This window comes from Chenopodium album, chromosome 21 (genome assembly GCF_948465745.1).
Source record: "Chenopodium album chromosome 21, dcCheAlbu1.1, whole genome shotgun sequence".
In the NCBI taxonomy this organism is placed as follows: domain Eukaryota; kingdom Viridiplantae; phylum Streptophyta; class Magnoliopsida; order Caryophyllales; family Amaranthaceae; genus Chenopodium; species Chenopodium album.
Genome location: NC_137854.1, coordinates 17,280,745 through 17,352,833, shown reverse-complemented (window position 1 = coordinate 17,352,833; position 72,089 = coordinate 17,280,745). Strand labels below are relative to the sequence as shown.

General features: G+C 35.1%; 5 protein-coding genes, 1 long non-coding RNA gene and 1 pseudogene across 6 annotated transcripts; all 7 read left to right on the top strand.

Moving 5' to 3' along the window:
- Positions 1–14,327: 14,327 nt before the first annotated feature.
- LOC145600520 (uncharacterized) lies at positions 14,328–14,723 on the top strand. The gene has a single exon (XM_081656404.1). The coding sequence runs from the start codon at positions 14,328–14,330 to the stop codon at positions 14,721–14,723; it is 396 nt and encodes a 131-aa protein (XP_081512530.1).
- An 11,278-nt stretch (positions 14,724–26,001) lies between these two features.
- On the top strand, positions 26,002–37,699 carry LOC145602053 (serine/threonine-protein phosphatase 7 long form homolog). Its single transcript, XM_081658186.1, has 5 exons — positions 26,002–26,206; positions 35,215–36,047; positions 36,141–36,228; positions 36,370–36,795; positions 36,924–37,699. Exons 2-5 carry the CDS (start codon positions 35,902–35,904, stop codon positions 37,518–37,520), a joined length of 1,257 nt encoding a protein of 418 aa, XP_081514312.1. The 5' UTR covers positions 26,002–26,206; positions 35,215–35,901; the 3' UTR covers positions 37,521–37,699.
- On the top strand, positions 33,496–34,161 carry LOC145600519 (uncharacterized). Its single transcript, XM_081656403.1, has one exon. It carries the CDS (start codon positions 33,496–33,498, stop codon positions 34,159–34,161), a length of 666 nt encoding a protein of 221 aa, XP_081512529.1.
- On the top strand, positions 34,429–35,004 carry LOC145600518 (uncharacterized). Its single transcript, XM_081656401.1, has one exon. The coding sequence runs from the start codon at positions 34,429–34,431 to the stop codon at positions 35,002–35,004; it is 576 nt and encodes a 191-aa protein (XP_081512527.1).
- A 2,359-nt stretch (positions 37,700–40,058) lies between the features above and the next one.
- Positions 40,059–46,568, top strand: LOC145601136 (glucan endo-1,3-beta-glucosidase 3-like). Its single transcript, XM_081657081.1, has 4 exons — positions 40,059–40,500; positions 44,138–45,391; positions 45,776–45,803; positions 45,973–46,568. The coding sequence occupies exons 1-4, from the start codon at positions 40,419–40,421 to the stop codon at positions 46,121–46,123; spliced, it is 1,515 nt and encodes a 504-aa protein (XP_081513207.1). The 5' UTR covers positions 40,059–40,418; the 3' UTR covers positions 46,124–46,568.
- Positions 46,569–47,478: 910 nt separating this feature from the next.
- On the top strand, positions 47,479–49,908 carry LOC145600517 (wall-associated receptor kinase-like 1 pseudogene; annotated as a pseudogene).
- A 16,108-nt stretch (positions 49,909–66,016) lies between these two features.
- LOC145600078 (uncharacterized) lies at positions 66,017–67,520 on the top strand. The gene is made up of 2 exons (XR_014104235.1): positions 66,017–66,182; positions 67,238–67,520. It is a non-coding gene; the product is annotated as an uncharacterized LOC145600078 (long non-coding RNA).
- Positions 67,521–72,089: the final 4,569 nt, after the last annotated feature.

Below are 72,089 nucleotides of genomic sequence, written 5' to 3'. Positions count from 1 at the left end.
ATCAGATATATTCTTGGGTTTTTAACACAATAACTTGCTATATAATGACTATTTCAAATAATTTTGCTTATGGGGTTATTTTATATGCTTATAACAAATTTTCAGATTTATTTAACCACTTTAAAGTTGATGTAATTTGATATAAAACACTATATTTTCATAATTCTAACACATAAACTTGTAGTTGGGATGCTGTACTACTAATTTTGACTAAAGGGAGAAATTTAAAGGCTTTATTTTAATGATTTGAGAGGTTTTAAAATGGTTTAGTATTGCTGTAATTTTAATTGCTTTGGTATTGATTTATTTCTAATTGTTTGGTTTAGGAGAGGACTTTGTAGAAAGCGACTTCTAGTTTCTAAAGTGGCCAATCGAATTGTTTACTCAAGGTACGTACAAGTTACAAAACCTTGCTTTTAGGTGCATGTTTAAGGACAGATCGAGAACTTAGTATCATGTCTAGGGATGACTAGGTTAAATTGTTTGGTTATACATTGTGAATTTCATTTGACGTGCCCTTATTGCAATTATTGGTTATGTTCTAATTATGCAAAGTGCGCTTAGAGGCAAAGGTATGTGATTGGTGAAATGACTTAATTATTACTCATTCATGATTTAATGAAATAGGATGAGTAAAGGAATGATTCATGTCTTATAAGACAAGGTTAAGAGTTTGGGGTGCCTTATGCACTCAAGGTGTTTATACACCGAGGTAGTAAAGGAATAAATAATATAATAAATGTTGTTTTGTCACTAATTAATCAAGAATTGAAATCGAAAACTTGCCTTGCTTGATTTAATTGTGTTTGAAATGTTTGTATTGTTATGCATATGAGTCATCACCAAGTTTAAACCTGTAAATCACGTAAAGTGCAAGATGGATGAGCAATAAAACTCTGGATTTGTGCACATCTGGAGTAATGACAATCAGGGGTTGGGGTACATGGGGTATTAGCCGTGTACTTTTCTCGAGGCCGTCTGATCTACGAGTCTCTTATTTCAAATATTTTTCTTAAAACTAGGAGTTAGGTGAGATCTCATACTAACTACGGTCATGGAGTCGCGCCCGTGGTCGTTGGATGTTTATTGATGTTTCCGAAAGGAGGCATGGGGTTTTTCTTCATTGATGTTCCAAATGGGACATGGGTTGGACAAACTTGTCTATTGCTAAATCCAATGAATAAATTGAAATGAGTTAGCTACTATTAACTAGTGAAGTCTTAATAAATTGGATAGTCGAGTCATGTGTTGAGTTTATTAATTAATGATGCATATGGTTGATTATTAGTAGCATGTTAGGTATTTCTTAATTTAGTTCGCAGCTTGCATGTACTCAACTTTGCTGATTACGTGCTTTTCTGTGTGTGTCCTTCTTTGGTCATGACCTTCGCCTTTCAATGACCCTATGACGATCCAATTTTTACACTTGTGATATTGGGGAGCAGAATAACCGCAGGTTCTTACACATGCAGCATTCATCAGGGTTGTGGGATCTTGAGTAGAGAGTTGGTTGCTTGCATTTCATTTCCTTTGCAAGTTTGAATTTTTTTTAATTCGAATTTATTTGAACACTGAATTTAATCACTTACTATTTCTTTTGGGTTTTGAATAAGGGCCTTAATGGTTCCAACTTGTAATACTTATTTTGATTTAATTCCTTTGTTTTGAGATTTATTTATAACTGTTTTGGTTTTCCGCTGCTAATTTCTGAGATAGCCTTAACGTTTGAACACGTGGCGGTAGCACACCAGTAATTCTCTTGAATTTGTTCAAGTTATATACAGGTTCTCACAGGTTTTTTAAGAGAGAATTATTGGGGTGTTACACATTAGCCCATGAACAACATCACCACAAAATAAACCAAAAGAATTATCCCACAAATAATTAAATTTTCATTATACTTCAACTTTAAAAATGATATTTACCGAAATCGCCTTCAATCATTTTTTTTGTGTGTATAAATCGAGTCAACTATTGTCCGAAAAGTTTTTAACCCAGACTCGAAAATGTGGTCAACTGAAATCACTTTATCAAAAACAAAAAATAAACCATGTGTATTCTGTACATGATGATCTATCTTTACGATAGATTATTTTTCAGAACCAACTTTTGTAATTTGATGATATTATTATTCTGAACTTCATTTGGCGAAAAAGCACACACTAAAATGAATGTCTATAGAAATTTTTCGAACGAAAAACTCACTTCTCCTTCATAAACATTGTCATGCAATTGTTTATTTATGAACATAAAAGTCTAGTGCAATAGAAAACTGAAAGATAACCAACCAAATAAACAATATTATCAAACTCGAAACTTTGAATAAAAAATAAGAATATAAAATATATGAGAAGTAAAAACTGTACCTCAAACAATAGAAGAGATTCTGCTTCTTTTTTGCAACTACAATAGATTCTTCCTTTACACTTTCTCTAAACTCCTCAGCTCTATTATTAATATTTACCTCTTCAAATAATAAAATAAAAAATTTGTTCAATCCTTTAAAACAAAACGCAACAAAACAAAAAAAAAAACAACTGCTTTATAAAAAAATAGTAACACTTTTTACTCAATAACAGAAATTTAACTTTTTACTCATAGCACATAAAAAGCAAAGATCCATGTTAAAGTAATATCTGATCAGGAATCAATTGTTTGTTTGCAATTGTTTCAAGCATATACCATCCCACTATCATGACGTGATAATTTTTTCAAATCTTCATGTGTCAAGAGACCACTGAATGCAAATACCATAAGAATCAGTATATGCATTATGAATTATAACAAAAAAAATTCAATCTTATGTATATCAACAAACATCTACCGTTTAGCACACTTATATAATGTATCCACCAGCTGGAAATAGATCTTTGGAAAATTTTCCTTTTATTGAGCTTCTATTGCCACATCATCCAGTAGTTTCTAAGGAAATAAACATACAAGTTTTAAGTTTAAATGCCACAAAAAATTGTTCAATTCTTAGACTGACAATTGTATAAATAGAAAAAGATAAAGCTTGATTGAGGTGCAAATTGTTTAAATACTAAACACATGCTTATGATCTATCTCACTTTGACAAACGATGTACGTTGAAATTTAGAGGCGAATCTAAAAAAAAATTTAAAAATTTTGTTAAATATTTAAAAGATGATTGATTTAATATGAGAGATAATATAAAAATTTGTAGTAATCTAATATTTACTGTGTATCAATACACTTATTTATATATGTGTTAATGATATTTATAGTTTCATGTACGTAATTTGTTAATTTATGAATAATTTCTATATAACTTATGTATGTTATTTCAACCAACTTATAAAAAAAATGTTATATTCGTCATTGCGCTAATCATAATAATGATGATATACTGCACACATATATCTCAAAATATCACCATCCGTCTCGTAAGTAGCCATTTGAAATCAACCCATATCTCTCAAATCTACTTCACCCGCAGTATCAGGTACAATCGGACGATTCGAGGTCACCTTTTCGCTAAATTTCTTTAAATATAATGGGAGAAATTTGTTGTGATCAAAAGTACTCAGAGTCACCTTTTGTTATCATACTTCCTAAATCATGATAAAATTGAGGAATCCGCTTCATCTTTAACAAACTTATCAAATTGTTAAAGAAGTTCACACGTTCTTGCGGTGTCCAAAATCCATAGTGATCAAACAATCATCAATCACGTATGTATTCCCTATTAACATAAGTACGAAAACATCAATAAGTGACACACAATTTCAAAAAGTTAAATTTAAATAAATTTAGAAACAAAAATACATAAAGATTTCGATGATCCAATTCAATAATGTGAAAATATGAGAATGATCATGATTAAGATTATTCTGAACAAGCATATGCCTAGCACAAGGTTTATTGATCATCCCCGTATATGCTTTACCAAATCTTTATATCACGGGCTTAAATAAAATTTGTATCCATGGAATGAATCAAACGAACAAGTCCTTCACTAGTGATGTAGACTGCATTATGTTTCGCATCAAAGAGGTTTCCACATGGATATTCTTTGGAGTGTAGATACACCAATATATACACTACATCACTCTTAACAAAAAAAAAAAAAAAAAAAAAAAAAAAAAATTAGAAATGCTAGCTAATTTAATTTGATTTATAAATATTAGAAAGATACCTAATAGCAGTGCTAGAACATACTGATAAATTTTCTTAAACTTGACCTCAATTACATTCCACCACATCCTTATAACATTATCTGAACGGTTTACTTTAACATTAAAGTTTGAAAGTTCAAAGAAAAAAAATTCTACAATTGTTTTAACTCATTCGAATACCAACAAAGTCACATAAAGTCCGTCCTCAATAATCTATACCTCTTTCTAATACTTAAAATGGAGTAAAGGTAAATACAGTCCTTCAACTTTTGTATTATTCACTCTTAACCTTTTTGTGCACACTTAGTCCCTCAGCCACCATGGTTGGTGTTTTACACCCAAAAGTTGAGGGACTAAGCCTAGTCAGCAAAAGTTTAGGGACCATGACTCATTATTTTTTTTTTGTCAAAATTTAATTTAAAATTTTCTAAAAGTTGAGGGGCCGCCTATGATATTAATTATTAATATACAAACTTTGAGTGAAATAAGTTCATCAATATAAGTTCAATAAAATGAAAGAAAACTTTGATTAGTAAATTAAACACCACCAGCAACACCCAACCCCGTAACCACCACCAAGATATGAAACCCCACATCACTACCCTTAAGATCAAAACTCCACCTCATCATCACCAACCGAAACCCCACGTCACCAGCCACCACCAACGAACCAAAACCCCATGTCACCAACCACCACTAACAAACCAAAACTCCACGTCACCAGTCACCAGCCACCACTGTAATACCTCGTATTTTTATATGTATTTTCATTTAAATCAGTATTTCATAAAGTATTTAAATAATTCAAAATGAATTATTTATGGTATTTTATTAATTTTAAAAGGTTTCTTTTAATAGAAAGACCATTTTTATTTATTTAATGGTTTGACAATACTTTATTTTATTATTTAGAAACTTTATTTTGCGGCATTTTAGTTTATAAAAGGAAGTTTTAAAGTCAATGGAGTTTTAAAGTAAGTCAAGGACTACTTTGAATAGGAGTAGAAATCACTACGGGTAAAAAAGTAATTTAAGTTAGGAGGGTTTTTGGGAAAGGGTATAACTCATCATATGAGCAAAGTAAACTTTGCCCAAGGTGGAGAATACCCAAAGGTAAAATCTTTCTTTCTCCTCTTAATTTTCTTTCCCCTTAATTTTCCCCCTTCCCTTGTATTTTCTCACCTTCACGCCACACACCACACACGCCACCACGGGTGGACGACCACCCACCGGCCGACCATCGGCACCAGCAGCAACACTGACGGACGCGCGCGGTAGCAGCCCTGCCTTGGTGTCGTGCGCAACCCAACAACAAAAAAACGCTCTTCTTTATTTTAAATTAATCTATCCTTTATTTAATTATTGTTTTTGGGTTGTGTGATGATTCTTATGATGTTGGATTATGATTATTATATATATAATTTTCAGATTTAGTTTTTGAATTAAAAAGCCCCAAATTCAAAACCCTAGGTTTCTACATTATTGTTTATTGATAGAATTTGATTGTAAACGATTAATATTATTGAAATTGGTGTTTTTAAACATAATTACAGCAATTTTACATGTTATTCTAAAGCTGGAATTTTTTTACATAAAGGGTATAATTATGTTTCTTGAAAGGATTTTTAATTACCCATTAATTGGGAATAATAGTAGGGGTTTAAAATTAATTTTCAGCTTGTTTTAGAGGGTTAATAAGTGATTTAAACAGTATATTGCTGGAAATTTATATTGAATAGGTATTAATATCTCTTTGTAATTCTGGGTTGTATGAGACTTTCAAGGTATTGACTGGAATTGTTGATTGGATTGATGTTGATGATTGATTTGCAAAGTATGGATTATTTGTGGTGAATTGATGATTGGAATTAATTATATTGGCATGTTGTGTATGAACCACACTTTTATTATTAGCATGATTATTGAGAGCATGTTTAATTAAACTAAATGTTTAGTTGAGTTTGGAATATAGAAAAGGAATTTTATTATGGTTTATATAATTTTTATCGATGTTATAAGCATGAAAAATGAGCTATTTAAGTGTCTATGTACACGAGGATTATATTACATTCACCGAGGGATAGGATTGTGGCACATTATGTGTTTAAGGTGTTATTTAACAGAGAGGTAGTTTAAAAAGGAATCAACATTAAATTTATGTGGTCACTAATTATTCAAGAATTAAATTAGTATGTTTGATTGCTTGAAAGATTTATAATGATTGATTGTGTTATGGTTTGAGAGTTATCATCAAGTCTAAAAATATGTAAATATCGTAAAGTGAAAGAGATTACGCACCAAAACTCTTGGAACGTATATACCTTGAGTATGATCAGATTGATCATATATGGGGGAGTTATGGGATTTTATATTTAACCATAACTTCTATTGGGAATACAGGACATTGTATATTCCTTTGTATTATGCGCAGGAATTCTGCCACTTACGAGTGGTTCTTTTATACTAGCACAGTTAACTCTCGTGTTAGTACCCTTTATTGAGGCAGTTTAGAGGGGAAACTCGTTTGATGCGTAATCAAATTAAATAAGAAAATCATTTGTTTATTGGTTAGTTATGTTGTATGCTTATAAACAGGTGCAACAAGGTAAGTTGTGTGATGATAGGATGAAAGCTTGTTAGTGTGTACTTTTTACACTTATGTACATAGCATTGCTGATTGTGTGTTGTATGTTTGTTTGACCTTGTCTTTAACTTGGCCCTACGACGACCCATTTCTAATGGCGAGTAGTAGGGACAAAGTAAAGAGAAACTTATCAGGTAATGAAGCATATTCATGATGGGAGTTTCAGGGATTTTTTGAATAACATGACAGCAGGGTATGAATTCCCTCGGGAGACAAATTCGGAATGCAACACCCGTACGGCCTAAACACATGCAAAACAACGATCTTTGGTTTACCGGAGATCCGTCTCCGACGATCAAGTTAGTGACCGACAATGGAATCTTAAAGAGAGAAAGTAGAGAAGTGTGCATATTTTTGGGCAGAGTGCCTTTTGGGATTATGTAGTGTTTTTCCCATCATGGAATTGTGGAGCATTTACAGGGAAGTGGGAGATCATGCTCCTTGAGTTTTATAACCTAGGAAGATCGATTGCCCTTTACATGGTTGGCACATGTATTAGGGTTTGCGTCATGCTAGGCATGTTATCTTTAATGGGCTTTGAGCCCTTCATTTTCTAATATCCTTAGGCCACTTGCCATGCTCATATTAACTTTTTTACCTGAGCATGATACCACGTGTCAACTTATATTTGGACCACTTGTCGGCCTCTCATTTGTCTATAAAAAGGGAGTAAAAATACCCCTAAACAATGGGCATGAGTGAAGAGTGAACCATGTTTAGTTTCCATAAGAATGTGATGTGGTTTATTGCTTTGATTATCATATATTTTTCTTGTGAGACTAACGCAAAGGTTTTGATATTTATTTAGGTTTTGATACGGGCCTACAATAGTTCCAAGTTGTAGGTTGACTATATTTGACTTTGGTTTGACTTTACTTTCGTTTGGTTTGACTTTTTAAGTTGACTTATTTTGAATGATTTTTAAAAATAGTCTTCCGCTATGTGTCTTTGATAATTGCCTTAGCCGCTTTCACGGTGACGTAGTGTCTTAGAATTTTCTATTTCATATTTTAAAATAGCAAGACAGGTATTTTAAAGGAAAAGAATTTCTAGGGTGTTACAACCACCACCGAACCAAAACCCAACCTCACTACCACCTATATGAATCGAAACCCCACCTCACCACCACTTAGATCTAAATCCCACCTTGTTTTGGGTGTTTTTGTCCCTCGGGAGAGTTACGGCTCGAAGACTGGTCTGACGTAGTCTGTACCCGCAAAACAACGAGGACTCCGGGTGGTTGGAGCTCTGCCTCCGACGATTAATTTAGTACACGTAGGAGAATGTAGAAAGGTGCATAAATTTAGGTGGGATCTTCTCGGATTCTGAGATCAGGTGTTCTCTGTTGTGAGAGAATGTGCGTTGCAATAAATGATTGAACGTGCCCCCAAATTGGGGGGAATCTCCTTATTTATAGGGTCATTGGGATGCGTACCCTTAATTAGGTCACTCTGACCTAACCATGGTGGGATGCGCCGCATTGCGGCTTTCTCGGGATTTAGGCTCTTGAAGGCCGCCTTTTTTCCCGTTTTCTTGGAGTGCCATGTGTCAGGCTAGGATTGAACCATTTTGGACTAATCTTTGGGTGACATGTGTCGCCCTCTTATTGGCCCACGTGGCATGGGTAAAATTATCCAAAACATACCTTACCATCACAAAGATTGGAAACACACTACCACCAATACCTCACCCTTATTAGTTAAAAAAATCATCGAATCCTACCCAAATTGCGAGTCAAAAACATTGAAAAGGGAAAAGGAGGCAGCGACTAACTGACAAGTTGGAAGTGGCGGCGACTATGATGAGAGAGGCAGCGAATCGATCGAGTGATGGTGGTGGTGTGGTGGTTGTGAGTGAAGAGGCTAGGGAGCCATTGTTGGAGCTTGGCCTTATTTTTTATGGGGTAGGAGCTATTGTCGAAGGAGAGGAGGGACTTGTAAGCCATGGGACTATAAGAGAAGGGATGAGAGAGAAAATTGGAATGGGGGTTAGGGAAGAGTCGAGGGGGGGGGGAAGCCATGAAAAATGAAGGTTGCTGTAATTTATTTTTCAATTAAAAGAACAAGTATTTTTTTTTTTTTTGGTTTTTTTGTTTGAAGAAAACTATTGTTCTAATTACTTTTAATTTTTAATTAATGCTAATGAAAAAAAAAAGGGTTTTTCTAAGCTATACCCCTAAGGTATTTCAGTTTCTAAGGTGTACCCATGCTTTTTTGAGTTTCTAAGTCGTGCCCCTCAACTCACTACCATTAATGAATGGTACCCTCCTTAGAACTTCCACGTCACCTAAAGTTAATCATAAATTTAATAGAAAGATGATAAAAGGTAAGAAAATGGTAAGAGAAAGAAATCTTAGCCACCGCAACCCTAATAATGAAAAATGAAGCCACGAAATCACACTCTCAAATAACTTTTAAACAACTAATAAGGGTACATTTTAGTATTGATAAGGAGTTGAAGGGCACGGCTTAGAAACCTATAAAAGCATGGGTACACCTTAGAAACTCGAATACCTTAGGGGTATAGCTTAGAAAAACCCAAAAAAAATTATAATGCTGTAAAAAAAAAATTGAAAAATAATATAAGGATACGGAAATTTTGCCAACAACTACCATTTAAATGACCTTTTTGTTTTAAGAAAACAACTACCATTTAAAAATTATTTTTATAAATACTACCACAAAGTTACAAAAACTTTGAGTAGCGCTACCACTTTTCGGTAAAGGAGCCTAGCTTATAAAATTTCAATTAATTGTGGTATACAAAACAAGAGATTTTGATAATCAAATACACTTATAGGTCAATTATCTTTAATTTCACATTATAGTTGATTTAATTTCTCAATTAAATCTTAAAATAAATAAGTGTTTATGATCAAAAAATTAAATTAAAGGCTTTTCGAAATTGGGGGATTTGGGGCAATTGAAGTGTACTAAGACTTTCTTTTACCATTCAGATCTCAAGTTATAGTATTTGTATGCATTAGTGGGGGATTGTTGAAATCTAGTAATGTATTCAAATGATTTAGTTCATGATCCTTGCACTTACCCATGTTTAACCTTGTTAATAACTTGCTTAATATCACAATCATGAACCTCTACGCGTCAAGAAACTCGAACCTCGCTGCTTTGGTCCATTTGTAGATGTGTGTGAGTTGCTGCGGGCGCGGGCTCATGCTGCGGGTAGGTAGTGGCAGCAGCACATCGTGAAGGTTGCGGGTCAGACCCGCGGGATTGGAGGTGCGGGCGCGGGTTCGAACCTTCGGGTGCGGGATTTGTCGAGTGTATTGAGGCAGTTTGTGTTGTGAGCTTTGACCGTTTCTTTCCTTAAATGCTGACAAATTCTTTTACTTATCTTTTTGGTTTTTTGGGCCCACGTGAAACTTGTATATATATATGTTGTACATATATATATGCTAACCATTAAGAAAGTAGTCAGATTTGATTTCCTTTCTTTCACTATTAAATATTATAGTTATTCATTCACCATCATCATTCATCACACTATTTTTATTCTTTGGAGGAATACAAAACATAAAATAAGTACCCTAAACACAAAAACCTACCCTTTGAGATCTGATGAACTGTTATTGAGCAATTCCAACCTTCGAGTTCGGGTACAAGAATTACGGAGGTCGTTGTGTAAATCTTGGGGGGCGTGCGTCACTAGGATATCTGTACCGGTGGTGGCGTATTTCGCTTCTAAGAAAGTGGGTCCAAAACCACGGCACAACCGAAGGAGGACAGATTCTTTTATCAGGAAAGTACTTTAATTTATCATAGTCTTTGATTTCAACAGGTAATTTTTCCAACACCGATTACCGCCCCTTCCCTTCTTCTAGCCCCCAAAAACTGCCCAGCCACGTGATAGGGCTTTGTTTCGTTGTCGGGAATGGGAGGAAGATGGGTTTTGTGGTGACGGAAGGTGAGGAGGTGGGAATTGTGTGTTGCGGAAGTGGAATAGAGGTGGAAATCATGGTGGGGGAACAAGAAGGGGTGGATTTTGTGGTGGGGGAACGGGAGGGTGGGTTTCGTGGTGGGGGATTGGGCGCCGGGAGTTGGTTTCATGGTGGAGGAGGTGTTGGAGTTGGTAAAGGGCCAAAGGGAGGGCGGCGAAGGTGGTGGAATGGTGGTGGGAAGATGGTGCTCGGGTTTATTTAATTAATGAAGGTTTAAAAGCTACTAATTAGAATTTAGATGAATAATGATATCATTAAGAGCTTAAGTAGGCGGATTAGTAATAAAAGATAGTAGTTCTTAGATTTAATCAGTTTTAGGGTAGTAATTAATAACTTTTTGTTAGAGGTAGTAATTCACGAAGACCCCCTTTTTGAGGTAGTAATAAACAAATTTTCATATACAAAAGATGAAATAATAAGGCAAAAATTATTAAAACTACAATAGAATAAAATATCATAAATTGTTGATTAGTTGTGTTGAAAATATTTTAAAATTGTATACATTATATTACATTAATGATGCATGTTATTCCTAATAAAACTGTACTTAGATGCCGTATGGTTTTTTTTATTATTGAATTAATTAAGTTCAAAACAAATAATATATACAATGTACTTCCACAAAATATAATTTTATGTATTTTTTTTCATTGAACCCCACTATTGTACAATTATATATATATATATATATATATATATATATATATATATATATATATATATATATATATATATATATATATATATATATATATATAGGGTAATTTAAATGTTAATATTGTATTTTTTTACTCTATTATTTTATACTCTCCGCCATATTTCAACCTTCTAAATTATAGCTTATTCTCTATTAATTAAAAGGTCTCAAAAATCTTGTGTAACTATCTTAAATAATTAGAACATTAAATCAAAAGGAATACGATTATTATAGAGATAATATATAAAATTAGAAATAATATTATAATATTTGTATTATACAAATATTCCAAAAATAGATCTTTGCTAAAAAGAGGAGGGAGTTTTGGAGGGGAAAAACAACACTAGGAAGTGACATGTATCATTCCTGATGTCTGTTTTAGTATTTTGTTATTGATTAAGCATACAACCACCAACATAATAGCATGCAAACTCAAACTCAGCAAATTTGAATTACATATGTTAAAAAGTACAAAATTTAGCAAGCACACATAATCAAAGGCAAATTGAACATAATCCAAGGCAAAATCCAACAACATTAGAGCATAATTCAACTAGTCAACATAATTCAACTAAACGAAATTGCAAACATCAATTAAAACATAGCAATTAAAAGCGAAAGAAATAGAAATTACAGCAACAAAGAAGCACTAACCTTGGATAATCCACAAATTAGGACTAAATCTCCAAAAATTTTGATTCACCAGTGCGTCAATTAGGGTTTGAGGGAAGAATAAGATTAGAGTAGAGAGTGAAGGAGATGAATAATAAAAAAATTTAGAGTTAATGTTGACAGTTGGGCTTGGAGGGAGAGTTAATGAGTGGGAGGATATTTCAGTCAAGTCAAGTCTAAGCAAAAGCCTTGTCATTAACCCTTACGTAACTTTTGATTAACGTCGTTTTAGTTACTGTAGTAATTAGTGATAATTATGAGTGTACCGCTGATATTCAAAAGTTAATAAGGTGTATCAAAGATAAAATTCAGAACCTGGAGTGTACCAGTGATAATATCCCTTTTAATTATGAGAAGGTATTGCGTGCGGACGGACGCACGAATTGTTTGGTGCAGGAGGCTTGACTGATATATTTTACTTGTTGGCTGATATGTTTTATGTGTTAGCTGATATGTTTCATTTGTTGGCTGATATGTTTTTGTGTTGGCCTGGCTTATATGTTTTTTTCTTTCACTTTTGTTGGCCGATATTAGACATAATTTAGCTTATATATTTCTTTAGTTGATTGATATATTTATTTTGTTGGATGATATGTATATTTTAATTGTTAGCTTATATGTTTCATTTTGTTGGCTGATATGTTTATTTTGTTAGCTTACCTATTGCTTATTTTTGCTGACTTCATCCTTTTGTTGGCTGATATGCATCTTTTGTAGGCTGATATGTTCCTTCTGTTTGCTGATATACTCTTCTTGTTCGCTGATATAGTCCTCTTGTTGGCTGATATATATTTTTTGTTGGTTGATACGTTTATATTAAAATCTTTAATGTTGAGTGATACAAAATATTAATTAGCTGATATATTAATTGTTTTAGCTGATATAGAAATTATATACAAGTACAAACTATTTTAATTTTATTCTATCTCCTCTTTACCCCTCTTCCTCTTCCCTATTTCTTTCTCTCTACTCTTAGCAATGAAACACGCCCTCACTCCGATCGATCTCCTTCTCCTGCAACCACCAAACCCAAGCCACCTCACCCACAACACCACACCCACAAACCACCAAACCCACACCACCGCACATCCGCACCCACAAACCATCGAACCAGGCCACCGCACCCACAAACCACCCAATTAACCACCAAAACTTGCATCCCACAACCACGAACCACCTACAACCAATCTTCCATTTCACGGTGGCCCGATCTTCCATGTCCATTATCGCCGATCGTCTTGACCCAGAACTCACGGTGGTCGATCTTCCATGTCAGAGGGGGCATTCGACTTCGATCCATTTGCAGGTGATGGTAGCGGAGAGAGAAAGGTTCACTTTTCTTTTGAAAAGCGAAAATGGAGTTCGGCCACACAAACTATTAGATGCAGTTGTACGCACCCAATAGTTTGTGTTTAATTATTAATAGATACTCGAATTTAAATTTATTATTACACTAATCCCGTCAATTTATCCAAAATTATTTTAACAAAATAAATATTTTTTTTGAATAGATTTTAACAAAATAATTCAATTTCAACAAAATCTATATCTATACTTAGTATTTAAAAACTATAACCAAGAAATTAAGAAAGACACATGTCCCTATCCATTCTATTACACTTCTCTAACCATAGTGCCACTTGTCATCTTACACTATTAAATTTTTATTACACCATTTTTTTTTAATTCTTTCATTAAAGTTGTACTTCATCTCTTCATCTTCTTCTCTCTCCTTTAATTCAACCTTTTCCTATTATCTCTCTTTAATTTTAGCACTTCCACCTTTCTATTTAAGCCTCCTTTTCGATTAATGTTCCAAAATTTAAATTTCTTTAATCATGTTTCCGATTACATGTTATACCCTATAATGACTTATTGATATTTCCTCATTTATCTCTCAATACAATTTTATATGAATAATCCGTGCATTGTATGGGCCAAAAGACTAGTTAAAAAAAAAAACTCGAAACCAAGTTGAAAACACAACCTTACAATTTTTTTTTTTAAAAAAAAGAGTAGTTTGCTTACTAGCGAAACAAAGATGCCGCGTGGAAAAACAATTCAATAACGTGTCATGAATCCCACAATACAAACTCTCTATAAACACAAAAATCTGGCCTCCTCCATTTTTCTCTCTCCTCCTCTCTTTGATCCTTTCCTTCCTCAAATACCTCTTCTTCAACCTCCAGATCTAGACTTCATCTTCCTTCATCAACAATGGCGTTAGAATGGGTCGTACTCGGCTACGCAGCAGCAGCAGAAGCAATCATGGTGATCCTCCTTACTCTCCCAGGCCTCGACGGTCTTCGCAAGGGTTTGATTGCCGTAACTCGCAACCTTCTCAAGCCATTTCTGTCAATTGTTCCTTTCTGCTTGTTTCTTCTCATGGATATCTACTGGAAGTACGAGACTCGGCCGAGTTGTGAGTCTGATTCGTGTACTCCTTCTGAGTTTCTTCGTCACCAGAAATCGATCATGAAATCGCAGCGTAATGCTCTTCTTATTGCTGCTGCTCTCATCTTTTACTGGATCTTGTACTCTGTTACTGCTTTGGTTGTTAAGATTGAGCAGTTGAATCAGCGTGTTGAGAGGATGAAGACCAGAACTGATTGATTGTTTTCCCCCTTTTTGGAAAGATAAGTGGAATTTCTGTTTCTTAGGGTTTGTGTAATGCGATAAATTTGAATCTTCATTTCACGGTTTTTTATACTTATAATGCTAGGTTTATGTTTGTTTGATGCACTGTTCATCGGATTAATGGATATAAATTAATGGAGAATGCTTAATTTTTCGTTTTATGACACTCGTTTTTTGTTGAATTGGGTATGTTTTGAGCAATTATTTGGATTGATTTGTCCAGAAATGTGTGTTGTGGACTTTTGAAATGTCGAATGCGGCTTGATGATCGCGTATTGTTTGGTGTTCTTGAGTGGGTGGTATAGGTGTTGCTCTGATTATGATTAATTTTAACTGGTATTGTGTAATCGACTTATGAGTGGTGGATTTAATGGTTAATTTGCATAGAATAATGATCTCGTTTTGAATTAGTTGTCACATTGGCTGAACCATACATCCTTGATGGTTGAAATGCAATTATGATTTGTTTCGGTGATCCCAAATGAGTTTATGATTGAATTTTTCTTATTTTGGAATTAATGTTTGATTTGTATAGAATAATGATCTTGTTTCGAATTAGTTGTTACATTGTACGAACCCTTTGAAATTAAGTACTATCCAGTATCCACAATACCACTAAACACCTCCTAGATAGTTGAAATGCAACTATTGTTTGTTTTGGTCATCCCAAATTAGTATATGTGATTCCTATTATATATGTGATTCCTATTATTCGTAGACCAACTAACTTGTAAAGCTTGTTAGTTGTGGCCTTTTAGATAAGGCTGGAGCATCGTATATGTCAATAGAAGGTCAAGACATAGAAACAACTAAGTGTAGAAATTAATTGTTCATGACAATGTCACAATGGTTGAGATTTTCTATGTTAATGGTTGATCTTTTGTCTTTCTATCATAGATGTCAATTGTTATGATTTCGCTTTTGTTAGTTTGTGAACGGATTTTCAAGAAGTTACAGATTTGTAGACCTTAGATTAAGTTTTTCTCATCTTTTTTACGTTCTTTACCCTTTGAACACTGTATTTAACCATTTTTGCCTCAAAATGTAATGTTCTGCCTAAGCTGTGTATCTTTCTCTTTAGTCTTTAGTTGTGCATTTGTTGAACATTACTGGGTTTTAAGTGGGCAGAGGCGTAGACTCGTAGAGGTCTGGTATACAATGAAATTGTTACCGGGGATTGTCAAGAACAAGACTAACACCACATATATCCTTAGTTGGAAGTACTTGGGAAGGAATTTTGATTTATTTGTGATAGTTATAAGGTGAGGTGTAATTTCGATGTTTGATTTGTTCAACCTTGGGCCATGGCTAAGTTATATAGGCGCAAAGCATTGGAATTTGGAGGTAAGGCGGTAAGCTTCTTTTGTCTGGGAGATTAAAGTGTGCTTCTTATGAAACGTAGAATGGGGTTTTTTTGCAATATGTAAATGCCTAATACAATTAATTGGCTATAATTTTTGGTTTACTTCAATCTATATGGTCTATCCATGTATGCAGATCAGACATCAGACGATGTGCTTATTGGCAGTGTTAGTGATGAGTATTTGATTATGCAACTAATGAGTGTAGCTCTCTTCAACACTTGCACCAAGTTATCCTCCTGTCTAGTTATATCAACTTGTTAATTACCTTGCTGCACTTGATACACTTGAATGTCTCATTGTATATGATGCTCAGTTTGATTTTAAGAACAGTAGAACATAGAAATAACATTTTCTGTCAAAGGCGTGAAATAAAGATATTCTTATGTCATAATTTTGTTGTTCGACTTCGTGTGCTAGTTAGGATTTTGCTTTTTACTTGACACTGCTTCTTGCTTGAAGTGTATCAGAATTCCTTATCCCTTACTTTCCCACCTTGCACAGTGAGTTGCCTGTTAAATACATTGTTATGTATCAAGGTTTTAAATCTTGGATGAGGTTGTGTTTTCGAAATTGCGACAGTGGTTGTGGAACCACTAGTGTGGGCTATGTGCATTGGTTGTAGCTGTCTCATTGTCTAATAATACGGGTGTGGAAAACGCAAATACCTTTTGCAGTTTTGATGTGGTTAGATTTAATTCTCTGTTCAACACAATAAGCATCACTACTTTCCACTCACTGTAGAATACTGAGTCCAGCATTGTTTCATATATAGCAGATTCACTTCTGGTGCTCCTTTTAATCTTTAATCTGTATTCTTACCTGAATTGCGCGATCTCATTTTTGTATTCATCATCTAGTTTTTAAATGAATCGCCGTATCCTTTCCTTTGTACATGTACATTTAATTGAGCAAGGTTGCTTTATAAAGTAGTTTCCTAGTTGTATCAGTATGCATGGGATCCATGTTGCGCAGGACATTCAGGAATGCTTGCTCACTGAAGCTTATGTAATAAATAATGTGAATTTTTAGAATTCTAGTCAGTTTCTACCTAGTTTTTGCTGGTACAGACAGTAAGGTCTTTGAATTCTGTTTGTAAAATAGGGGGTGATTTTTGAGTAGGAAGATTTTACTTACATTTGATAAAGGTCATGTAGTTATCAGTAGAATTATTTTAGCATGTATTATTTCTTATTCTCAATTTAGTTTCTGTTAGTTATTGCCTGGCTTGGCTTGTATTGATTTCTGGGGTAAAGCTTTTGGCAAAAATAAGCTATAATTAGTCAAAACTCAAAATAATTTAATTTCAGCAACATGGAATTTTGTTGGATTTATTTTATTGTATATTTTATTAATATTAAGTTTATGATTTTTATGAGTACAAAAATGGAGATAAGTATGTTTTTAAAATGCATTTTAGAGATCGTGAAAAGCCAAATAGGGCAAAATAAAACTTTTGTATACATCCGGTTTACACTAATTTTACTGTACATCAAGCAGTATAAGGGTAACTTTTACCTAATTTTAGGGTAGTTTTTTGCCCTTTTTTGGGTAACTTTAAACATAATACAATTTTTTATATAAATAGACAATAATAAAAGTTTGATAATGGTAATTTAATTACATTCAATCTGTTTCAAAAAAAAAAAAAAAATTACATTCAATCACTAATAATTGATTTTAGTCATTTAAAATGTGATTCTTTACTAATAATTTTTATTTGTATTGGATTACTTTTATGCGTATTAGGGTCACTTTTATTTATTTCAGGGGTAACTTTTGATCAATTTAGTCTATCTTTATAGTGGATGTACAATAATTATTGTACACCCGATTTTTTTTAAAGTTTGTGACAAACTTTTAAAAAAATCAGGTGTACAATAATTATTGTACATCCATTATAAAGATAGGCTAAAGTGATAAAAAGTTACCCCTGAATTGAATAAAAGTTACCCCAATATGCATAAAAGTAACCCAATACAAATAAAAATTATCTACGCTTTATTAGTAAAAAATCACATTTTAAACGACTAAAAATCAATTATTAGTGATTGAATGTAATTAAATTACCATTATAAAACTTTTTTTGTTGTCTATTTACATAAAAATTATATTATGTTTAAAGTTACCCAAAAATAGGCAAAAAGTTACCCTAAAATTCGGTAAAAATTACCCTTATACTGCTCGATGTACAGTAAGATTATCGTAAACCGGGTGTATACAAAAGTTTTCCAAAAAAAAAAAAAAAAAAAAAAAATAGGGATACAAGAATTAGGTAAGTTTCTTACAAAATTTTAACCTTAATTGTAAGAAAAAATATACTTTAGTCTTGTTAGATTCTTAATACAGTAATATACTTAAGTCTTGTTAGATTCTTAATTGTAAGAAAAACTATACTTTAGTCTTGTTAGATTCTTAATACAGTAATGTGTATTTTGTTAATTTGTAATTTTTATAATTCTTTTCACTACAAACTTGAAGATATTTAGCAATAAAAAATTATACATAAAATGTTAAAATGTGTTAAGAATTTACTCTATCTTTATTGATCAGATCTGATCTAATTTTATTTTATTTTATTTTATTTTTTTATTTTTTTATTTTTTTTTTATCTGAAATAAGGTGAATTGGACATGACCTTAGTGTAAAATTTGATTCTCCATTAAGTTAATTATTACTTACTCATCAAGATTCACTGGCTTTTCTTAATTCACTTTTCAATTCCACATGGGAAGAATAAAAAAGAGCGGAAGGAGTAATCATGATATTTTGAATCTCTTTAAGCATTCTTATTTATCTATTGAGTCTATGTTCTAAACAACTGTCCGTGCAAATGACTTGTGACATTTAATGCCCTTATAGTCAAAAATTTGTGATATAATCAAACTTTACACTAATCTTTTTTTAATCACTAATCGTTGATTTTTCAAAAGACTTGTATTAGAGACATTTTTGATTTAACGTTCAAGCTAATATAGTGTTCTAATAATTGAATATCAATTGAATTTTATCTCATACAAGTAAATGTTTAAGCAAAATGTTTTACAATAATGTGTCCAAAACTATCCTAGGCAATCAAAGTCAATCTCAAGTGTGTTTGATTCGCATCAACTTTATGTGATGTACTTAATACATGGTATAGGTTTAGGGCCTGTTCACATTTACTTAATTTCAGTTCAGTTTAATGCCCTTATAGAATGGTTTCGCTCCTATCTCGATGGTAAATAGACCATTTAGGTTTCAAGCGGCTTGGATGCATCATAGCAAATTTGATGATTTTGTGCATTCGACTTGGAATAGAGCAGCCCCAATTGTTCCTTTTTTGAAGGAATTTGCGATTAAACTTGAGTGTTGGAATAAGGAGGAATTTCATAACATTTTTCGTAAGAAGGCTGAGTTATGGGCTAGATTGGAAGGGATTCAAAAGCTTTTAGCTCAAGGAAGGCAGCCGCATCTCATTAAACTGGAAGCCGAGTTGAAAAAAGAGATGGAGGAAATTTTAGATCAAGAAGAGATGTTGTGGTTTCAAAAATCTCGTGAGGATTCGATAGTCTACGGAGATCGAAACACCCGCTATTTTCACTTAGCCACGGTTATTAGGAGAAAAAGGAATCGAATCGAGACCTTAAAGAATGCTAAGGATGTTTGGGTGACTGAGTCTGAACAGGTGCAAGCTCTAGTGTTGGATTTCTGGCAAAAAATTTTCGAATAAGAAAGGGTGGGAGAACGTTTCGATAACATACTCCCTGATTATTTTCCTATGATCGAAGCTGAGCAGTGGGAAAAAATTAGCAGGCCGATTGCTGAGTGTGAAGTGTTTAAAGCCTTGAAGAGTATGAAACCGTTTAAAGCTCCAGGACCCGATGGTTTTCAGCCCATATTTTTTCAAAAATATTGGGATGTTGTAAAACCAAGTGTTTGCAATTTGGTGATTAATGTGCTAGAAGGCAGAGAATTCCCCGAAGGATTGAATGATGCTTTTCTTGTGTTAATTCCTAAGGTTGATGTGCCTCAACATGCTAAGCAATTCCGACCAATTGGACTTTGTAATATTGTCTACAAATTGGTTACTAAAGTAATTGTGAATCGGTTGAAGAGTCTTTTGCCTTCATTGATTTATCCAACTCAGTGTAGCTTCGTTCCAAAGAGGCAAATAACGGACAATGTCATTATTGTTCAAGAAATGCTTCACACTATGCGTCATAAACAAGGAAGAGTTGGGTATATGGCGGTGAAGATTGATTTTGAGAAGGCATATGATAGGTTGAGATGGAGTTTTATTAGAGAATCTCTTCTTGAGCTTCGGTTACCACAAGCCATGGTTGATGTGATTATGCAGTGTATTACTTCGGCACGCCTTAGTATACTTTGGAATGGTGAGCCTATGTCTTATTTTTCCCCAAGCCGCGGCATTAGGCAAGGCGATCCTTTATCTCCGTATATTTATGTGATTTGTATGGAGAGACTTGCCCATATTATTGATAGGGAGGTGCGACTAAAATCTTGGCTTCCGGTTAGAGCAAGTAGGGATGGTCCTTTCATCTCTAATTTAGCTTTTGCGGATGATCTCATCCTTTTTTGTGAGGCTTCAGTGGCTCAAGCGACACTTATGCAAGAATGTCTACGAAAGTTTTGTGAAGCTTCAGGGAGTAAGGTTAGCATAGACAAGTCTCGAGTGTATTTTTCTAGCAACACTAATTTTGATACGAGAGATGCTATATGCAATGTGTTAAGTATGGAAGCAACCGAGGATTTTGGAAAATATTTAGGGGTTCTGACCATTAATGGTAGGACCTCTAAAAAAGAGTATCAATATTTAGTGGATCGAGTGAATGGCAAAATTGCTGGATGGAAAACGAAGATGCTCTCGATGGCAGGCCGTGCGACTTTAGTTCAGTTATGCTTGAGTGCGGTTCCTTCTCATGTGATGCAAACTACCCTCTTGCCTCGTTCAACTTGCGATGATCTGGATAGGAAGTCAAGGAAGTTCCTTTGGGGTGAAGTTGATGGCCAGAAGAAGGTGCATATGGTGGCTTGGGATACGATCAATAAACCTCGAGATAGGGGAGGTTTGGGCATTAGATCGATGAGGCAAGTGAACTCGGCATTTTTAGCCAAGCTAGGATGGCGTTTGTTGGCTGAACCCAATGCTCTCTGGGCAAGAGTTTTACGCAGCAAATATTGCAACAATCGATGTGACATTGATATGTTCAAGGCGAAGCAAAATGCATCCAATGTTTGGAGAGGGATCATGAGTAGTGTAGATGTAGTTCGGAAAGGTATAAACATGGCGGTTGGTAATGGCGAAAGAACTTTTTTCTGGCATCATCGATGGGCGAATGATACCCCTCTTATTGACTTGACTAGCCCGTGTCCTCCTTTAGATTTACAAGATGCTACGGTGAGCGAATTTTGGGACCCCAATGTGGGGTGGAAATGGGAGTTATTTGCGGCTTTCTTATCTGCTGAGACTCTACAATATATTGCTTCATTTGAGCTGAGCAATAATGATGAGGATGTTGATGTTGTTAGCTGGAATGGGAATCCGTCTGGAGGGTTCACTATTCGTTCGGCTTTGGATATAATTAGAGGAGAAGAAGACGGATCGAATGATTGCAATAGAACAGTGGTGTGGAAGAATCAGGCGCCTCAACGAGTCCGTATGTTCTTGTGGTTAGCAAGTTAAGATCGTCTCATGTCAAATAAGAATAGATTTATTCGAAATTTGATAGATGATCCTAGATGTCAAGTGTGTGGTGCGATTGAAGAAACAACTGAGCATATTATAAGGGTGTGCCCAGCTGCGGTTATAGTATGGAGAAAGTTAGGAGTGTCTGATGGGGATAGACTAGAGTTGGACTTCGATTCTTGGCTTTTAAAGAATGCGAATGTTAAGCAGAATAAGGGTCAGGAAGGATGGCCCCTGATTTTTGCTCTGTCAGCGTGGTGATTGTGGAAGTGGCGAAATGCAAGGTGTTTTCAAGGGGATAATGCTAATATTCCAATTAATCAAGCTGCATTTATTTATGCTCGAGTTGGATTGGTTCGAGCTGCTTTAGATAAACATTTGCGCGTGCATATGCCTGGTAAAAGGAAAAGGGAGGAGATCTATGTGAAGTGGATTGCACCAAGAGTTGGTTGGGTAATGTTGAATTCAGATGGGGCTTCGAAGGTTAATCCTGGAAAGGCTGGAGGAGGGGGACTTATTAGAGGGCATATGGGGGAGCTCTTTGAAGTGTATGCTATTAACTGTGGCTTATGTTCGTGTACTAAAGCGGAGTTGCTTGCGGTGTTGAGGGGTTTGGCTATTGCGTGGAATGAAGGTCATAGGAAGGTTCAGGTGTGTGTTGACTCTGAGGTGGTGCTTAAAATGTTGGAGGATGATAATTCCCCCAACTCTCCATACATTCATATCGTTCGTAAGTGTCGTGCTCTCATTCTCCGTCAAGGTTGGGAGGTCACCCTCGAACATTGTTATCGCGAGGCAAATCGAGCCGCTGATTGGCTAGCCAATTTTGGGGTAGAGGCGTCTCAACCAATGACTCTTTTCTCGGCGGTCCCGAAGGATCTTGAGGCGGTTTTATTGGAGGACTTGGGAGGTGCTACAAGGCCTAGGATGGTGCCCGCTGGTGTTCGTCAAGGGTAGCCTAGCTGCTGCCTTTGTTTTGTTTTAATTTGCTTTTTGTTTTCCTTTTATTTCTGTTTTTGTTCTGTTTGGGCTCTGCCCACTTTCTCACCAAAAAAAAAAAAAAAAAAAATTTCAGTTTAGTTCAGCTCAGCTCAGCTCCAATCAGTTCAGTTTAGTTCAGTTCAGCTCCAATCAGTTCAGTTCCAATCAGTTCAGTTCAGTTCAGCTCTTAATTTCCCTCTCTCATAAAATATTTATTTCAGCTCAATTCAGTTCAGTTCAGTTCCGTTTAGATCCAATTAGTTCAGTTAATTTTTTGCCAATTTCGAGCTCAATTTGGGCCCTTTAGGCCTAAAATGGCCGCTATAACCTTAACCGAACATTTTTCGACACGCAAACTGATGAATAAATTGAATTGGGTTATAATTTACAATTTAAAACAACTTTTGGGCTGCAATTTACAAAATACAAGTTTTAAATGGCTGCAATTCGCAAATTTTCCTAATTTTTTTAATGGACTTATGAGTACAAAAATAAACGAATTTGATAAATAGGTGGTAAATTTTATTCATTTTACGTTACTAATCAAATAATAATTGAGAAAATATTACTCTGTAAAATTGCTAAATTGCTAGTTTTTTTTTTATTGAATCTAAGATATTAATATCTAAGAAATCACCATTAAAGTGATTAATTTCTTGCTAATTAGAGTTTATGTTATTGTGCAATTACAAAGGAGTCGAGTTAAGGAAAAATTAAATAGACAGGTTATGTATAATTGAATATGATAAAGACTAAACATTATCATAGAGAACTTATGTATATGAAATTTTTTTCAAATAGGTTAAACAATATTAGCCTCCATATCATTTTTTCATGCCTTAGATTAAATAAAAGCCTCATGCGCAGCGGGGCAATAAAAGTTGGGGCCTTGTGTGATATTTGAAGCTAGGCCCTTTTTCATACCGATAATTCAAAAATAGATCGAATTAAATAATAAAAAATAAATTAAATTTTCACAATGGTAAATTAATTATTTTTCTTTACCGTGGATTCATCTATGATTACAATTCAATACTTTTAACAGCAATCTTTCAAAAGGACACTTTAAATTTCCATTTCTTCTAAAAGATAACATATCACTTCTCAAAAATATAGAGGGGAAGCCGGGAAGATAAGATAAGGTAACACCAAAAATTATAAAAATGATTTCAATAATTTGAGAATATCGAGAAAAATGTTGTCATGAATTTTTTTTAGAAACATGCACTAAATAAAATATATGTCAATTAATACCAAGAGGAGATATATATGATAGAAGGTACAAAAATTAAAACTTGCAATGATTAATTGTTAATTTTAGAAGTAAATTTGAGAAATAGAAATTTAGGTATGACTGTGTAAAAATATATTAAGAAAACTAAAGAAAGTGATTTGAGAAGCAATTCAAGCGAAGTCACTTGGATACGTTAGAGAGTAGAGAAACAAAAATAAATTATGTTGCATTAGGAGTCGAATCCTTGACCTTCCCTCGTAAAATTCATCTCCCCTAACCAATGAACTAGAAAAACTTTTTATCATTTAACGCATAATTACATTTAATATGATTTTCGGGCCCCATTATTTAGTTAGGAGGCCTAGTGCGGTCGCCCAAGTTGCGCTTTGCCAACCCGCTCCTGCTTATGCGGTGACATGTCATGCGCACATCAGGATGCATTTTGTGCTAACATGAGGATGCCACATGTTATTATAACATGTAATGTCTTGATTTTAATAATATTATAAAAGATAATAAATTCTTGTATTGCCTTAGTGGTATCCTTAGATATATTGTTAGTGCTATAAAGTGGGAGTTCAAATCATATTACAAGCATTTTTTAACACAAGAATACACTAAGCATATTATTTAACGTAATCACTTATGTGGCGCCCCTGTCATCTAGCCATATCATCTCTCATGTGGTGCCAACTCATGCTAAAAAGGTGACACATGGCAATTACATCTTGTCCCTTTGAGAGAGTGAAGGATAGCTCAAGTGGTTAGAGCTTCCCTCCCGGTTGCAAGAGATCTTGAGATCGATTCTCATCCCCGCCATTGTGGCTCTCTAAAAAAAAAAAAAAAAAAAAAAATCTTGTCGCTTTGACTTTTAGTAATGTTATAGATAGATTTGTGTACTTGTTAGAAACGTCTTCACAATGTATATTTTGCGAATATCAACCTTTCATGATTTTAAATTATCATAGGTATGTGACCTAGATTTGATTTAAACTGGTGTTAGAAATTTGGAATTGGAATAAGCGATTAAACCGGTTCACAAATTTTTAGAAACGATCTTGAAAATGGACAGATCCAATTTATATTTGATTAGCAAACGGTCATGTTGTTCTAATCCATTAGATCTCCAATTAACTCTTTTTTTTTTTTTTTTTTTTTTTTTTTTTTTTTTTTTTAAGAATAGCAAATGAGAATGAGACCGTTCGAGAAATTGGAGACCATATTTGAAATCGGATCTTTATCTTTGCAATCGGATCCTAACCTACTAAAACTGATCTAGACTTGTCACTTCTCAATCGGTACCAGTTCTAAAACTAGGTCTCTGTTCGACTGTCCAAATTAAATGACACATTTTGACTTTCGACACTTCATAAATTTCACTTTAAATAACATTTGTGATTCAAAGATCTGAAAAAACATAATTTAATCATATGAGATCTTATTAGATTCGTTTTAATATACAGGAAAAATTGTCAGGAACTACCCGCCTAAAAGTCCATTTTGTCAACAACTACTCGCTTAAAATTTCTATCAAAAAACTTCCCACTAAATTTAAAAAGTTTGACTGGCACTACCCGTTTTGGTTTTCCAGCAACAAAATCTGGCGAGTGGGACTCATTTTTGTTTTTTCTTCCAAAATTTAAACACGAAAAGATGAATCACTCAATTAAGAAGCCAAAACAAGTGAATTTAACAACAACTTAGAAGCATTACATATTTCTTAATTAAAATCACAATTACTTTCGCCCTCTTTAATTGGGACGATTTACGAAAATATGGTTAAATTAAAACTTATTTACCATTTTTCGTCGGTAATAAACTTATTTACCAAATTGCTGTCCACATGGGATCGGGAATACGTTTGGGTCTATTTAATTTCAAAAATAACAAACCGCTACCTCAAGTAGCGGTTTTAGTATCTAAACCGCTATTCAAAGTAGCGATTTTAATAATAAAACCGCTACTCAAAGTAGCGACTTTCCTAAATATTCTACACAGCCACATTAAAATTAAAAAAAAAAAAAAAACAGAGGACCACTACCCACATCACTCACCTCGACATCCCCACGAGACCACCACCCAAATCACGTCGCCGTCGTCATCTCCATCCTTTTGCACACTAGCGACCGTCGTCATCTCCACCACCAATTGATGAACAAATTGGATTTCTGATATTTACCCCCAAATTCATAAGGTATTTTAGCCCTAATTTTTTTTCCTCATTAATTCAATTATTTGTTAAATTGAATTTAGTTGGTGTTTGGTTTGAAATTCACGTCGCCACCACCACTTAATGTCAAAATGAATATAATAAACTCAATTTGTTTGGAAATTCGGTGCCATCTGGTACGAGATTGTTAGGTTTTGCTTTGATTGCTTTTGTTTTTCTTGGATTTTGCTTTAACTACATGCCAATTTAGCTGTACTCAGCAAGATTACCATGCTTGGAAGATATAATTAATTAACATGACATCCTTTTCTTATTATTAAAATTGTTGGATATGTACTTACTAATTTACTATAAAATACTACTATTGCCATATTGTACTGTATATTGGATGAATGGTGCTTTAGTTGTCAAACTCAGTTTATAAATTGTGAAGTTAATTCCTAAATATAATCAATTGCATAGTGCTCTAATTTGGCATTTTATTACAATAGTGCTATAAATTGACAGTCTATTTTAATAGTGGTTTCACTTGGGATTGTAGTACAAAAAGTAGCTCTTTATTGTGTTATTATAGTGCTCTAACTTGACACGTTGTGCGTAAATAATTATTTATAATGTAATGTAGAATAAAATGAATGTGATCATTTTGATTATTTTTTTTAATGGTAAGGTTTTGTTTAGAAATGGAAGAACCTATTGTATGTTATTGGGGCGGAGAAGTTACACAAAGTAATGGAAATGTCACATATAAAGGTGGTGAGAAAAAAATTGTTTTTCTCAAATCTTCCATGAATTTCTCAATGTTCTTGAACAAGTTATATGAACTTGTGAAATGTGATCCAAAGAATGTAGTATTAAAGGTGCAGATGAAATATCCTACTTCTGGTTCATATTCACTTCTTCTCCTTGATGACGACATTTCTTTAAGAGCCATGTGGGTTGGTATATCCTAGGATGCACAGAGTCGGGTACGGGTGTCGGACTCGGGTACGGGTCCACGTGTCAGACTCGAAAATTTCTAAAATCAAGGATCCGGGGACACGTTTTAAAAGAGTCTAAATTTAGGATATGGACTCGGGGACCCGGTGTTTAATAATCCATATATATATATATATATATATATATATATATATATATATATATATATATATATATATATATTGATAAAATAATATTTTTTTTAACCAAGGCATTAACATACATTTTTTATATTAAAAATCAGAATAATGGAAATTTTAACTATATTACTGATTGAAAATCTTAATACATAAAGTTGTAGTTCCACTTTTTTAGAACAAACAAGAAGGGAAAAAAACAGAAATAAAACATCATAGTCTAATGAAACTTGAACTTGTCCAAACAAAAATGAAAAGAAAAACAAAACAGAATCATAGCCTAAAGCTCTCGAACGTCAAAAACTCCACTTATTCACCATCTTCAAAAAGTCCATCATCTTAGATTCTAGTTCCCTTGCTCTTCATCATTAAAAAATCCATCTTCAGTATCTTCAAGAAATAAATTCTCAAAACCTTCAACATGCTTATCATCAATAAAAAGTGAATCTCCACCTAAAAAATAATGAAAAAAAATCAGTATTCCAAAACTAAATCAAATATATTAATATTTGTTGAAACTATGAGTAATTTAAAACATAATTTGAAATACTCACCGACATCCCAATAACTAGATGGACCTCTTGTACTCCTCTTTCTTCCTAGACATCATTCTTAAATTGGTATGGACATAGACAAGAGCTTCCACTCTTTTTGAAGTTAGCCTATTCCTCGCGATGGAATGAATATTAGAGAAAGAACTCCAGTTTCTTTCACAGCAGGAGGAAGATGCAGGTTGTGATAGTAATCTGAAAGCCAATGCTTGCAAAGTTGGTGTTGATGAACCATAACTAGCCCACCAACTCAAAGGATCTTCATGAGCCCTAGCTTCCATTACATGATGTTCACTGAAAAAGCCCAATGTCCCAGAGAATTGTCCAAATTCAGCATAAACTTTTCTAAGATCATCCGAATTTTTGAACATCTTTTTGAAACACAAATCTCTGTTTTGAGATACTTCTCGATCAACATTAGGTGCAACCCTTGGAACAAATGCACTTTGCCTTGTAACCAAGACTCACTATAATATTTCGGAACTAATGAATGAGCCATACAGTGAAGGGGAGTATTACTTTTATTCCATCTTGATACCAAAACACCTTGAATAACATCAAAAAAGAGGATTTTCTAGTTATCTATCTAAGCCTTCTTGCTCATAAATTTTCTCTCTAACCTCTTCAATCATGGTATCCCACATGTCATATATTAGATGCAAACATGGAGTATCAAGATCAGCTTTCCTCAACATATTATTAATGGGGGCTGTAAAACTCAAAAAATATTCAACTTTTTCCCACCATCTATTCCTTAATCACACATTCGAAATCAGCCTTGCTTTCTAATTGTGTCTTCCTAAATGTTTTCCATTCAACATCTAAAACCATTTTTTCAAGAGCATTTTTTGTTTCAAACAAACGTTCTGCTATGATAATATGTGAGGTAAAACGTGTTTCTGCTACTTTAAGAAGTGCAAGCTTTGAATATTTTTGAAAAATAGTAAGGGCCTTATGATGATTCAAAACAAATATAACAATGGCATCACAATATGACAGTAAGGAAGAGATCCACTTACAGTCATCATACTGGCTTGAATTGGCAGTGGGCTCGCATATGCTTTTGAGTGCTGATTTCATACTATGCACAACATTAGGCGTCCAAAAAATGTGAGGATATTTTGCTTCAATTTTTTCACCTGCTGCTTTGAAGTTCCCAGCATTATCAGTGATAATCTGCACCACATTATGAGCACCTTCCTTGTCAACAACCTTCTGAAAAAGACTAGCAACATAATCTGCATCTTTTATGTTACCACTTGTGCCAAAAGCTTTGAGAAACATTGATCCTCCACCTGACAATGCCATGACATTGATGAGAGGCCTCTTTTGCCGATCAGTCTACCCATCCGAGCATAATGATACTCCCTTCTTCTTCCAAGAATCTCTGAAAGGCTGATTAAGAGTATCAACATGTGTCACCTCTTGCTCAAGTAAAGAGAGCCTCAGCCTATTGTATGGTGGAGGTTGCCAACCAGCACACTTACTGTTCGCCAATTTAAGACAAAACTGGCAAAAGTAAGGATTCCTGACTAGTGAAAATGGAAGTGCAGAAGCATAAATCATCCGAGCACATTCCTTATCTAATTCATCTCTGTCATTAACGTTAAAACAGAATTCCACAGTTCCTTTTTTCTTTTCCGGCTGGATTAAATCAGTACCCGGAAGGAGGGTCACATAATCAAATTTCCTCTTTGATTCATACGCTTCTCTAATCTTCAAATTCTCTGCCTTTTCATGCTCTTGCTGCAATTGTGCCTTAACTTGATCGGACATACTCTTACATCCTTCGACACCTTAACCCGACAATCATAAGTGATGGGCTTTCACTTTTGAGCATGAACCAATCACTAATTTGAGGCAATAGTTGCAGGTCCATTTCCTATTACCACCACTAGTTGCGTTTCCGACAACAGTAACATGATTCCATAATGGTTTGTCATAGAATGATGAAAATTGGTTAGGACTAGGCCTTTTTGGTGCTGAATTTTTCGGGGGTTAGGCGTGGAGGAGTTTGGTTAAGACATTGATACTGAGGGATGATGATACAATTGGAGAAAATTTCAGTCGAGGTGTGAGAATTTGGAGATCCATGGATATCGTTTAAATAGTATGAGTACTTGATAGCTGGGGAGACTAAAGCTAAGAGAATTGTATTCGACATATTTTGGGAGCAGAGGAAGCTTGAATGTGATTGTTTAGGGAATGAATAAATTTAATGGGAGTAGTAGATGGATGATAATGATAGTGTTTTGGGAGGATAAACTTCTCCTACTTGATATACGTGTAGGACATATTGTTTTATGTATAATTGTATAGTACTCCTATCTAGTATGTAGTACAACTTTTTAAAAATTTGATTAAGTTATGATAAAATGATATGTATATGGCATGATCATAGATTGAATAAGTAATTTAAAATTGTTTCAAAAAAAAATGTAATTTTAAATTTGATTAAGTTTATGATAAATTGATAAATTTTAAAAATGTAATATTAAATTTGATAAATTGATATTAGTAGTCTTATATTGCATAATCATAGATCGAGGATCAATGATCTTTACAAAATGATCATAACCTACGTAACGTTGAGTTTTATAAAACTTATGATCTAATGATATTAGTCAACCTTATATGTTATATGGCATGATAATAGTTGAATAAGTAATTTTAAATTTGATTAAGTTTATGATAAAATGATATTAGTAGTCTTATATTGCATAATTATAGATCGAGGATCAATAATCTTTACAAAATGATCATACCCTACGTAACAGAAAGTTTAATAAAACTTATGATCTAATGATATTAGTCAACCATAAATGTAATATGGCATGATCATAGTTTGAATAAAATTTGATTAAGTTTATGATAAAATGATATTAGTAGTCTTATATTGCATAATTATAGATCGAGGATCAATGATCTTTACAAAATGATCATAACCTACGTAACGTACATTTGAGTGAAAATGAAGGATTTTGTTTTTTTTTTTCGTTTTTGGTTTTATTTTTAATAATCCTTCAGAATTTTTTAATAGTTAAAAATAATTGTTGAAGGTCGCAAAAAATATAATATATTATAATATAATGTTGTTTCTCTTAATCATTTTAATTTATATATAACATTTTTTTTTTGCAAAGAATATATATATTTTTCTTACAAATATAATATGTATTTTTTTTAGGAAAAGAAATTTAATATGTATTTAAATTACTCTTAATCATTTTTAATATATTTATAATTTTATCGGATTTAAATTAATGGTTGACCTATCAATATTTCAAAAGATCTTTATATATATATATATATATATAATAATAATAATAATAATAATAATAATAATTATATTTTTTGATGCTCATTGTTACAAAATTAAAGGTTCCCCCCCCCCTAATTTTGCAACATAGAAAGTATATTTATCATTAACATCCCTCTAATTTAAAGATTTTTCCCCTAATTTTTTCCGCGAAATAGCAATGTAGTGTAATTTTTGTAAAAAAGAAATACTATGATTATTCTAATTTACATAGTGGTAAAAGATTTTGAAATGTTAGGATTTCTTTTGAAAAAAAATTGTCATTTATACTATGATTTTTAATTTATGTCGTACATACTTTGTATCTATTATATGTAGTACTAGATTTTATAATGTTATGATTTCTCTAGTATAATAAATTCTTATCATTTCTATTATTTTTTTAAAGAAAAAATACACTATGATTTCTAATTTATGTAGTATATATTTTGTATTGTTTATGTCTAATATTAAATGTGTGGTAAAAGATTATACAATGTTATGATTTCTCTAGTAAAAAAAAAATTAAAATGTTATCATTTCTAAATTTGATTTTTTTTTTTTTGATGGAAGATATGATACGTTGTATCTAATATTAATTACATTGTACAAGATTTTAATTATTATATTATCTTTTTTCTTAAAAAAAATAAAATTATATGATATCAAATTTAGGTACTTTGTATCGACTGTAAAAAAAAAACAGGTACTTTGTCTCGAACCTTAAGTCTTAAATGGTTTCAAAAAAGAAAAAAAATCTTAACTCTTAAATATGTAGCCAAGAATTAAATATGATGATTTCTAATTTAAATATCCAAGTTTTTTTATTATTTTAAATAATAAATATATAAATAACTAATCTTAAATAGGTAGTACTAAATTCCTAGGAGTACTTTTTTTTGAGGAAAAAGAAACTAATAAACAAAATGACTTTTCAACTACACAATTTAAAAGATATGGAGTATGTACAGACTAGCATGTTGAAAATAAAAGGAAAATATTTGAGAATAAAAAGGAAAATATTAATAAAGAATTAAAGATTACACTTCATTAAATACAATTGTCATTATTATAATATTATTAGATAGAATTGTAGGGTTCCCTAAAAAAAAAAAAAAAAAAAAAAAAAAAAAAAAAAAAAAAGATAGAATTGTAGGGTTCTTCACACGTAGTAGAATTGTAGGAAAATGTGTTACTTTATTCTACTGTAACACCTAGTAACTAGTAAGGCATCTAGGGTAAAAAAAAAAATTATAAAATAAATGAAAATAATTTAATGGGCATTTACTGTTTTCCACTTTACCAAAGCTTTACAGCTGTCTTGGACTTGGATAACTTACTATACACAAAAAAATACAAATAAACACAAAAAAAAGCTAAAATTTAATTTGAAAAAGATGCTTCATCTTCTTCCTTTGTCCTTCATCTTCTTACTATACACAAAAGACGCTTCATCTTCTTCTTCATCCTACACAAAAAAATACAAATAAACATAAAAAAAATGGCAGCCCTTATGGAGGAATCCAGGTCCAACCCTTGGGAAAACTCCTCCTAATTATGTTTATTCAAAATTAGGCGAGTCCACTTTCTCTCCCAGGAGTCCAACTCGTATTTCGTGTTCGCACCGGGGTCGCGTCGTGTCGATGCCGGTATGGTTGGGTGGTGGGTCGAGTCCGTGCAACGCAAGGTATATCAAAGTTGTCGGGTTCCACTATGGAGTTGTACATTGACCAAGTTGTCAAGCAGGTAGTAATGGAGACTAACTTGGGGTTATATCCTAGCTCAAATTCTAGTATGCCTCTCCAAATGATTGGAACAAATTCAGAGGTAGCAGTCTCTTTCACAAGATTGCTGACTGATGATCTTTATGTTCAACAACATATTTCGGAGCTAACTTCTCCCACACCAACTCCTCACACAGGAAACTCCTCCAGAAATCCCTCTTTAGATGCACTCGATTACATTAATCTTGAATAAGTTGATGGCTTTGGAACCATAGTAGATAATTTGGATAGTGATAAAGGTGATGAAGAAGGTGCATGTGAGGAAAATGACATTATCATAAAAACAAATGCTCCTTCACAATCTTTTAATGTTATAGAAGAAATGGATCAAACACTTTGTGACTCATGGATAACATGGCTAGGAAACAACACTTATAATGGTGAATTCAGTGTTGGTTAGGAGTTTGATTCCTTACATCAACTGAAAGATATAGTAAAATCATACTCCATCACTAAAAATCAATCATTTTGAGTTGTTGAGTCCGAGCCATCAAAGTATGTTGTGGAGTGTAAAAGGAAAAAGACACACAATTATCCTTTGAAGCTGCGTGCAATTAAGGATCCAATGTTACCTATTTTTCGAGTTGTGAAGTATAATGGTCCGCATGCAAATAATTGTGTAGATGACATTATCTCCGGTGATTATCAAAATCTCAAGTCTGAATTTGTGTGCAATATCATCTTAGATCTTGTACGAGTTGATCCTTCTCTTAAAATACGTGCTATTGTACAAGTTATTAAGGATCGAACCGAATTCTCTATAACTTACAGAAAGGCATGGCTAGCAAAACAAAAGGCAATCGCCATCATATTTGGTGATTGGGAGAAATCGTATGAAGAGTTGCCTAGGTACATGCAAGCTTTACAAGAAGCCAATGAGGGAACTGTTGTTCATTGGAGCACAATAGAGACATCTAATCCGTCTATTCATGTGTTCAAAAGAGTTTTTTGGGCTTTTAAGCCATCTATTGATGGATTTCGGCACTGTATACCTCTAATCACTATTGATGGGACTCACTTATATCGGAGGTACAAGGGCACCTTGCTCATAGCAATGGCAACTGATGCAAACTTTCAGCTTTTCCCTCTTGCCTTTGCGATTGTAGAAAATGAGTCTATCGAAACTTGGTCATGGTTCATGGCATGTCTTAGGCAATCAGTCACCCAAAGAAGAGGTTTATGTGTCATTTCTGATAGATCGACATGCAGGGATACTAGATGCAATGAATAAGGAGGGGAGTGGATGGGAGGAGCCTTTTGCACATCATAGGTTTTGCATTCGACATCTTGCATCTAACGTGGGCAAACACTTCAAAACTCATATGAAGAATCTATTTGGTCGAGCTGCTGATGAAAGATAAAAGAAAAAGTTTGAATTTTGGTTAAAAGAATTGGTGATTAGAACATTAAGGCTCGAGAATACTTAGAGAATATCCCTTTTCATTTGTGGTCGATCCACCATGATGGCGGGTTTAGGTATGGGATCCGGACAACTAACATGTCGGAATGCTTCAATGGAGTGATGAAAGGAGCCCGTTGTTTACCTATCAAAGCAATTGTGGAAATGACTTTTTTCCGCGTGAATTCATACTTTGTTACTAGGCAAGACTGGGGCAAGAGGAGATTAGAAGAAGGTCATGAGTATAGTGAAAAGGCCTACAAAATAATAGAGAGAAACATGCAAAAATCAGCTGCACATTCAGTTAAATCATTTGATTATGAGATGGGTCTTTTCCAAGTCACTACTGGTCGTGGAAATCGCCCTCCTGGGAAGGGGGATAACAAACATAATGTGGATTTGGTTAAGAAAACATGCACCTGTGGAAAATTTATAATCTACAAGCTTCCATGCTCTCATATCCTAGCGGTTTGTCGGGATCAAAACTTGTCATATGCCTCGTTTATCGACCCATTCTTTAGCACTCATGAATATAGACAAACATACATTAAAAGTTTTAAGCCTCTTCCTGATGTTCCATATTGGCCTACTTATGTGGGTCCAAATATTATTGCTAATGAAAATCGGAAACGAGGAAAACCTGGACGAACGAAATCAACTAGGATAAAAAAATAAAATGGACGAAGGTGCACGTACCAAGAACAAAACAGCATGTAGCATATGTCGACAAAGAGGTCATAATGCACGTACTTGTCCTTTAAAGAGTAGTGATGGATCATCGGGGTATATAAAATTTAATTATGTTAATTTTCATATGTATACAAACTTTTTTATGTGTTATTTTATTTGTTTAATGGGATACTAATTTTACTTTATTTTTTTCAGGTCTCATGGAGTCGGTGATCAACCCGGGACCAATTGACACCTCTGTTCTTCGGCTGCAAGCAAAGCATAGAAGTGAGGGAGTTTGGCGAGGAGACGAGGATAAAATTTTGACATGTAGAGAGCATGTGGTTAGTTTGACACGAGACTGGAAAGTAGATGATCGAGTCTTACATTATGTTCGAGTGGTGGGATTCTATGGTTTACATAAGTTACGTGGGGGTGGAGTCTTACTTGATCGACCTCTTATTACTGCGTTAGTAGAAAGATGGAGGCGCGAAACACATACATTTCATTTGAGAGTGGGTGAGGTCACTATTACTTTACAAGATGTTGCTGTCTTGATGGGTTTAAGGGTTCATGGTGATGCTGTTACATGCTCTGGTTCTCTAGGTTGGGCTGATTTGGTTGAAAATATGTTAGGTGTTCGACCAGAGTCAAGGCCTAAGAAACCACTTGAAGGCTCATCTTTGAAGTTGAGATGGTTGAAGCAACAGTTCTCCGATATTCCAGATAATGCGGATGATGATGTGGTACATAAGTTTAGTAGAGAATACATTCTTGCTCTCATGGTATCCTACTTGTTCGCAGACAAAAGTGGTGACTCTGTGCAGCTTGTCTACTTACCCTTGTTACAAGATTTAGAAAAATCTGGTAATTGCTCGGCAAATAGGAGGTCCAGTGCTATTGATGCAATTGTGGTCGTGGGAGCATATTCACATAGGACGGCCTATTATATCTAGTGTTAGAGATCCTCCAGACGAGCCAGAGGACTATAATGAGCCATTAATTATTGGATCTCAGCATCAACATGGAGTTGATCCCCTTGCATGCAGGTATGTAGTCTTTCGTAAAATTTCATATATTTAATTCTATTTAGGGATATATATATTCATATTTTAACTCGCTAATTTTAATGTTGTATATAGTTGGCTTCGAGTCCACTTTTGTAGTACCCATACAGCTTCTGGACTACCTTACTATAGGGATGCACTTGATCGTCAGACTAATGAGCAAGTAATGTTTACTTTATACCTCATTTAATTAACATAATGGATGCATTATTTAATCACTTATTGGATGCATTCCCGTTGCATGCGGTAAATGTGGTTGTTTTTTTTTCTTTTTTATGGTAATAACTTAGTTATCATAATGTAGATGACATGGCAACCATATACCGAGGAGGTTCTTGCATCCTTGCCTGAGATATGTCGATCCGATCATAATGTGATGCGCACTTTTGCACCATTGATTTGCTTTGATATTGTGGAGTACCATCTGCTAGGACGAGTAATGCGACAGTTTGGTCTGGAGCAACCGATCCCTACGACTCTTGACACAAGTGATAAGTTGCATAAGGTGGATAAACGTAAGCTCAACAGAAACTATGACATTGTGCATGAAAAGTATATAGAAGAATGGCGGAAGCGTGAGGATAGAGTAGTTTCTGGTCATCCATTTAGTGGCCGCACATTGTTACAGTACATGAATTGGTATCGGCACATCACTAGGACCATCATCACTCCCCCTACACAAATCCGCCCTTCTACTCATTACCAACCTGCCTCGACTGAGTTGGTGTTGGTAAGATTGACCAAGTTTCTAATTTTTCTTTTAACATGTTAAATGTTGTAAACTTTTCTAATTTTTGTTGTTGCTGTTTTTTTTTTTTTTTTTTTTTTTTTTTTTTTAAAATTTTTTCTTTTTTACAGTCACATGCATTAGGTGATATAGCCCAAAGGTGCATGCGAATTATTGAGGCTGTTGGTGATTTGCCTATGGAGAAAGCATTACCGTTGACTTTAGAATCGCTTCGCACTATAAATGCATACTGTGCTGGCACATTAACAAGGGTCGATCAATCTCACCTCCTCCAAGATAGTGAAGTTCTTCAGCCACCCTCGGCCTCCACACCATCTAGCTCCTCCTTGCAAAGTGTGTTGCACTCTCAAGCACCCCGCAAACGGAAACATAGTGCTCTTCGTGGTCGAGGACGTGGACCTTTTTGTCAACTGAGCACAAGTTCACCTTCAGTTTCTTCTCCTGCTTTGACTACTACACCTATGCTCTCATCTAGTACTTTGACTACATCTACACCTCTGCCCTCTTTTACTCCTCGACCCTCTTTGCTTGCAGCCACTAGTTCACCCTCGTTCACATCCATGTTGCCACATAATTATTCTGGTATTTCTACTCATCAAGTACCCTCTTCTACAGTTGTATCTCCACCACTAGTTTATGCTCGACGAATCACTTTCACTACGTCACCCATTTTGGAAGTGGATGAGTCAAATTTTGAAACACCATGACCATTACATCGTAAAAAACGTCATTAGAGTAGGAGATGTAAATTATTTTGCTTCATCGGAACTCATTTTGGTATATTTGTAATACTTACTTTAGTTAATTCAATGTTATTATAAATGTTTTGGTTTGTTTGTGGACATTTGTTATTGGTTGGAATTGTTTTAATAGGTTAATTGTATAAGTTGTGTGAATGTGTATAGGCCATGATATTGTTACAGGTTGCACAAATGAGGGGATGACGCCTACAAGTTTAACAGCTTTTCGATTATAAGCTTCAGACTAAAACCGCTACCTCTAGCGGTTATAGTATATAAAGCGCTACTTCAAGTTGCGGTTTATGTACTAAAACCGCTATCTCAAATAGCGGTTTATATACTATAACCGCTACTTGAGGTAGCGGTTCTAAGCTAAAAAAAATTAAAAAAAATTAAAAAAGTTTCCCGATCCTACGTGGACAGCAATTTGGTAAATAAGTTATGCAAAATGGTAAATAAGTTTCAATTTAACCATATTTTCGTAAATCGTCCCCTTAATTGAGAAAATATCGAAAATTTTGTGTTTTTAGGGTGAGTCGTTGTAACTTGTAAAGGAGATAAGGTTGGTTGTTATATAAGAGGTATAAGCTTAAGTTTTGGAGGAAAAAAATAAAATTTGGCCACACTTACCGGATTTTGTTGGTAGAAAACCAAAATGAGTAGTGCTACTCAAACTTTTTAAATTTAGTGGGTAATTTTTTTGATAAAAATTTTAAGTGAGTAGTTGACAAAATGATTTATTAGGTGGGTAGTTCTTGACAATTTTTCCTAATGTATATTTAATTAAAATTCAATTTGTAGTAGTTTATAAAATATTATAATTTGAAATAGAGGAACTATATCGTCTATATGTCATCAAAATACGACACTTATATAAATGAGGAAAAACTTGTGTGGACCTGGTTCACAATAATATTGTGGACCTAAGGTCTATACGCTTGAAATTGTTATGTTAAATATAATGACCCTAATTTTACATAGTACACACATGTCGATCGACGCTACGATGAATATAGTGACCCCAATTTTAACATTGACCATTATTAGTGCTGTCAAATTTCAAACCGAAACCGTTTAACTGCCCGAAACCGACCGACCCAAATGAGAACCGAACCGATTAAAAACCGATATTTTTGAAACCGAAAACCGACCCGAACCGTATTTTAGTAAACCCGAAACCGAATCGACGTGAATAATGTTAAACCGTATAAGAACCGAACCCGTTAACAAACCGAACTGAAAGAAAACCGAACCGAAAAAGAACCGAACCGTATCTAACCCGAAACCGGTTCCAACCCGAAACTGTTTAAACTGGCAAAAAAACCGCTTACACCGAACCGTTAGCAAACTGCTACCCGTTTGCACCGAACCATTTAAAAACCAAACTGATTGTAAACCGAACTGGTTATAAACTGAACCGTTTATGAACTAAACCGCTTCTAAATCGAACCGTTTACAAACTTTTTTATGTAATTAAATGGATTTTTTTTTTACCGGAATATAATTAAATGGATTAAATGATTAAATAAGAAGCATATAATAACCTAATTGTAAAACAATAATACATTAATACACTAACTCTTATAATCTACTTTGTAATAAACTAGTAAGATCAGTATGACTACACTTGAAACAGAACATAATATGTATTTATAAAATCAATGAGAATTTGTTTATTATATGATGCCAAAACATGAAATGATTCGCGACTTGCCGACTTTATATAAAACTTGTGAACGCAAAAGGTTAGCAAGTACTATCAAATTTCAAACCAAAACCATTTAACTGCCCGATCCAAACAACTTGATAAACAATTTATTTTTTGAAACCGAAACCGACCCGAACCGTAATTTAGTAAACTTGAAATGGAACCGATTTGAATAACGTTAAAGTGGTTAAACCATCGAAGAACCAAACCAGTTATAAACTGAACCGAAAAAGAACCGAACCAGTTAAAAACTAAACCGAAAAAGAACCAAACCAGTTATAAATTGAACCAAAAAAGAACCAAACTGTTTCTAACCCGAAACCGTTTCCAACCGGAAACTGTTTGAACCGGGATAAAAATCGTTTACACCGCACCGTTAACAAACCGCAACCCGTCTGCGCCGAACCGTTTACTACCCGGACTGTTTACAACCCGAACCGAATTAAAATCGCTTAAGAATAAACCGAAACCGAATCGAACCGATAACTATTTAAACCGAACCAAAACCGACCCGTGAGACAATTAAACCGATTCCAAACTGACCCGATTAAATACCGAACCGATTTCAAACCGAACCGAAATCGAACTGTCTAACCGTTTTGACAGTATTCATTATTATTCATATTGACCAGTATATCAAAACAACCATTATAAAAAAATTAACCTCTTATGACCTTCATAATAACACCATGACTTTTATTATTTTTTTGAATAACTTTTTTTATAACACATTGATTTTTTTTTCTTAAAATTTTATTAATAAAACGACCATAATGTTACTGATATTAGTGGTTCACAATCAACTACTACGTAATATGAATCACAAGTCCTAAAAACAGAGGGAGTATTTTAAACAAAATGTTAAAATCTGAACCGTCCAAAACCTGTGCAAAAGCTTCCAAAGCAAAGATGGCTAGTTGATGTTTCTCAACTCTGACAAAAACATAAAAAAACAAATAAATAAAAACAACTTCTCCACCTCGACTCTTCCAACCTTTCAACACTCTTTTTACTATTCTTTCCCTCTTTTTTCTCTCTCTCTATTCTGCCCCTTTTTTCTCCACTCAACACTTTCCTACATTTTTTTTTTGGGTTTTTTCTCAGATTTGTCTAGTGGGTTTTGAATGGTTCTTTTTTTTTGAAGATTTTTCACTAAAATGAAGTCAGATAATTCAATGGCGGTTTTACATGGTTTTCTGCTTCTACTTCTACTTCATTCTGCTTTTTCTGCTGATGAAAGTAAGTACTTTTCATTTTCTGGGTTTTAATTATTTTTGCTAATAAGATTGACCCACAAAAATGCTCATTGTTTTTGCTATTTTCTGTTTATTCTTGCCATTTGAGATAAATTTGCTGGTTTGTTGTATTTTTGCTGCATTTTGGTATTTTTTTTTTTGAATTTAGTTTTACCTCATAATTTTTGAAATGTGCAAAAATTGGTCCCATCTATAGAAACAATTAAGATTTTGTAGTGTGAAATAGTTGATTTGGGTTCCAGCTCAATTTGCTGTTTTTCTAGGACAATGTTGGCATCTTAAGGAATATTTTAATGACAGCCTTGCAGTGTTTTGTAACCAACAAACTAACTAAAATAATTTAAACTTTAAGGGTATTAGAGTAATTTTGGATTTATTTGAACATGATTTGAGTCCATTAATGATCTGGTAATTTAATGAGTCTTGTTATAGTAATAAAGGATTAATGATTTTTCACAATTCTACTTGATTTGTATGGGAAGGTGATCTTAGTAGATTTTTGACTATGGTATTTTTGCAATGTTGATGAATTGTAGGGTGAAATACTGAAATTATTGCCTTTTTTCACCATGACTAGGTTCGAGTTTTGAAACCATGTCTTCCTAGCTACTGTAGAGGAGGAAGTGAGATTGTTATGCTATGTTAAGGACCGAGGAAGGCCGATAAGACCTTATGTTAACTAGTGAACTCGAGGGTTTTCGTGAAGCATAATAGTTACCGTAGTGTGTCTAGTGAGGCTCTTTGTATTAATAAGGGTAGAAGGGTGGAGTTATTTGCAAGCAGTCTCATCATATTAAACTATCAAACAGCTATATGTGTTAGACTTTTGATTCGAAATGCATTGATGCTCTATTTGGTAGGTGGTAATGAGTGATGCAATGTAATGGTAATGAACTTGTAACTAATTTTGGAATGAAAGTCTCATGTCAATGTACTTGGTATGATAGTAATGCAACTTCAAACTAAGTATTTGTCTTTCTGTATAAGTTAATTTTACCAGTCTTACCACTCATTGGAACCTCAATTTTTTTTATTGAGTGGCAAAAGAAATTTGTGATGAAAAGCACATACCTAGAAGCCAGAAAGCATTCTAATTATTATTTCACGAGACTTTCCTATAGCTCATCACCTGTCTTGCTATTGATTACCACCTTCTCAACATGCTGTGATAGCATACAACTTCACGATATAAAATGTGTATGTAGAAAAAAATAATAATATAGCCCTGTATTGTAAGAAACTATAATATTGCCTATGAGAATTCTCTCAGCTCTACTGGCAGTCGATAAGTATAAGGAACTTTTCATACCTTGAGTATGGACAACTTTCACTTATCCTAGAACTGCAAAGATGTGAATTATGAAATTTAAATAGTCCTAATTTGTCAATTTTATTGTCATCACCAGCTAGAACTTCTGCATGATCAATTTATCATTATGTTGCCTTTTGTGGTAAGTACATATTTGTAATTGTTTCTAATATAGATGTAAAACAGAATCTAATGCCCTATTTTATTTAATCAAAATCAATTTACTTTGAAACCATGAATTCTGAATGTACGTCAGGTAAAGCAATATTTTGGGTTCTATACGAGGCTCATGGAAGACTTAAGATTTACAAGCATTCAAGCACAAGCAAAAAGCTTTGGTAGCTTGTAAAAGCCTTCTTAATAAGAATATAACATTCAAATCATGCTAATTTACCACCTTATCCCTATCTTGTTAAGAATATGATGCAATGTTATCAATTTATATGGAATTTACTGCTTCTACTAAGTTCCCTTAAACTAATTATATTCAATTACTAATCAGAACCCTCCTTATAATTAGTTTCAGGAAATTGGTATTAATTTGAGACAGAACAATTTATGCCTTTCAAGATAGAGTTCTTTGTTTCACTCTGCTTTGTAGATAAACACAGATATAGCATTTCTATTTTCTGTAGATGTGTTTTGTCTTTTCACTGGTAGCTATTTCACATGAGATAAATATTTCATCTTTATCCCATTAGTACTTTCTTCCTTTTCATTTAGATAATGATCTTTAATATCAATTCCATTGTTGGGTACATTCCATTTAGTATGTTCACCACCTTTGTCCGTGCATGGGCAACTGTCCTTGAAGACTTTTGATTCAAGTTGTTGGTTTAATTGTTGCTTCGAGGTCTTAGTTGAATATAAAGAATAATATATCACATTGCTTTACTTTTGCAGTTTCAAATTGAATGAAGGCTACTAATAAGTGTAAGAAATAGAAGAAATGATATCTTAGATAGAGATTTGGAGAATATAAATTTTCATTTAAAGCTCTAATGATAGGATCTAGGGTGTAACCTTGATTAACATCAGATTTGGTTGATGTTTAATTTATTTCAAACTTTTACTATGATCAATTGTTTTTGAGTCTTATACAAATTTATAACTATGGTCAATATAGAATAAAGTAAGAGTGAGTAGACAAATATAAGGGACTTAAATGAAAAGAAGTAAAACATACAAAGTGGAGGTAGTATGACTGTATGACAAATTTATTTATTTATTTAAATTTTTAATTCTCCATTATTCCAACTCTTTGTCATCTGCACAAGTGCATGTTTATCTTTGCATTTGGACATGTCTAAACCTTGCAGTAACCTCTCCTTCATCTTACCTCTCCAATTCTACTGTGGAAATCTTCTTTTAGTTTTCATCTCTTTCTGCCTGTTCTCATATACCAAGCTTTGACAAACACTTATTTTTCCTACAATCGTCTTTTAAGCATAGTTTGAAAGCCCAACATTCATTTTTTTTTTTTTTTTGAATGGAATAACATATTGACCCATATAATAAAGCTGGATGAATAACTGACTTATAAATAATTTGCTTCACCTTAGGGGCACATTGTATTCCTAGATTCTCCTCTATTCCTCTCCATATGTGCCATTCAGACTTGATCCTGTGCAAAACCTCTTTGCTAATATATTTGCTTTCTGGATAAAAGACCAGTTGTACATAAACCATTTTTCTCCAGCTTCTAAATTTTTATGGGCTGAAATAGAATTTTCCAATTCAAGCTTTTCAATGTGAACAGGACTTATATGATTAATGGAGACGTTGATATTATACTACAGTCATTAAATTCATTGAATTTTGCTTTCAAACTAGTGAATATGAATTGGTACTTTGTACTCCCTACTAAATAAGTGGTCACAACTACGACAATAGACTTTTCAATGTAGATGGGTTTCAGTAGTCTTTTTATCTTAGAACAGTAGAACAAAGTAGTTGTTATTTGAGGAGACAAAGAGGGAGTTCTAACAGACTTGGAAGATCCTGATTATGGTTGTATCATAAACCTATTTAACTATGCTCAAGTAGTTTATCAGGGTGATTATTTGAAAAGGCTTTTGATCAATTAATTAATCTGTTATCAACTCAGGACATGTTATCGTGAATGTAGTACATTGAGAGAGAGTGAGAGTTTATTACCATCCTAAAAAAAAACTTGGCATCTGTGTCATCTTGCAGTATACAGCTTGAAACATGCAATTATGTTGTGATTTTTTGGTGATGTGTGAATATTGTAATTTGTATTTCACTGAACAATTGTACTCACTCTTTTGCAAAATTCTACTCTATGCAGATGCCTTTATAGGTGTTAATGTAGGAATGGATCTCTCTGATGTGCCTACTCCAACTCAGGTGGTCGCCCTTCTCAAAGCACAAAATATCCGACACATTAGGCTTTTTGATTCAGATCGGTCTATGCTCCGTGCACTTGCAAACACAGGAATTCAAGTTACTGTCTCTGTTCCTAATGAACAGCTTCTTGGAATTGGTCAATCAAATGCTACTGCAGACAACTGGGTAACTCGGAATATTGTGTCTCATGTACCTGCCACCAACATCACAGCCATAGCTGTAGGTTCTGAAGTTCTTACTGCCCTTCCAAATGCTGGTCCAATACTAGTCAGTGCCATGAAATACATTCATTCAGCCCTTGTTGCTTCAAATCTTGATTCTAGGATCAAAGTGTCAACTCCACATGCATCATCGATTATACTCGACTCTTTCCCACCTTCCCAAGCTTTCTTTAACCGTACATGGGACCCAGTCATGGTTCCCTTATTGAAATTTTTGCAGTCTACGGGTTCTTACCTCATGCTTAATGTGTATCCTTACTATGATTACATGCAGGCTAATGGTACGATCCCCTTGGATTATGCCCTTTTCCGTCCTCTTCCCCCAAATAAAGAAGCTGTAGATACCAACACTCTCTTGCACTACACCAATGTTTTTGATGCCCTTGTTGATGCTTCTTACTTTGCCATGTCCTATCTAAACTTCACCAATGTCCCTGTTATTGTGACTGAATCAGGTTGGCCTTCCAAGGGTGACTCATCTGAGCCTGATGCCACCATTGAAAATGCTAATACATATAATAGTAATCTCATTAGGCGAGTTCTGAACAACACCGGTACACCCAAACATCCTGGAGTAGCAGTAAGTACATACATCTATGAATTGTACAATGAGGACTTAAGACCTGGATCAATCTCAGAGAAAAACTGGGGGCTTTTTGATTCCAACGGTGTACCTGTCTATACTCTGCATCTAACAGGTTCAGGGACAATATTGGCCAATGACACTACGAACCAAACTTACTGTATTGCAAAGGAAAATGCAGACCCTAAGATGCTTCAGGCAGCTTTGGATTGGGCTTGTGGGCCTGGAAAAGTCAACTGTTCAATTCTTTTGCAGGGAGAACCTTGTTATGAGCCTGATAATGTTGTCTCCCATGCAAATTACGCTTTTGACACTTATTACCATAAGATGGCCATGGCACCTGGTACCTGTTATTTCAATGGAGTGGCTACTGTCACAACTTCTGACCCAAGTAAGTATCACAAGGTTTTTAGTAAACTTTACAATATATTCTCTGCACCAGCAATGCGAGCTCTTTTGATATTTGGACTAAGTAGTTGAGTCATTTATGTAGCTGCTGTTGTGCTTTTATATGTTTCCCTTTTACAACTTCAGTATATAAGAGGAAGAGAATTGTCTGAACTCTAGCTCCATTAAAAGAATAACCCCTTTGCCAGTGCTTATTCTCAGACAGTTTTCCAATAATGCCGAAGCATTGGATTATTCACACTTCTGGTTGCTACATCTTTATGCTTATCATAGTTCAGAGCTATTAGCTAAATTGCCATCATTTACTTGCTTAATAATTGTGGCTGTTTCATGATCTGTGGAATAACTATTATATTCGTTTCTGCAGGTCATGGCTCGTGTATATTTCCTGGAAGGTATGTATTGATTTTGACCCTCTGATCATTTCAGTTGTTTGTACACTTGATATCATGTTGCTGACTTCTTTTTGGTTGGTTTAATTTGGCTTAGGGCCTATTGATGTTGTATGAGCTCACCAGTTACGTATCTGCCTAGTATTAATATATCTTGTTTTACCTTTCGCAGTGGTGGAAAGAATGAAACCCTTTCAAATAGCACAGCTCTCGCTCCTTCTGAAAGCTCAACAAGCCATGGTACTCCATGTCACTTCTTTCACGGTTCTTCTTGGATTCATGTGGTATTGAGCAGTTTTCTTTTGTATGCATATTCTTTGTGACATAGAAGTTGGTATTCTGCATGCGTAAGCAGCTGTAGCTTCAGCATATTCGTTAAGATGTTTGGATTGGTTCTATTTAGAAAGGTGCCACAGACCCAATTTTGTATGTAGAGGAAGGGTCAAAGATGGCAATAGGGGTTTTTTCATTTGAGGTAAATTGTTCAAGGTGTATGATCAATCTATCAAAGAATAGAAAAGAAAAAAGATACAGAAGAGATGGATGATCAATTGGATTTAATGTATCATTTTTTTTTTTGAGGAAAAGGATTTAATGTATCATACTTCCTATTTATTAAAGGATTTTTTTTTTTTTTTTTTTTTTTTTTTTAGCCACCAACACTTGATATTCATTCATGAAATTGCCTCACACTTCCTATATTTTTTTTTGTTGACGGCCCGACACACTTCCTATTTATTAAACCGTTTTTGTGCTTTATTATTATTTACAAGATTTTAATTTTTTTTTTATTTACTAGATTTAAACCCGCACGTTCTCTATTAATAATTAATCAACGTTCATTATTTGTGAGATTGGCAACAGATGGGTTTAAACAAGATTTTAAAAAATGTTGATTTTAAAGTAGGGATAAAAGTCATTGAATAATTACATTCTTGTATGGTGTGTTCACCCGCACACAAGACACATTGTTTTATTGTCTAATGGACTATTCAGGTGAGTTTTCATGCGTTTGCATAGCAATGTTGGAAATTATCCTTTGACAACCCGAATCAAACTTCACTTACAGATTCCATATGGTGACCATCTCTGATCCTCGTTGGAAAGTGAAATGTTTATCAGAAAATTATATATTTGAGAGAAAGACTCAGGAATATAAAATGGGTTTACAACCATGTGTTTCAAGCAAAAACTATTATAGTATTACAGGTCAAGAATGAGTGACTCCAATTATAAAGATAAAGGTAAGCTTTTATGGTAATGGAAAAGGTTTTTACAATGTCTCTTTTTCTCAACATTGTACCAATCATAATGCTCAAATCATAAAGATAAAGGTAACCTATGTAATATACAAAGTAATTCTTCTTATATACTATGAAGTACTAGTGAAAAATACAACGAACCAAATGTATAGTGACAGTAACATGGACGGAATATATGTGCTCATGTCATGTAAAAGGTGAAAGATTAGAATTAAAATATTTAAGTGTGTAGCTAATGTGCTTATTAAAAGTACAAGTGTGAATACCCGAAATTTCATCTAAACCATTTCAAATTTGCACCCACAACCGCGTTTACCTGACTTACATATATTTCACTTTGTTGACAGTTCGGATGATTAATTTCCTCAGAAACATAGTATCATAGAGAGAAAAATACGAAAGAAAAATCCCAAAAAATGAGAGTTGAGGAAGCAGTTTTAATTGTTGTATGGCAGCTGTTACTAATAATGTCAGCTGCAACTCGGCCAGCAGCAACTCATCAAGTACGGATAGCAAAGCATGGGTGCAAAGACAGGTGCGGGAATACTAGCATTCCTTACCCTTTTGGCATAGGTCCTAACTGCTACCACAACCCTTGGTTTGAGGTTGAGTGTAACAGAACGAGTGGTGAGTTCTTGTTAAAGAAGATATCCGAATACTATTATGGACAGCAACTTGTAAAGTGGAGGCCGCTGATAAGCTGGGAACAAGGTCGAAGAACTATAACCATTGAAACTTCAAGCTTATCGTTTGGAGGAGGTGATCAAGATGGTTCTGTGTTCTTTCATGATACAAATATTGCAAATTTAGAAGAAAGTCCGTTTTTATTCTAAAGGAAGTATAATATTCTGATGGTGTCTGGTTGTGGGGGTGCCACAATGTTGGTAGATAGGTATAACAAGACATTGGCAGGATGTGCAGCATTCTGCATCAATGGTTCTAAACCAGGATCAGACTGTTACGGTATTGGCTGCTGTCAGGCCACCATTTCGCGTTCCTTTAATTATTTTAGTTATAATTTGTCAGTTCTAGCCAATAAAATTCTAGACTCCTTTAATGGGGCGATGGTGGTGGATAGAAATTGGATCATAAACAATCGTAAAGATATTCTAGCTAAAGTCGAAGACTTGTCCTTTTTATCAGCTCCAGTTGTACTTGAGTGGACTGTTAAAGACTTGGAAATACACCATCTCAAATATGCCAATTCGAGTTGTGTAAATAATACTGCTAGTGCTGATGATGATGGAGGCTTAGTCTGTCGATGCAAATATGACTTTTATGAAGGCAATCCTTATCTTCCTTATGGTTGCCAAGGTATATATACAATTTGCTATATAAATTTACATACATTCTTTACTTATTCTTGCTCAAATTTATTCAAATTCGAGCTTGTACATGATGGTGATTATACATTTACATACCAATTTGCAGTTGTCAAGGAATGTGAAGCTTGTGTACAAGATTGCACCCGTCTTTCAAATCATAAATTTGGTTGTCCTCCATTTTCATACACAAGCAAACGTGAAGCAATATTTCCAATAGTACTTGGACTCGGTAAGTTCTTGAACACCCAACAACTTATACAAGTAGTTGTCTTTTAACATCACGACTTTGTTAAGATTTATGTTCAACTTTATTTACTTCCTCTGTTTTTTTTTACTTACTGGGCTTTCTATTTAAGTAAGTTTTACATTACTTTCTATGCTTGTTTAGGTCTGAGCATAGGATCAATGCTAGCACTATTCGGAGCATATTGGTTCTACAAAGTGATAAAAAGAAAAAGGGATTTGAAGATCAAAGCTATATATTTTGAAAGAAATGGCGGTATGTTATTGAAGCAACAAATGTCAACTTCCAAGGACTGCAACACTGAGAAAATTAAAATATTCAGTTCAGGTGAATTAGAGAAGGCAACTGATCAATACAACGAAAATCGTATACTTGGTCAAGGGGGACAAGGAACGGTCTATAAAGGAATGTTGGGTGATGGGAAGATTGTTGCTATAAAGAAGTCTAAAAAAGTGTGTGAAAGACTTTTGAATATCTTCATAAACGAGGTTGTGCTTCTATCTCAAATCAATCACAGAAATGTTGTTAATTTGTTAGGATGTTGTTTGGAGTCAGAAGTTCCTATACTGGTTTACGAGTATGTGCCTTGTGGAACTTTGGCTCAGCATATTCATGAACAAGACTTTCCTATCGCGTGGGAAATGCGGTTGCAGATAGCCACAGACATAGCGAATGCTCTTGCATATTTGCATTCATCTTACTTAGTACCTATATTTCATAGAGACATTAAATCTGACAACATTTTGTTAGATGAGAGATATAGAGCTAAGTTATCAGACTTTGGGATATCGAAGTCTGTTAATATTGATCAAACCCATGTCACCACAACTCATGTTGTCGGTACATTTGGTTACCTGGATCCTGAGTACTTTCATTCATATCAGTTTACTGATAAGAGCGATGTGTACAGTTTTGGAGTAGTACTGGTTGAGCTTTTAACCGGAGAAAAGGCAGTCCGTGTAGAAGAGGATGAAAAAAAGGGACTTGTACCATGGTTTCTTGAACATTTTGAAGAGACTAAACTATACGAAACATTAGATGCTCGAGTCATTAGGGAAGGAAAAGAAGAGGAGATAATGGTTGCAGCTAACCTTGCAAGAAGATGTCTCAACTTTGATGGAAGGAGAAGACCAACCATGAAAGAAGTTGCTGCTGAACTAGAGACACTTCGATCATCCTTACATCATGGATTGACAAGGAGCCAATCTGCAGTTTCATGCTTCGAGCTCAATGAATCAGCTTTTTCTTCTGTTGACATCACTTCAGAAGATTTTTAAGCAGAAGAAGTAATTTACAGCTTCATATTTCATTTAGATTGCATTGTGCTCATTTAGATTGCATTGAAGACGCACTGAGTTACAACTTCATAGAAAAAAAAAATAAGAATAAAAGCTGATTCATAGATAATAGCTTGTATAAAATCTTTTGAATGATTCTTTATATTAGTCAAATCATTAGAAAACCTTGTAATCAAGTACTCGTGTAGTAAACTTTCTTTAATTGATTTTACAAAAACCTTTGCCAGTGCTTATTCTCAGACAATTTGAAGCATTGGACTACTCACGCTTATGGTTTCCACATCTTTATGCTTATCATAGTTCAGAGCTACTTGCTAAATTGCCATTGTTTGCTTGCTACTCCGTATATAGTTGTGGCTGTATTTATGATCTGTTGAAATAACTAATACATTCGTTTCTGCAGGTCATGGCTCATGTATATTTCCGGGAAGGTATGTATTGATTTTTTACCTCTGATCATTTCAGCTGTTTGTACACTTGATATCATGTTGCTGACTGCTATATAGTTCTTTTTGGTTGGTTTAATTTGGCTTAAAGCATATTGATGTTTTAATAGCTCACCAGCTACTATCTGCCTAGTACATCTTGTTTTAGCTTTCGTAATGGCCCTTTCAAATAGTACAGCTCTAGCTCCTTCTGAAAGCTCCACAAGTTATGGTACCCCATGTCACTCCTTTCACAGTTCGGCTTGGATACATGTGTCATTGAGCAGTCTTCATTTGTATGCATTTTCTTTGTGATGTAGAAGTTGGCATTCTGCACTCGTAATCAGTTGTAGCTTCAACATATTTGTTAAGAAGTTGGATTGATTCTGTTTAGAAAGGTGCCACGGACCCAATTTTGTATGTAGAGGAAGGGTCAAAGATGGCAATAGGGGTTTTTTCATTTGAGAGGTAAAAAGTTCAACGTGTATGTATGATCAATCTATCAAAGAAAAGAAAAGAAAAAAATCATAGAAGAGATGGATGATCAAATTGGATTTAATGTATCATACTTCCTATTTATCAAAGGATTATTTTTTTTTCGTTCTTTTTTTTTTGGGTTTATCCACCTACACTGGATATTCATCGATGAAATTGCCTCACAGGATTGATTATTGCAAGTATTACTTTTAGCGTTTTGGTACTTTATTTTTTCTTTTATATTCTTTGATTTATGAGATGGTGAGCCTTGATATTTACTTTAAAAGCGCGATTTCTTGAGGGTAGCAGCAACAGAGCAGAGAGAAGCAACAGTAAGCAGGAGGAGAAGCAGCAGAGCACAACAGCAGCAGTAGACGAGGTCAATAGCAGCAGCAGAGGTGTAGCGGCAGTACGGGACAGCCGCAGCAGCAGGGAAGAGCAGTAGTAAACGAGGACCGCAGCAGCAGCAGCACAACCAACAGAGGACATCAACAACAGCAGCAAAGCATGACAGACATCAACATTAGTGCAACATATTCCACAGAAGGCCAAAGCAGCCCTCCAAGGACCCAAGCAGAGGCTAAGAGGCACCAAGATAGCACAGAACTAAGACACACCAAGCCTAAAAAGGCCACACCAACCTGTGCAGATCAAATACAGGCCCTGCAACCACATACTGTCACCATCACTTACTTGATCATCAAACAGGCCATGCGCTCTAGCACTTCCTTACTAGGCCATTGATTTGCGTTCTCCAATTTGCATAAATTTACTACTTCCGCTACAAATTTGTAATCTTTATTCAAGGTTACAGTACTCAATGAATAATTACAAAGTTCTAAACCTGCTTTCCAGATATAGAATGGAACCTCGAAACTTGATCAGAGATTTGCAGAAATAAAGATACAAAAGAAGAAGGAAGAAATAGATTTAGAGAGAGGAGAGTTAGGAGGAAGGATGTAATTTCATTCATGATGTTTTCATACATCACAAGGCCATATATAAGCTTTACATCATGTTTCGGGTATTTTTATGTCCCTCGCGAGAGTTACAACTCAAAGACTGGATTCAGCAAGGACGCCTGTACCTGCAAAACACACGGAGTACCAAATGGTCGGTGGTCCGCCTCCGAAGATTAAGTTAGTTGGGTTCGAAGTAAAACGTGCGGAAATAAAGGTATCTGCTCGGATTCCAAGCTCAGGTGTTCTGTTCCTTGACAGATCAGACAATGATTGGTATTCATTCAGTGTACGTCCGAAAATCAAGGTAATAAAAGTTAATCAATTGTGTCCTCATAAATGGGGGAATGTTCCCTATTTATAGAGACCTTGGGAAGTGTGCCCTTCCTAGGGTTTGATGACCTAGGGAAGGGCACGCCGTTTTTCCAGGGCCCCTTGGGATTTGGGCCTTGAAAGCCGCCATTCCCAGGGGCAGCATCTGCGTGACACGTGTCACCATTTGGAAGGTCCAAAGTGGCGCCCCTTCCAGTGACACGTGTCAGGCTCTGATTAGGCCACTTGGCGGGGTAAAATACCCAAATCATTTGCCCCTCACAGGGGACACGCGCTTGCCACGTGTCGCCTGTGACAGGTGTTGGCCTCCGGCTGGCCGAATTTGAATTTTTACTGTTGGAGGGAATCTAGGGTTTTACCCCCCTCTATAAATAGAAAGGTTGACCCCCCTTAGATTCACATCTTTGCACGAATCTTTGGGAGAATATCAGAACTTTTGACTTTCAAAGACTTTGACTTTCAAGCATCCGACACTCGGCCTTCCGTCTGCCTGTTCCAGCGAACCTGAGACCAAGCGCCTCTTAGTACCTTCTTCTAAGGTAACCGCCTGCTCCTTTCTTTGATTTATTTTGCATTCTTTCCTTGTTTTTGAAAAATGGTTTCCCAAACGCACGCGGTACGACATAGGATAGTGATCAGCCGGTCACCGGGGACGGCTGAATCTAGAACTAGCGGTGCCGATTGCCTGGTCAAGGACTCTGCTTTGCAAACTTCCCTGAATCCGACCGTTTCTGTGTCTGTGCAGGACACTATGACCAGAACAAAGAGAACCGCAAGAAATTATAATTCGGATGGTTCCTTCTACCATTTGGATGGGTCGACTATTTATTCAGACGGCTCCATTAGGGCGCCTGCTAATGAGGTGTCTAATAACCCTCCAAGCCCTTCTTCTGACCTTCCTCCAACCCCCACATACCACCATTCTCCTACCTTTAGTGGTACTCCTAGTGATACAATACTGTGGGAGGCCGAAAATCAGTCGGGACCCAAGCCTTCTGGACAGGCGTCTGAAGAGAGACCGAGGGAGGACCCTGCTGGCACCAGTCGGCAGTCCCTCAGCTCTAAAGAGAGTTCGAATGACGATTTGGCCTCGTCATCTTCTGAAGGCGCCTCCATTGATTCGGAGGAGGCGCGAGCTAAGATAAACACTACAAGGGAGTCCTTATCAGTGGAAAAAGGTGAGGGTTGGGCCGAGCCGCATGCTACTCGCCGCCAGGTTCGTGCTCCCTATTATCATCACGTTCCTAAGAGCAAGCGGAACTCCATGACTTCCGACCTTGCCAAGTTTCAGCTTAAGAATGTCATGGGGCATGGCTATACTCTCTCCGTGCCGAGTAAAGATGACACGGTCACCTGGCCGAGCATTGTCAGCTATCGCGACAAAGCCTTTGGTTGCTACGAGGCGACTATTCAGGCGGGTCTTCGCTTCCCCCTCCATCTGGCCGTGGAGAGGATTTTGGATGGATACCAACTTGGTATCTGGCAACTAGTCCCAAACTCATGGATCAATATCATTGGGTACGTTGCCGCATGTGAAATGCTGCGGGTGGATCCCAGCTTTGAGGCATTCGCCCACATGCACTACCTTAGCCGAGCGCCGAAATCAGGCGGCGACGGCTGGTACACCTTGTCCATTTGCAAGGGGTACATGATGGCAGTCGGCAAAGAGAACAAGTGGAAGGACTGGAGGACCAAGTTTTACATAGTCCATTTCTCTGAAAGCCGGCTGAACAAAAAATATAACAGGTGGAATAAGGATCCGCCCCTCCTGGCTGGAAAGAGTGCTCTGCCACCTCTCCCTAGGTGAGCCCAGGAGGAGATCTTTGACAGGGGTTTGTTCAAAGTGTCTGTTTGGACAAATGAGCAGGAGGAGAAGGAAGTCACCCCCCAAAGCTACATTCCCCTATACAAGTGGTTTTCAGATGGGGTGTACTTGGCCGCCTGTGGCCTAAGTAATGAGATGCCGAGAGGTAGTCGGCCGTCTGATATTGTTGATGTTTTAGCCGTTTTACCAATGTTTGTTTGCAGATTTCTAACTCATGGTTTTTTTTTTTTTTTTTTTTTTTTTTTTTTTTTTTTTTTTTTTTTTTTTTTTTTTGTGTGCATACAAAGTTATGGAAAAGCTCTCGGCCTCAAAGAAGCCGGCTGCAGCTTCTGCAGCCATGTACCGCTCGAATGTGCTTAAACGGACGAACGACGGGCAGAAAACTGGCGGAACCCCCGAGGTAGATGCTAATCATACTTAATCTTTTTGAGCAAGATCTCTCCTCAGCCCGCATGTTTTCTGACGTCTCTTTGTTGACGCAGGGTGATTCCACCAAACCTTCTCCCTCCAAACCATCTGACCCCAAACTACAGAAGTTTAGGGCAGGAGATGTGAGTGCTTCTGGCAAGTCCAGAAAACACATCTCTCACAAGCCAAAGAATAAGGGTGACGAATCCCGTCTCGAAGCTGATAGGGAGATGTAACACCCTAGAAATTTCTTTCCTTTAAATACGATTAAGGAATATCTAAGACACTACCGCCAACGTGAAAACGGTTAAGACAATTATCAAAGATACACAGCGGAAGACTTAAAATCAAAATTCGTTAAAAATAAGTCAACTTAAAAGTCAACCAAACGAAAGTAAGGTTAAAAACCAAAACAAAACGAAGTCAAATAAAATCAACCTATAACTTGGAGCCATTAAAGGCCCTTATTCAAAACCGAACCAAATCCAAATCTTTACGTTAGTCCACATGAAAATAACACCATAAATAATCAAAGCATAAAACACATCGTAACTAATGGAAACTAGCATGATTCGCTCTTCACTCATGCCCCATATTGAATATGCTTCAATACCTGAAAAGCTTTTCTCTACTTGCCCCCACTACTCTCCATTAAATATGGGTAATCATAGGGTCAAGATAAAGACATGGCCAAAACACACAAACACACACAATCAGCAAAGCTGAGTACATAAGCGTAATTAAATACACTAACATGCTTTCACCTATCAACACACACTTACCTCAATGCACCTGTGAACAAGCACACACAACATTCAACAAGACTCTTTAACTAGACACTAAATAATTTATTTAACGTTGATTACGCATCGAACAGGTTTCCAACTCTACCTCCCCTAAATAAATTGAGGTTAACTGACACGGGAGCTAACCATGCCAGCACAAAACCACACATAGGTGGCGAAATTCCAGCGCATAATAATAAATAAAAAGGAATGTACAGCGTCCTGTACTCCATTAGAAGTTATGGTTAAATATAAAACCCCATAACTCCCCCCATATGTTCATACTCAAGGTATATACGTTCCAAGAGTTTTGGTGCGTAATCTCTTTCACTTTACGTTATTTACATATTATTGAACTTGGTGATGACTCTCAAAGCATAATAATTCAATCAACAATAATTATTCAATCAACAAACATACCAATTAAACTCTTGAATATTTAATGACCACATATGTAACACCCTAGAAATTCCTTTCCTTTAAATACCCACTTTAGTCTTTTAAAAAACGTTTTAGGAATATCTAAGACATTACCGCCACCGTGAAAACGGCTAAGGCAACTATCAAAGATACACAGCGGAAAATTTATTAATTAAAAACCGTTTAAACAAGTCAACTCAAAAGTCAACCAAACGAAAGTAAAGTTTAAAACCAAACAAACAAGTCAATTAAAATCAAACTACAACTTGGAACCTTTAAAGGCCCTTATTAAAACCATTCCAAAAGCAAACTTTTGCGTTAGTCCACATGAAAAGTATCATAAATATCAAAGCATAAACCACATCGTAATCTAATGGAAACTAGCATGATTCTCTCTTCACTCATGCCCCGTCATAAACATTCTTCAATACCTGAAAAGTGTATCTCTACTTGTCCCCAATACTCTCCATTACAAAAGGGTCATCATAGGGCCAAGATAAAGACATGGCCAGACACACAAACACACACAATCAGCAAAGTTGAGTACATAAGTGTAATTAATCACACTAACATGTTTTCACCTATCAACACACACTTACCTCATTGCACCTGTTTACAAGCACACACAACAATCATCATGACACATTCACTAGACACTAAATAATTCATTTAGCGTTGATTACGCATCAAACGGGTTTCCAACTCTACCTCCCCCAAATAAATTGAGGTTAACTAACACGGGAGCTAACCGTGCCAGCGACAAAACCACACATAGGTGGCGGAATTCCAGCGCATTATAATAATAATAAAATGTACAGCGTCCTGTACTCCGTTAGAAGTTATGATCAAATATAAAGTCACATAACTCCCCCCATATGTTCATACTCAAGGTACATACGTTCCAAGAGTTTTGGTGCGTAATCTCTTTCATTTTACGTTATTTACAAGTTATTGGATTTGGTGATGACTCTCAAAGCATAATAAATCAATCAACAATAATTATTCAATCAATCCAACATACCAATTTAATTCTTGAATATTTAGTGACCACATAATATTTAATGTTGAACCCTTTTTAATTCTACCTCAGTGTCAAAGACACCTTAAACGCATAAAAGCGCCAAAAATCCTATCCCTCAGTGTTAAAAACACCTTAAGTGCACGAAGGCACGAACATACAATTTATTCCTTGTGTACATAGACACTTATATAGCTTCTTCCTCATGCTTAAAGCATCAATAAAAATTATATGAACCATAATAAAATTCCTTTTCAATATTCCAAACCAAATTAAACAATTATTTTAATTAAACATGCTCTCTATCATGCCATAAATAAATATGTGGTTCATAAATAATATTCCAAGCTATTATTTTCCATTCAATAATCCATCACAATAAATCATGCTTCATAATCCAATCACCAATAACATCCAAATCATAATTTTCATTCCAAACCTAGCATGATATTACTTATAATCAATCAAACACATTTAGCATGCTACTACATCAACATAATTATGCCGAGTACGCGAACGTACCTTGAGTACGATCTTCCATCTTTGTGCTGCAATGAGTTGAGGTGAGAGATTAAGGGGTTGTGGTGGCTGAGGGGAGTGATAAGGAAGCAAAGTGTTGTGAGCGGTGGTGGCAGGACGGTTTTGGGGCTGCTATAATTGAGGGGTGCGGTTCGTCACTGCTTTGGTTACGCCATAGTGGTGGCTGCTGCTGGCGCTGCTGCTTTGGTGGTGGAAACTGCTGCTTTGGCTGGGCCATTGCGGTGGGTGGAGGTTGTTTTTTGAGGGAGGATGGGTGGTTTGGGGGTAGGAGTAGGACGGCTAGGGTGATTTTTGGGGTTGGGAGGGGACGACTGATCGTTTTCGGGGGTTAAGGGAGACGGTCGGCCGTTTTCCGACTAGCTGGGGGTTGGCCGTGGCGTTTCACGGTGGCGGGAGGGGAGGACGTTGTGGCTGTTAGGGTTTTAATTTTTTTATTTTTATGTTATTTTTATTTTATTTTACTTTTAAATTATAGACCAATCACGTGCTGACACGTGTATTGGTAACCTATTACAACAAGTCATTGACTTGGTGTTGACCGGTTGGGTCTATTAGAAGCAAACTCATGTAATAGTTAGGATTGTTAAAAAATAAACCTTAGTTGGGATTTTTAGAAGTAAATCGGCAATAGTTGGGATTATTAAATTGTATTTTTCCTACATTAAAATCATAATAGAGTATTAAAATCCACTCTTAACAAATTTCCAGCAATGTATACTATTTTAAAACCTTTCATAATTTAATTAAAGTAAGCTGAAATTATATTTAAAACACCATAATTAAGTCCCAATTAATGGGTAATTAAAAATTCCTTCAAGAACACAATATTAGGTGTTCTACATAAAATTTCAGCACTTTATTTTAATAAAAACTTGCTGTAATTTAACCTTAAAACACTTTAATTGAAGATCTAAACAATAATACATCATATACTTTCAATAATCCATAAATCAAGAACCTAGGGTTTCAAAAATTGGGGCTTTTTAATTAAAAATCAAATCTGAAAATTAATTAACATAATTACTATAATCAAAGATCAAAATTAAATCCCTAAACTCATAAACTACAATTAGATTAAAGCATAGATTAAAATTAAACAAGAAAGATTATTATTAATTTTTTTTTTATTTTTTTTTTCGGGAAACACAACCGGCAGCAGCAGCCACCACGGCACGGCTGGGCTACTGCCGCCTGTGTCGCCGCGGCTGCTGGCCATGCGCTGGCGGTGCGTGGTGGTGTGCGGTGGTGGTCCGGCCACGTGTGGTGGCCGTGCTAAAGGGGAAGGGGAAGAGCGAGGAAGAAAAACAAGAAAGAAAATTAAGGAGAAAAGGGGAAGAAGTTTACCTTGGGTTTTCTCCACTCTGGGCAAAGTTGATTTGCCTCATAAGTGGGATATTTATACCCCTTCTCTACTAACCCTTTTTCCCTAAAATTTCCTCTTTTAGTTTTTCCTAATCCCGTCCCTAATGAAACTAGTTAAAATTAAACTTTCTTAAAATAAAACCCCAACCTTTATTAATCCTCTTTTATGTTCTATATTATTTTTTCAACTTATGTTATTGATTTTTCTTATGTTCTAAATTTTCTCTGTTTATGTTATAAAATTTTTCATATGTTCTAAATTTTTTCTGCTTATGTTCTAAAAATTTTCATACGTTCTAATTTTTTTTTTCTATGTTCTAATTTTTTTTTTCAATGTTCTAAATTTTTTTTCTATATTCTAAATATGAACTACTCAAAATTACAGAAATGCCATTACTAAAGGATCATTTTAGATGGTTAGATTAATTTTAATAAAGGGCTTAGATTGGTTCTTATATAAGATTGGGTTTTTATATAGAGGAGGGTTCTTACATGAGCCTTCCTATATTCTTTCTGTTGATTATTTTCTATGCTCGGTCGTCTCATGCTTGTTGTATATTATTTTTGCTCAAACTTTGATCATCATAAATATTATCATGCTTCCGTCAATTAAAGAGTTTACAATTTCCACTTACTCTTGATTCTCAAATCATTCTCAAATCATCAACCAATCAATAACTATATACTAAAAGACACACCAGCAATGACACGTGTCATGTTTTGGTGTGTCCTTAGTTTTTTTTTTTAAAGAAAAATTATTATGGAAACAAATCTTATACGTTACATAAAAAAGATACGGCGTAGAAAATTTATATTTATATAAAATTATAAAAGATTTTATGTATATTTCTTTAATATATTCTCAACTATATAAACATAAGTATGATACAATAAGATATATATATATATATATATATATATATATATATATATATATGTATATATATATATATATATATATATATATATATATATATATATATATATATATATAAAATTCGTGTCATATATTACAAGAATTCTATTTTTTATTATTTTAATTTATTAGAAGCTCAGTAGTCTGAATATCAAATATTAAAAATTATTTAAATTAAAAGATTTGAGGTATTCTTCCACAAAAATTTTTTAAAAAATAACTACTATAAATTTAAGCAACAAAAAAATAAAAAAAGTCACATTTTTCTCATAATTTAAAACATACATGGTGTAATGTCCAACGCTACAAAATCGATACTAATGCAATCTTTAGTGAAATAAAATATATATGAAAAAAATATGCACATTAACAATGCGTAGTTTCAAATGGCCCAATCATCGATCACCTTTTATATATACCCGGGTGATAGAGGTAGGTGTATAGGTGTACCCAAGGTAATTTTTTTGCTTATTTAATAGATTTTTTCTTCTTATTTTAAGGGTTAAAAATGAGCAAAAAAGAAATTAAAAAATATATTGGCTAACATATATACTCTTTCATAAACTCATCATAATATTTTGGACAAAATTATATTGTATAATTAAACGTACTGTTAATATAAAACAATTACTAAAAGTTATCGTGCATGGCACGGGACCTAACCTAGTTTTGTAGCCTAATTCTTCCACCAAACTTTCTATTTTGACAATCACTGTATGAGCCCACTTATCTTTTTAATATCCTGCGTGTGAATTCCAAGTCGTGATTCGAAAGACCGCAATACTTTACCTTGCTCTATACTTCGTATCTATTGAATTGTTTCTGAAAAATAATCACACGGAACTTATTTTGGAGTTTTTTGTATTATATATCTTATTATTATGTATGAATTGTATGATTTATTATTTGTAATCTTGTACATGTATATAATTGATTATTACATGGTATTATATGGTTTGATTGGTATTGAATATTGTATTATTTTTGTTGTATTATATGATTTAATTGTCGAATTGATTATGGCGTTATTCGTGTTAGGGTTTTTTATGTTGTTATTTTAGGGAGTATTGTTATATTGAGGTTTTAGGATTACTAATGCAGAGTATTATTTTAGGTTGAGAATTGATTACATTTGGGTTACTACTATGATTGCCGTATAAGAGTTGAGATATACTACGATTGAATTGAGTTCGAATTATTATATTACTACCTCCGGTCCAAGTTAGTTGCAACTTTGGAATATTTTATATCTCATAAATAATACCCCAAAGTTGCAACTAACTTGGATCGGAGGTAGTATTTGGGAATCTGTGCAATTGTTGAGGTATTATTTATTATCATGTGAAAGATTATTCGATCGATGTATGAGATCAAAAGGCTGAGAATTAATGTATTGTTCTTGGTTTGAGGCTCGGCGTTATATACCTTAGTCCTTGGCATGTTGGTAAGAGGATGATGATCATGAGCTAAGAATGAGGTACAATCTTTATTTATATTTTTCTATGGTTCCCTACAGTGGAAATTGGCCCGTATGTGGTCTGGTTCAAGGTGTTTTCTGGTTATTGAGAGTATTCAAGCTTTTATACTTGTTGGTTTGTTATTCGAATTACTCATGCCCAAGGCTAGGTGTAGAACAATGAGCATGGCACAATTATGGGATAAAGAGTTGAGTTAAGGTTCGTATAATTATTCGAGGTTGAGTTGATAAAGGTTATTTTCAGAGTACAACGTGCAATGTAGTTTCAAACTACATTGTTTAATTGAGCTAGTAATATAGATTATTCAATTATTCTCTGTATTCTGATATGTGGTGATTACTCAGCTTTTTGCTGACGTGTGTATTTTTATTGTGCTACTTGTGTTTGCGGCCATGTCTTTTACTTATGGTGGCCCTGCGACGATCTATTTTGGAATTTGTCCTTAATGGTGAGCAGACAAGATTGTTTTAGCAGGTTGATCAAGTGATCGTAGCTAAAGGAGCTCAAGTGTTTCGACTAGTTTGTTATAGAAAGTTTTTAAAGTTGTATAAATAGCTCACTTAGATTATTGGATTGTAATTATTGGGATTTATAAGCCTTAGCACTTGACAGATTGTCGAGTGTGGCGGTAATACCTCCGATTTAGGTGTATGCTTCCGCAATTTATTTAAAGGTTGTTTATTTTTCCTTTATTTATTGTTTATTATTAGCTAGTAAATCGGGGGGGGGGGGGGGGGGTGTTACAGGCGATTGGTTTTTAATCTGATGAAGCATCTTGCCGTTTGGTCGAGTATGTTCATATTGATGTTATGCTTTAAAAATTTTTAAAGCTTTTAAATTTTTCTACATGTATTCATTTTTGGCTAAGTATTTTTAACCTATATATCATGTGAATGTCCTTGCCCCTGGACGGATGTCGGTTGGTTTCAGCCGAGTGGAGTGATTGACTTTGAAATTGTTGATACTGAAGAGTATGTATGGTTTCTAAGTCAACCAATCACTATGGTGATTGCCCCAAACCAAGCGACAGGCGACCATGTAGAGCAGACGGTTTCTTGCATGCATCCCTCCATAGGCCTCATTTAATATAGGTAAGCTGCTAAGTTTTTTTACTTAGCTTATTTGTTTAAAAGAATATTCCGCCTGCCTTGCCCTAGAGCATGAACAGGCGCATCCGGCCAAAGGCCTCGTTTAATATAAATAAGCTGCTAAGTATTTTAACTTAGCTTTTTGCTAAAAAGGAATTGTCCGCCTGTCTTGCCCCAGAGGAAGAACTGGCAGTACGGTAAGGTAGCCTCTATTATGAAACAGTAGCCGTTTTCCGCCTGTGCTAGAACAGTCGGAAAACTCAACGCTTTTAGATTTCAAGTTAGATTAAATCAAATGACTGCAAGCGCTGCCTTAGCGCATTCGGTAGGGCCACTTGTTGTATTCGTAGAGCGATGTGCCACCCAATGGGAGATGCTTCTCCTCGACAAATTCGCTCGAATGGACGTCGCCGGTGATCTGACTCATGTTGGAGCAGACGGTCATACTCATGTTGGAGCAGAGTGTAGCCATTGGCCTCTATTGATTATTAATATCCGGCCATTGGCCTATTTTAAAATGTGGTTTGCCGTTAAGTATTCATGACTTTACTTAAAAAACTTAGTGATTAAGGTCGACTGCCTTGGTGCAGTCGGCACCTTCTAATGGGTTAAGGGCGTCTGCTGTTGGGGAAGAAGCTCATTAAGCAATGGAGCCGTCTGCACATTCTGCAGGCGGTGTTAAAAGATAAAGCCTGGCTCGCCGGTTCATTGGACAGGCGGATCCTTTACAATATATACTTAAAAAGACAAATTTGGAAATGAAGGCATATTCTCATTAACAAAATTGAGAGATTTACAAAAATTCTTAGAAGTAATACTTTTTTAAGTTGTCTACATTCCAAGTTCTAGGCAGCTGCCTGCAGTTTGGTTCTTCCAGGCGGTAGGTGTCGTCTCTTACTTCTTCATAGATTTGGTAGGGGTCTTCCCAATTTGTGGTAAGCTTTCCCTGCTCATTCGCCCTACCGTCTGCCTCCATTTTCCGTAACACAAAGTCCCCCACTTTCAGAGGGCGCTTGTGTACTCTTTTGTTATAAGTGTAGGAGATTATAGGTACTAATTGCGGAATAAACACGAATCACATTCATAAAGCACCTAGCCAAGGACCTCATGCATAACACATAAAGAAGTAAGAATTATACCTTTGAAGCGTGATTCCACTAGTGATCGAGCAAGAACAAGGGAGATAAAGAACCTCAAACGTGATTCCTCTACTAGGTCCACGGGCACGGATTAAGACCTCCACTAATGCTAGTTAGTCGCGATAGAACTCTTCAATTGACCTTCTACGGAGAAGTATGAACAATGAACTAGTCAAGAATCACCACGCAACACCACGAGCGCCACTAGGGGTGGCCGGCCGTGGGTATGAGGGGAGAGAGAGGGGGTGCCGTGAGTTTGAGAGGAGGGTTAGGGCTTTGGATGTTGGTTGCTTAGATTCACAATTGACTATAAGTTAATTGTGACTTAATTAATCAACCCTAGGCATGACTATTATTTATAGATCATATCTCTGAATAAAAGTCCATGTCAAAGCCCAACTCCTAATTAATCCCAATCAAACTACACTAGCCCAATCATACTCATGACTAGTTAAATGCTCATGAGACCCATTAATGATGGGCCTCTAACTTGCTTAACCCATTACCCTTATGTGTGACCTTATAGGATCTATTCTAATGGGCTTTGGATCATTTGAGTAGTCCAAAGATCATCTCTCATAGTCTAGCAACAGAGGATGACGCCCCAAGAGAATGAACTTATTATCTCCATAATAGTGATCCTAGATATATCTAGTAATTGCACTTATCGAAGACACAACTCCTTCAATCTCCCACTTGTCTGAGACAAGTGCGCAATATTCAAATTCCTTAAGTCATTTGTGTCGATTTGATAATATGATTGCATCTTATGTAATCATCATTAATCTACAAATATTTTTCTGAAATCTTAGTTAGAATTACAAAACAAATGGTTACTATGTAACATATTTGAGCACGACCATGCATTTTCTGAATTCTCCCTCTTATAGAGGCCAAAATAAGACACATTCCTAATTAAATAGGTAGACTCTGATATAACCAGGAAACACCCTTTATAATCTCCAGTTACGGGTAGACGTTTGAATGCACCACAGTTATATCATCCATCGAATGAGATCAATGTTCCACTCATGTCAAAGGAATCCACTAATATATCCGGAAGCTCTATACTTGAACTTCAAAGTCGGTCTATAGTTCGATCATGCATCATTCATGCATATCCATGTGATTAACCGAGCATCGCTCCTATAGCCCATGAAACTGCGCTATCCAATCAATGTTAACATGCTAGTCCAATTTAAGAAATCATTTATGTCCAGTTTAATGATCTCAAACTAGGAACTTAAATAATATATGAATTTAATTCACCTGTGGGGTTTCATTCAAAAGGTCATCAACCTAGTGAGCCCATCAATTCATAATTATTTAATATTGAAACCACGATTAAATAAGAGAAATGATAAATTTCTGATTAAACATAATACTGAAAATGAATGTATTACATATGTAACTAATTTTCTCCAAAACAAATACAACTTCTAATTACATCATTTGCTTCAATCCAGTTGCACTAGTATGCTTCTCATGCTTAGGCAATGGAAGGGGTTTAAGCGGATCATCAATGTTCTCATCCGATCCGTATGAATTTTTCACATCTTGACATCTCCTCTGTCAATGATCTCTCGAATGAGGTGATACTTCCTCTCTACATGTTTGGATTTGAAATGTGATCTAGGCTCCTTTGATTGAGCAATGGCGCCATTATTGTCACTGTACAACTCGATTCCCTTTTGAGCACTTGGTATGATGTCCAGCTCAGTTAGGAACTTCTTTATCCAAACTTCTTCCTTAGCCTCTTTGACAGCAGCCAAATACTCTGATTCTGTTGTAGAGTCTGCATCAATGCTTTACTTCGAACTCTTCCAGCTCACTGCTCCTCCATTAAAACAAAAATGTACCCAGATTGTGATATAAAGTCATCTCTGTCTGTTTGGAAACTCGCATTCGTATAACCTTTGACAACCAACTCATTTAATCCCCCACATTTTAACTTAATTATAATTTAATTATATGTTATTCTTGTAATTATATTTATGGTAATTTTATTAAATAAATTATTTTATGGAAGGATTTAAAATAAAGTAGTGTTTTTTTTAATTGATTTACAAATAATCCTAGTCTGTTTAGGAATACCACTCCTAATTTAATTAGGAAATTAAAGCCCAAAATAAAAACCCTTATACCCCTCCTCCCTCAATTCTCACGTACAAAAAAAAAAAAACTTTCACTCTCTTTTCCTCCTACTGTTTCACGAAGAGAAGAAGGAAAAAAAAAAAAAAAACCTGCTGCTACAGTGCTGCCGCCAGCAGCACCACCGTCCCAGCCGCCGTCCACTGCCCAGCCGAACCACCACTGCAGTTTGCCTCTTCCTCCTTTCTTCTTCCCCTTATTTCTCCTTCTCTTATTCTTGTTATTTTTAATTAAAGTTTTAATCTTTATTGAAATTTTGTTTATGAATTATTATTATTATGGTTTGATATTATACTTGGGTTATAAAAGTTTATAAATTTATGAGTTTCATCATGTTTAATTTATTTAATAAATTTTCAGATTTGGTTTAATTAAAAATTTAGGGTTTAAATGTTGATTTTTCATGGTTTTAGGGTTTAAAACGTACTAATTAAGTTATCTAATTATATTATATGTAAATTATGTTTAAGTTCAATTATTTTGATTATTAATAAATTTTCAGATTTTGTATCTTCTATTTTGAAGCCTCTAATTGCGTTGAATTGATGTATTTTTGGGTTTTTAACACACTAAATTGCTATATGATGGCTTTTTCAAATAATTATGCTTATGGGATTATTTTATATGCTTAAACCAAATTTTCAGATTTATTTTACCACTTTAAAGTTGCTGTAATTTATTATTAAACACTATATTTTCATGATTTTAACACCTAAACTTGTAGTTGGGATGTTACACTATTAGTTTTGGCTAATTGGATTAATTTAAGGACTTTATTTTAATGGTTTGAGAGGTTTTTAAATACTTTAGTATTGCTGTAATTTTAATTGCTTTGGTATTGATTTATTCTTTATTATTTGGTTTAGGAGAGGACTTTGTAGAAGGTGATTTCTAGTCTTTAAAGTGGCCAATCGAATTGTTTACTCAAGGTACGTACAAGTTACAAAACCTTGCCTTTAGGTGCATGTTTAAGGATGGATCGAGAACTTAGTATCATGTCTAGGGATGACTGGGTGAAATTGTTTGGTTATACATTGTGAATTTCATTTGATGTGCACTATTTCTTATTGCAATTATTGGTTATGTACTAATTATGCAAGGTGTGCTTAGAGGCAAAGGTATGTGATTGGTGAAACGATTTAATTATTACTCATTCATGATTTAATGGAATAGGATGAGTAAAAGAATGGTTCATGTCTTATAAGACAAGGTTAAGAGTTTGGGGTGCCTTATGCACTCAAGGTGTTTATACACCGAGGTAGTAAAGGAATAAATAATAAATGTTGCTTGCCACTAATAAATCAAGAATTGAAATTGAAAAGTTGTTTTACTTGATTGAATTGATATTGGATTGATTGAATTGTTATGCATGTGAGTCATCACCAAGTCTAAACTTGTAAATCACGTAAAGTGCAAGATGGATGAGCAATAAAACTCTGGATTGGTGCACTTCTAGAGTAATGACAATCAGGGGTTGGGGTACATGGGGTATTAGCCGTGTACTTTTCTCGAGGCCGTCTGATCTACGAGTCTCTTATTTCAAATATTTTTCAAAACTAGGAGTTAGGTGAGATCTCATACTAACTACGGTCACGGAGTCGCGCCCGTGGTCGTTGAATGTTTATTGATGTTTCCGAAAGGAGGCATGGGGTTTTTCTTTATTGATGTTCCAAATGGGACATGGGCTGGACAACCTTGTCTATTGCTAAATCCAATGAATAAATTGAAATGAGTTAGCTACTATTAGCTAGTGGAGTCTTAACAAATTAAATAATCGAGTCGTGTGTTGAGTTTGTGATTTAATGATGCGTATGATTGATTATTAGTAGCATGTTAAGTACTTCCTTATTTTACTATGCAGCTTGTATGTACTCAGCTTTGCTGATTGCGTGCTTTTGTGTGTGTGTTCTTCTTTGGTCATGGCCTTCGCCTTTCAATGACCCTGTGACGATCCAATTTTTACACTTGTAATATTGGGGAGCAGAATAACCGCAGGTTCTCTCACATGCAGCATTCATCAGGGTTGTGGGATCTTGAGTAGAGAGTTGGTTGCTTATTTTTCGTGTTTCTTGCAAGTTTGATTTTATTTTGACTCGATTTTATTTGACACTATTTCTCTGGGTTTAAGTTTGTTTTTAACACTGAATTTTAATTACTTACTATTACTTTTGGGTTTTGAATAAGGGCCTTAAAGGTTCCAACTTGTAATACTTATTTTGATTTAAATGCTTTGCTTTGAGGTTTATTTAAAACTGTTTTGGTTTTTCCGCTGCTAATTTCTGAGGTAGCCTTAACGTTTGAACACGTGGCGGTAGCACACCAGTAATTCTCTTGGATTTGTTCAGGTCATTTACAGGTTTTTAAGAGAGAATTATTGGGGTGTTACAACTCATCTTCGCCACCATACACTAGAAACATTTCTTTCATTCTTCTCAAGTACTTAAGGATGTTCTTGGCAGCTGTCCAGTGTGCTTCGCCTGGATTTGCATGAAACCTGCTACACATGCTTAAAGCATATGCAACATCCGGCCTTGTACAAATCATTGCATACATAATCGATCCTACTGCAGAAGCATAAGGAATGATAGCCATACGTCTCATCTTATCTGGCATAACCGGGCATTGAGATTTACTAAGCGTAATGCCATGGGACATGGGGAGAAAACCTCTCTTGGAGTTTGTCACCTCAAACCTGTCAAGAACCTTATTAATGTAAGTCTCTTGACTTAGTCCAATCATCTGTCTCGATGGATCTTGATTCCCAAAATGTATTCGGCGTCACCCAAGCCTTTCATGGAAAAACAACTCTTCAACCATTCCTTGACTGACTCAAGCATTGGTATGTCATTTCCCATGAGTAGTATGTCATCCACATACAAGACTAAGAAAACCACGCTGCTCCCACTAGACTTCTTGTATACGCAAGGTTCCTCTTCACTTTTGAGAAAATCAAACCTTTTGATTGCTTCATCAAAACAAAGATTCCAACTCCTGGATGCCTGCTTCAATTCATAAATGGATTTCTCAAGCTTGCATAGCTTTCTAGGATTTTCTAGATCTTCAAAACCCTCAGGTTGTGTCATGTACACTTCCTCCGTCAAGAACCCATTCAAGAAGGCGGTTTTGACATCCATCTGCCAAATTTCGTAGTAAAAAAATGCAGCAATCGCTAAAAGAATCCGAATTGACTTAAGCATTGCTACTGGGGAAAAGGTTTCATCATAGTCAATACCATGAATCTGTCTGTACCCTTTTGCAACCAATCTTTCTTTATAGATGTAGCCATTTCCATCCTTATCTATTTTAATCTTGTAGACCCATTTGCAACCAATGGATTTTACCCCATTAGGCAAGTCTATTAAGGTCCACACTTTATTTTCAGACATCGATTCAATTTCTGATTTCATGGCCTCCAGCCATTTATCTGAGTTGGGGCTCACCAAAGCTTGCTTGTAGGTTGTGGGTTCCTCATTCTCCAATAAGAAGATTTCAGAATCCTCAGTTAACAGAACCTCAACAAACTGTTTGTTTCTGATTCTGGCAGACCTACGTGGGGTAGGAGCAATAGTAGATATTTTCTTTCCAACTCTTTAAAGATTTTCGCATGAATTAGATTCAAGTGGGACGATAGGAGTCTCGCTAGTTGAATTAGCTTGCTCCGACGCATGATTAATCGTCTCATGCGCCCTCGCCTCTGATGTGGTGTTATCCACATCCATTTGTTGCTCGTCTCGAATTTCTTCGAGAACCACTTTACTCCCACTTGGCATTCTAGATAGAAATTCCTTTTCTAGAAAGACACCATCGCGAGCAACAAACACTTTGTTATCTTCGCGATTGTAGAAGTAATACCCTTTTGTTTTTCTGGGATAACCCACAAAGAAACATTTGTCTGATTTATGATGTAGTTTATTGCCTTGTAAATGTTTTACATAGGCTTCACATCCCCAAATCTCGAGAAAAGACAACTTTGGAGCTCTTCCATTCCACATCTCATATGGAGTCTTTTCAACTGCTTTGGATGGGCTTTTGTTTAGTATTCTGGTAGCTGCTTCTAATGCATATCCCCAAAATGATATGTGAAGATCAGTAAAGCTCTTCATGGACCGAACCATATCTAGTAGAGTCTTATTTCTCCTTTCTGACACTCCATTTAACTGAGGTGTCCCTGGAGGGGTTAATTGTGAAAGTATTCTACAATTAATCAGATGTTCATCAAATTCTTGGGTTAAATATTCACCACCACGATCAGATCGCAATGCTTTAATTATTTTCCCAAGTTGGTTTTGTACTTCATTATGGAATTCTTTGAACTTTTCAAAGGCTTCCGACTTGTTCTTCATTAAGTAAATGTAACCAAATCTACTTAAATCATCAATGAAAGTAATGAAGTAATTAAATCCACCCCTAGCTTCTGAACTCATTGGTCCACATACATCCATATGTATGAGTCCCAAAAGGTCATTAGCTCTTTCACCTATATCCTTGAAGGGTGACTTAGTTATTTTTCCAAGCAAGCATGACTCACAATTTTCAAATGATTCATAATCAAAAGTAGAAAGAAGTCCATCCTTATGTAATTTCTGGATGCGCTTTTGGTTAATATGACCAAGCCTACAATGCCATAGGTAAGTTGGGTTTGAACCATCTGTTTTCTGCTTTTTATGATCTATGTTGTAGATATGAGTTGCATATTCTAAGACATATAAACCATTAATTAACTTAGCGTTAGCATGTAACATATTTTCTTTCGAAATAAAACAACGCTTGTCTCTTATTTCAAATGAAAATCCTTCAGTATCTGAAACAGGAACTGAAATAATGTTTTTAGTAATACTTGGTACATAATAACAGTTATTAAGCACCAAAATAAGTCCAGAGGGAAGTCTCAAATGGTAACTCCCAATAGCAAGTGCAGCAACTTTTGCTCCATATCCTACTCGAAGTGTTATTTCCCCTGGTGCCAACTTCCTACTTTCTTTCAAGCCCTGCACGTCATTAACGATGTGAGCACCACAACTGGTATCGAATATCCAAGTGGAAGATGAAGTAAGATTAATTTCTACAACAAAAAACATCAAGTAACTCCTTACCTTCTGTTTTCACTAATGTATGATGGAGACACCCTGGTGTATGGACTTGCCAACCACCACAAAAGAAGCATTCGCATTCTCTCCTTTTCAGGAACTCCTCAGCATGGTTCAGTAAGATGTTTATCAAATTGACCGATGACCCCTCATCATTATAAGCAAGTATTACTATATCAAAACCATCATGGAGCGAGAACAAGATAATATCATGCGCGGAGTCATCATCAAATGGTTTCCCTAGGACATCCATCTGATTGAATAAATCAATCAGTTCATTGACATGGGCCCTCACTGATTGACCAGGCATGAGTTTCTTTGTCATTATCTTACAATGAATCTTGTAAGCCTCGTACCTTACACTGTTAGCCCAGGAATAGTAAATATGAGGGATCGAATTAACGATCTCTCTTACATTTGGATCATTGACGCCTCCACTACCTAATGCCTCCATGCCTCCTCGATAGATGGCACGAAGACATTCACGCAAGTTGGTCAATTCATAACGTCTGAACCTTCTTTTCCAACCTTCTCTGCATCCGAAACCATTTTTGCATGCCTTTCAGGATCTTGACCTTGAGCACACTTGCTCTCAACGGGTATATATAGACGAGCTTCAAGCCTGTGAGAGCATTTCTTAGTTCGTCCTCCCATTCCCTGAAGTTTATGAGATTTAGCCTTAAATTGTGTTTCATTGGTAAATCTGTGTTGTCATATAAGTTATTCATCTAGAAACAAAAACAAAAACAAAAAAGACGCAAAATTCAATAATTATGTTTAATAAATTTAAAGTACCATAAGCAATTTCAAAATTGGTAACTTTAAAGCATTTATTCAATTTTAAATGATCCCTATTGAATAAAATGATTCCAAGATCCTTTATTTATGCAATAATTGATCGGACTGAGGCCCTACCATCAAGCATTGCGTTTTCAAGGTGAGTAAACTCTTTACTAATTACAACTCTTTGTAATTCTTGGTTGAATAATTATCCATCACATGTTTAATTATTACCCTTAGCTTCAAGGTTCTAAACTCTTTAGGTAACCTTGTTAAGTATAACCAATTAAAAATGTAAAACGTGATTTACCCCCACTTCCCCAAGATATAATATGACACTCTGCTGAAGCTGACCCATCATAAAAGGTCGAAGGTTTCGTCGGGTTTTTAATTGGAAAAGCTACCTCAATATTACTGGGACCTAGATTTATTATGTTGTGATTATTTAGTGAACTCTAGCGCATCATCAAGCAACATAAATAAAATCTAACATGCATAATCTACCAATGCATAAATAAAACATGACATAGTATGACCCCTTAATCCTAAGAAAAACTAATAAAGCAAATAAGCTCCCACTTGAACCTTCATGGATCTCATCCATCTTGCTCCTTTGGGCCTTCACTCCATTGGCTTTTGGATCAACTGCATCCTGTAATACTATTCTATTCTATCTACTACTTAAATAAAATAAAATAAAATAAATTACAAAATAATTAACGGCACGCAGACCGTATTTAGATTACAAAAATACATCACGATGCGCAGATCGTATTTAAAATTTATGGGCCATACTAGTCTTATATATAGCAATAAACAATATCATATATTGTAAAGTGCCATATAATAAATCACTCATCATGCTTTCCTAAACTACAACATCGAATGTTCACAATAAAGGAAACATGGTTCCTAAATATCTCATATTTTAATTAATTACTGTAATTAGATGATATCATATATTATTCA

Coding starts and splice junctions, on each gene's coding strand:
- LOC145600520 (XM_081656404.1), top strand. CDS start 14,328: ATGGCGTTAGAATGGGTCGTACTCGGCTACGCAGCAGCAGCAGAAGCA.
- LOC145600519 (XM_081656403.1), top strand. CDS start 33,496: ATGTTACCTATTTTTCGAGTTGTGAAGTATAATGGTCCGCATGCAAAT.
- LOC145600518 (XM_081656401.1), top strand. CDS start 34,429: ATGTCGGAATGCTTCAATGGAGTGATGAAAGGAGCCCGTTGTTTACCT.
- LOC145602053 (XM_081658186.1), top strand. CDS start 35,902: ATGCAATTGTGGTCGTGGGAGCATATTCACATAGGACGGCCTATTATA. Junction 36,048..36,140: donor GTTGATCCCCTTGCATGCAG/GTATGTAGTCTT, acceptor TGTTGTATATAG/TTGGCTTCGAGTCCACTTTT. Junction 36,229..36,369: donor ATCGTCAGACTAATGAGCAA/GTAATGTTTACT, acceptor ATCATAATGTAG/ATGACATGGCAACCATATAC.
- LOC145601136 (XM_081657081.1), top strand. CDS start 40,419: ATGAAGTCAGATAATTCAATGGCGGTTTTACATGGTTTTCTGCTTCTA. Junction 45,392..45,775: donor TGTCACAACTTCTGACCCAA/GTAAGTATCACA, acceptor TCGTTTCTGCAG/GTCATGGCTCGTGTATATTT. Junction 45,804..45,972: donor TCGTGTATATTTCCTGGAAG/GTATGTATTGAT, acceptor TACCTTTCGCAG/TGGTGGAAAGAATGAAACCC.